The sequence below is a fragment of the Saccopteryx leptura genome, chromosome 2 (genome assembly GCF_036850995.1).
Source record: "Saccopteryx leptura isolate mSacLep1 chromosome 2, mSacLep1_pri_phased_curated, whole genome shotgun sequence".
Classification (NCBI taxonomy): Eukaryota; Metazoa; Chordata; class Mammalia; order Chiroptera; family Emballonuridae; genus Saccopteryx; species Saccopteryx leptura.
Genome location: NC_089504.1, coordinates 337835097 through 337905796, shown reverse-complemented (window position 1 = coordinate 337905796; position 70700 = coordinate 337835097). Strand labels below are relative to the sequence as shown.

Genomic DNA, 70700 nt, shown 5'->3' with positions numbered 1-70700 from the left:
TCAACTCCCATATGTGCCTTGACCAGGCAAGCTCAGGGTTTCGAACCGGGGACCTCCGCATTTCCAGGTCCACGTTTTTTTTTTTTTTGTTTTGTTTTGTTTTGTTTTGTTTTTTCATTTTTCTGAAGCTGGAAACGGGGAGAGACAGTCAGACAGACTCCCGCATGCGCCCGACCGGGATCCACCCGGCACGCCCACCATGGGGCGACGCTCTGCCCACCAGGGGGCGATGCTCTGCCCATCCTGGGCGTCGCCATATTGCGACCAGAGCCACTCTAGCGCCTGGGGCAGAGGCCACAGAGCCATCCCCAGCGCCCGGGCCATCTTTGCTCCAATGGAGCCTTGGCTGCGGAAGGGGAAGAGAGAGACAGAGAGGAAAGTGCGGCGGAGGGGTGGAGAAGCAAATGGGCGCTTCTCCTGTGTGCCCTGGCCGGGAATCGAACCCGGGTCCTCCGCACGCTAGGCCGACGCTCTACCGCTGAGCCAACCGGCCAGGGCTCCAGGTCCACGTTTTATCCACTGCGCCACCACAGGTCAGGCCATTAATGATCTTTAGTAACCCTAAAAGCCTCGATTTCTTAGCAGGTTCCCCCACTTACTATCCTATGATCTTGGACGAGTCACCTCTCTCTTCCGAACCATGGTTTGCTCGTTTGTTAAACAAAGCTTCACCCACCCACAGAGCTACTGTGAGGATTAGTGACAAGGTGGGCAAAAGTGCTTTGTCAGAGCCTGAGATGAGCACAAACTAGTTGTTCAATGAACTTTACCAATGAAGTTATATATTTTAGGATGAATAAAGGGCTTTGTAGTCAAAAGCGGCCTCTCACCCACAATACCTGTGTGCTGAAGGGCTTGAGTGGATGTGATCCAATTTGAATGTGGGTTTTTGAGCAGACCAAGGCTGTAAAGGAGTAAGCAATAATAAAGCTGTTTGTGTGAACAACTTGAGGTCTTTTTAAATGTTAATTTGTACCTGGACAGCTCCCAGGTTATGGAGGCTTAGGGTAATGTGGGGAGAAAAGGGAGCAGGATTTGTGAAAGAGGTAGATTATGCACCATTTATTATGGATATTTTAAAAGCAAACAGATACGTTAGGGAGTGAAACCACTCACTTTACACAAAATGTTCCTCCTATTAAAAATAGATTACAAGTTTCTTAAGGCAGAATCTCCTCTGGTGTTTTTTTTTTTAAAAACATATTAAATAAAAGCTGAAGTATTTCCAGCAGTTTCTGTGAAGTGTCAATAAGAAGTTAAGATAAAGCAAATTTTTAATATTCCAACTAACCCTGAAAAGATGCTGCAGCTGAGATTTGAACCAGAGTTTGATTCTGAAGTTTCTTCTTTCACTTCTCTTTTCTCTCTATTAAAACATTTTATTTAAATAGAAATTACAGAAATAATATGCCTTTGTTATATTACTCAACAATATAGCAAGATGTAATGTCCCCATTCTACCTCTCAATTTGTGAATGGTTGAGTGGGCAATCCTCCAAGCTTTATTTTTTTGTGCATAACACACACATACACATATTTTTATTTTATTTTATTTATTTCTTATAGACTTTAAATTTTTTTAAAAAGACTTTATTTATTCATTTTAGAGAGGAGAGAGAGAGAGAGAGAGAGAGAAGGGAGGAGCAGGAAGCATCAACTCCCATATGTGCCTTGACCAGTTAAGCCCAGGGTTTTGAACCAGTGACCTCAGCATTCCAGGTTGACATTTTATCCACTGTGCCACCACAAGTCAGGCCTCATACACACCTTTTAAATGTATTATACAATAACTACTGTTTTGCAACTTGCCTTTTTAAAAAATTTAACAACATATTGGCCTATTTGCATCTCATATACATACACTCCTCATTCTTTTTAATAGTTGCATATTATACTATTGTATGGATGCATTTTAATCTATTTAACCTCTTTCCTGATAGACAGTTTAATATCTTTCCAATGTTTTGCTATTACAAATATTGCTTCAGTGACCCTCCTTATACATGTATGTTTTTGTACTTTTGTTAGTATTGCTATAGATTCATATGTGTCAGAATAGCTGGGCCTTCACACATCATGTTTAAAATGTTGGTAGATTCTGCCAAAGTGTACTCAAACTAAAGCTGGTAATCTTAATCGTTATAGTCCACTGCCCCTCTGGGGAGAAGTATGTGCATTTTAAAATAGCTGGCTTCCTCTATGATAGTGGCAGCTGTGTGGACCCATAGGGGAGGGCTAGTAATGGAGAGGGAGAAAGAAAGATTGTGACCAAGTCTTTGAAGCAGAAAGCTTCCTTCCTTTAGTGCTTTGTGTTAACCCAAACCAATGTTATTCATTGAAATGTATTTCAGGGGAACTTTAGGTTTGTGTCTCTTGTGGTTCATAAACGTTCACTATTTAAAAGAATATGGCATTTGAATTTCTAAAAGTATACTCTTTTTGCAATAATATAAATAAATGGGAGATTGCTAAAAGTGATGAAATAATAATCTATTGCTGAAAACCCTGAGTTTCATATTTGTTTAAGCAAGATGCATCCACACTGTAAGTGGATTCCAGCTTGCCTTAGGAGTGTGGCTTTAAGAGAAACCAAATGGCTCTGAAGAGAACATTCCTCCCTGTGCTTCCTAATAAATGTTCAAAGCACCAAGGGTCAATGGCCTATGGCTTTGAAGAACATCTCAAATGTTTCATTTGGTAGAAAATATGAAAACGCATTACCCTCACTCTTCCATATGTGAGCAACTATAGGAACCAAGAATGGAATTTGGTTAGGATTGAGGGTTATAAAGAACAGTAACATTCTCTTCTTCTTTTTTAAAAATATTTTGTTTTATTTGAGAGAGAGAGAAACAGACAGACAGGAAGAAAGATGAGAAACATCAACTCGTAGTTGTGGCACTTTAGTTGTTCATTGACTGTTTCTCATACATGACTTGACTGGGGCCTCCAGCTGAGCCAGTTACTTCTTGTTCAAGCCAGTGACCTTGAGCTCAAGTCAGCAACCTTTGGGCTCAAGCCAGCAACCATGGAGTCATGCCAATGATCCTACACTCAAGCAGGCGAGCTTGTACTCAAGCTGGAGATCTCGGGGGTTTGAACCTGGGACCTCAGCATCCCAAATCGATGCTCTATCCAGTGTGCCACCTCCAGTCAGGCCACGTTCTCTTCTAAGATACCTTGAGCAATTGGGCATTATTGTAAATTGACACAAAGAGCAAGAAGGGGCACAGAGCTTCGAGAGAAATTAGATTCAAAACAGTTCAAAATGATACCTCAAGTGCAGGAGTTTGTGGATCCTTACTCCAGAGTGATCTTATTTTATTTTTTGAGATTTTATTTATTGATTTTTGGAGGGGAGGGAAAGAGAAAGAGAGAGGGAGAAGCAGAAAAGCATCCCTTCGTTGTAGTTATTTCCTGTATGTGCCTTGACCAGGCAAGCCCAGGGTTTTAAACTCTGCGACCTCAGAGTTCCAGGTTAACACTTTATCCACTGCGCCACCACAGGTCATACCACCACAGGTCAGACCAGAGTGCTCTTATTAATGTGATTCAGTGACTCTCCATTCTCTCCCTCTCTCTCTCTCTCTCTCTCTCTCTCTTTTGCAACAGAAACAGAGAGACAGACAGGCAGGAAGGGAGAGAAATGAGAAGCATCAATTCTTCATTGCGGCACCTTAGTTGTTCATTGATTGCTTTCTCATATGTGCCTTGATCAGGGGCTACAGCAGACCGAGTGACCCCTTGCTCAAGCCAGTTACCTTGGGGTCTACCCAGTGACCTTGAGCTTCAAGCCAGCAACCTTTGGGCTCAAGCCAGCGACTATGGGGTCATGTATATGATCCCATGCTCAAGCCAGAGACCCTGCACTCAAGCTGGTGAGGCCACACTCAAGCCGGTGACCTTGAGGTCTTGAACCTGGGTTCTCTTTATCCCAGTCCGACACTCTATCCACTGCACCGCCGCCTGGTCAGGCTTCCATTTTCTTCTAAATATTGTGTTCTTCCTCCCATTCCTTTACTCTGTGTATCTTTTCTGTATTTCACTTTCTACTTACCTATAGTTTCTGCTTCCTTACAACTTTGCTTTGCTAAGCTCTTCAACCTCATAGCCTTAACTCATGAGTTCTCTTTGGTTTTAACTCATATGTTTCCATCACATAATTCTTGTTTCTTCTTTTTCTTTTTTTTTTGTATTTTTCTGAAGTTGGAAATGGGAGGCAGTCAGACAGACTCCCTCATGCGCCTGACCGGGATCCACCCGGCATGCCCACCCGGGGCGATGCTCTGCCCATCTGGGGCATTGCTCTGTTGCAACCAGAGCCATTCTAGTGCCTGAGGCAGAGGCCATGGAGCCATCCTCAGTGCCCGGGCCAACTTTGCTCCAATGGAGCCTTGGCTGCAGGAGGGGAAGAGAGAGACAGAGAGGAAGGAGAGGGGGAGGGGTGGAGAAGCAGATTGTTGCTTCTCCTGTGTGCCCTGGCCGGGAATCGAACCCGAGACTCCTGCACACCAGGCCGATGCTCTACCACTTAGCCAACTGGCCAGGGCCTCTTTTTCTTTTTTTAAATATAAACTTTCCCATTTCTTTTTATATTTTATTTTTCTTTTATATATTCATCAAATTTTCTTTTTCTTTTTTTTTTTTTATAGAGAGAGAGAGTCAGAGAGCGGGATAGACAGGGATAGACAGACAGGAACAGAGAGATGAGAAGCATCAATCATTGGTTTTTCGTTGCGCATTGCAACACCTTAGTTGTTCATTGATTGCTCTCTCATATGTGCCTTGACCGCGGGCCTTCAGCAGACCGAGTAAGCCCTTGCTCAAGTCAGAGACCTTGGGTCCAAGCTGGTGAGCTTTGCTCAAACCAGATGAGCTCGCGCTCAAGCTGGCGACCTCGGGATCTCGAACCTGGGTCCTTGGCATCCCAGTCCAACGCTCTATCCACTGCACCACCGCCTGGTGAGGCAAATTTTCTTTTTTTAAAAAAGAAGTTTTTTATTTATTGGTTTTAGAGAGAGAGAAAGGCAGGATGGTGAAGAGCAGGAAACATCAGCTTGTAGTTGCTTCTTGTATGTGTCTTGACTGGGTTTCAAACCAATGACCTCAGCATTCCAGGTCAACACTTGATCCACTACACCATCACAGGTCAGGCTCTTTCTTTCTTTTTTTTTAATTAAAAAAGTTTTATTTCTTTGTCTGTGACAGAAGGTCCACCAGAACCTTGAGAGCTTTATTGTTTCTATCACTGAGACCACCTTCACTATGAAGCATTTAATATACCCCAGTTTACTACTCTCAGAAGGTCCAAGTCTCTTCTTCAGTCTCTTCATGGCTGACTGGTTTCTTAGGACACAGTTCATGGGATTCAGTATGAGAGTAAATTGTTTATTGATTTGAGAGAGAGAAACATCAACTTGTTCCACTTATTTATGCATTCATTGGTCTATACTTGTATGTGCACTGACCAGGGATCAAATCCACAACCTTGGCATGTCTAGATGATGCTCTGACCAACTGAGCCACCTGGCCAAGGCCTTCTTTTTTTTTTCGTCTTAATTCAGAGTCCAAAAAAGGAGATTTAAGTTAGTTCAGTTTATCTTTTCATGCCAGGGTACATTATAGGTTTCTGGCCAGCCAATGGATTGGTTATCCTTGAGTCAGGATCTTACCGATGGCCTGATCAGTAGTGGCAAGTTGCCCAGGGCCAGGTGCTAAGAAAAAAGTAGCTTTGGGTAAAACAGTTTCTTTTAGGAGGAGTTTTGAGCATGTTAAACATGACTCTTATAACAGATGGTTTGCATAACATGGAGTTGTTTCTTTTCAGTGAATGTTTATTGAGTATCAAATGTTTTTCAATACTAGGGTCTCGGGACTTTAAAGATAAATAAAATATTAGTTCTCTCTCATGGAAGTCACAGTATTATGAAGGGTAAACATATAGATTTAAAGAAATAAGTTACAACACAAATTAAGTAGTACAATTATTCAAATATTCATTTATTCAACAAATATGTTGCAGGCACTTACTACATGCCCAAGTCTGGAGGTTGAGCGGCAAATAGTTTCAGCTCAGTGGAGCTTATGTTTCACTGTATATGTGGAAAGATGAACACTGTGGAAGAAAAAAAGCGAGAATGTGGAATAAGGATTGTTGAGGGGAGGATAGCTATGAAAAGCCTCCCTGGGAGAATGAAATTTGAGAAAGATCTGAAGAAGATGAAGTAATGAGCCATGAATTTATCTGGGGAAGAGAATTCCAGGCAGAGAGACTAGCCAGTGACCTGCATTGCTAGGTGGAGGGAGGACCACTGAGGCTAATGCACCTGGAAACCAGGGAAGAGTGGGAAACACTCAGAGAGGAAAGGGACTGGCAGGGCTGCAGATGGTATGAAGGCGTTGTAGGCAAGTGAAAGATTTTAGTTTTTACTCTGAGTCAAAAACCACTTTGAAGAGAACGTGATATGGTCTAACAAAATTGTTTTGGTTGCTGTGAAGACTAGTTTATATGTGGAATCTAAAGAACAAAATAAATGAACAAACAAAACCGAAACAAGACTTATAGACACATTTGCCGTTTGATGGTACGAGGAGCACACAAGAGCTAGGACGGGGGAATGGGGATAAAGAGAGGGTCATTAATTACACAGACTGATACATGATCAAATTAGGGTTATGATGAACTTGTCCTTATGTCCCAGCTCATAAAAAAAGAGAAATGTATGTTTTCTAGGATACGCATGGATCTAGCACACCCATGGATATCGCTACAACCTTATCATGCTAACCAGGTAGCATTTAGAATGTTGAATAGAAATATACTCTTTTTCATACTTCATCGCATAAGGGAATTATTTAAAAAATAAAATAAAACTTCCAATTATCTTCTTCCAAAAAAAAAAAAGACTTATAGACACAGAGTGCAGACTGATGGTTGCCAGGTGGGAGGAGAGTTGGGAGACTGGGCAAAATGGTAAAAAGTTTAAGAAAAATGGTAAAAAGTTTAAGAAGTACAAATTAGTAGTGTGAGAGTCATGGGGATGTAAAGTACAGCATAGGAAATAGAGTCGATAATATTGTAATAACTTTTTATAGTGCCAGGTGGGTACTGGAACTATTGGGCGAACACCTCATAAAGTACACGATTGTCTAATCACTATGCTGTACACCACTATGCTATACATATGCTATGAAACTAATATAAAATAATATTGAATGTAAACTGTAATTGAAAAAAAAAAAAGATCCTGACCAGGTGGTGGCGCAGTAAATAGAACATCAATCTGGGATGCTGAGGATCCAGGTTGGAAATCCCGAGGTTGGTGACTTGAGTGCGGGCTCATCCAACTTAAGCACAGGCGCTCCAGTTTGAGCATGAGGTCACTGGCTTGAGTGTGGGATCATAAGCATGACCCCATGGTTGCTGGCTAGAGCCCAAAGATTGTTGGCTCGAAGCCCAAGGTAGCTAGCTTGAGCAAAGGGTCATTGGCTTGGCTAGAGCCACCCAGTCAAGGCATGTGTAAGAAGCAATCAATGAGCAACTAAAGTGCCGGAACTACAGATTGATGCTTCTCATCTCTCTCCCTTCCTATTTGTCCCTGTCTGTCCCTCTCTCTCTCTGTCTCTGTATCACTTGCTTAAAAAAAAAAAAAAAAAAAAAAAAAAGGACTTAACATGATTGTCATGAGGTTAAGCAAATCAATACATGTAGATTAAATAGAATGGTGGCTTTCATATGCATATGTATGCCACATTTTAAAAAATATTTATTGAGCCCTGGCCGGTTGGCTCAGCGGTAGAGCGTCGGCCTGATGTGCGGGGGACCCGGGTTCGATTCCCGACCAGGGCACATAGGAGAAGCGCCCATTTGCTTCTCCACCCACCCCTCCTTCCTTTCTGTCTCTCTCTTCCCCTCCCGCAGCCAAGGCTCCATTGGAGCAAAGATGGCCCGGGCGCTGGGGATGGCTCCTTGGCCTCTGCCCCAGGCGCTAGAGTGGCTCTGGTCGCGGCAGAGTGACGCCCCAGCGGGGCAGAGCATCGCCCCCTGGTGGGCAGAGCATCACCCCTGGTGGGCGTGCCAGGTGGATCCCGGTCAGGCGTATGCGGGAGTCTGTCTGACTGTCTCTCCCCGTTTCCAGCTTCAGAAAAATTAAAAAAAAAAATTTATTGAATTTACAGAGAGAGGAGAGAAGGGGCAGTGAGAAGTATCAACTCCTAGTGCTTCACTTTAGTTGTTTATTGCTTGCCTATCATATGTGCCTTGACTGGGCAAGCCTAGGGTTTGGAACCAGTGACCTCAGTACTATAGGCTGACGCTCTGTCCACTGTGCTACCACAGGCCAGTCTGTATGCTACATTTTTTTTTATGATTTCAATTTATTGTGTTTACATAGATTCAAGTGTCCCACCGAATATATCTCCCCCCACCCCCGTTTCCCCCTCTATCCCTTCCCCTTTGCCTCCCCCCAATGCCCTCCCCCCTTCCCTCCAGGATTTGCTGTCCTGTTCTCTATAATGCTGGGTTATGTATATATAATTTCACTAATCTCTTTCCCTTCTCTGATCCCATCTTCTCTTCTATTTCCCTCTGTCCACTTTCCCTCTAGTTCCTTTGATCCCGCCTCTGCCTCTGTTCTGTTCCTCAGTTCACATTGTTCATTGGATTCCTCAAATGAGTGAGGTCATATAACATTTTTCTTTCTCTGCCTGGCTTATTTCACTTAGCATGATAGTTTCCAGGTTCGTCCATGTTGTCGCAAAAGGTAAGATTTCCTTCTTCCTCACGGCTGCATAGTATTCCATTGTGTATATGTACGACAGCTTTTTAATCCACTGAAGGACACTTAGGCTGTTTCCAAATCTTGGCTATTGTAAACAATGCTGCAATAAACATGGGGTTGCATTTCTTCTTTTGAATCAGTGATTTGGTATTCTTAGGATATATTCCTAAAAGTGGGATAGCTGGGTCAAAGGGCAGTTCCTTTTTTATATTTTTGAAGAATCTTCATACTGATTTTCACAGTGGCTGCACCAGTCTGCATTCCCACCAGCAGTGCAGGAGGGTTCCCTTTTCTCCACACCCTCTTCAGCACTTATTGTGTGTTGTTTTGTTAATGAGCGCCATTCTGACAGGTGTAAGGTGGTATCTCATTGTGGTTTTAATTTGCATTTCTCTAATGATTAATGATGTTGAACATTTTTCATCTGTCTATTGGCCATCTGTATGTCCTCTTTGGAGAAGTGTCTATTCATTTCTTTTTGTATGCTACATTTTATTAACAGTAAAATGACTTTTCTAAGTTCTTTTACATTATTATTATTTAAAACTTTTATTTATTGATTGATTTTAGCTAGACAGGGAAGGGCAGAGAGGAAGAGAGAGAGAGAGGCAGGAACATCAGTCTGTTTCTGTACGTACTCTGACCAGAGACTGAACTGACAAGCTCTGTGCTTTGGGGCGATGCTCTAACCAACGGAGCCATCTGGCCAGGGCTCACGTTATTAGTAGTTAGGTAATAAATAGAACATATATCTCAGTTATGCGATGCTAATAGAATAAGATTTTATATGTAACATCAGCATATACTTTATATTAGATAAACACAGTAACTGTTACTATGAAAAATAGAATAGACTCAAAAAGGTCAGGGTGAAAGCAAGGAGACTGATGGAAGCTGTAGTAATAATCCAGGTAACAGGTGGCTTGTACGAGGATAATGGCAGTAGCAATGATGGGGAGAAGTCACATTCTGGCTATTATTTTGTAGAGTATTGCTGACAAATTAGATGTGGAGGCAAAGACAACTCCCAGGCTTTTGGCTTGAGAAACTGAACAAATACAATTGCCATCAACCAAGATGGAGAAGATTATAGCAAGAGCAGATTTGGAGGGAGAACATCAGCAGTTTGATTTTGGCCATACTAACTTGGAAATGCCTGTAAGAGCTCCAAGTGGAGATGCTGAGTAGGCAGTTGGATATACTGGCGTGAGTCTGGTGTTCAGCTGATAGTTATGGACTGGTGCTATTAATTTGGAAGTCATTCAGATGTGCACTGTCCAATGTGGTAGCCAGTAGCTACATGTGGCAATTTAAATTTAAATCAATTAAATGAAATTGAAAATTCAGTTTGTCACATGCTCTAGCCACATCTCAAGTACTTAACAGCCACCTAGGGCTCATGGCTACCTTATCAGAAAGTGCAGATATAACACATTTCTGTCATCACAGAAAGTTCTACTAGACAACGCTAACAGATGTCATTTGATGTTCCGGGCCTGGATAGGATCACCTAGACAACTAGAAAAGTGTAAGAAGGAAAAAAGAGATTTAAAGACCAAGTCCTTTATATAAATGCATAGAAGTACACAAATTGGTGGCAATGGCGGGATAGTGGGGTGTTAAAGACAGGTTTACTTTTCTGTTCATAAACTAAATTTGCCAAGTGAGTAAGGGGACAAAAGACATTCCAGGAACAGGGAATAGTGTGTGTAAAATAGCGTAGATTGGTTGGAGAACTATAAGAAAGCTGGCGTTTCTGGAGCAAGTCCATATTATTTTTGTATAGTTACACACACACATGCACACACACAACACACCGCCAAATCTCTTCTTTGCTTAAACAATTTGGAACTGAGCATGTGATGCTGCGCTAATCCGTCCAGGTCTAATTGGAGGGCAGAATGAGAAGGGGAAAAAAGAATTTTTCCCTGTCACTTGTGAAAGGGAATTAAATTTAGAGAAATGGATATTACTTCGCAACAGATACAACCCATTTTTTTTCAGGGGTGCAAATGAAATGTGATGTTTATTTTCAATTATTTAAAGCTTTGTTCAATAAAGATACTGGAAAGATATTTAAGCAGAATTGGGTTTTTGTGTAGACTGGGGGCAAACTGAAAAAATGTTGATATAGCTAATCAGCTGTGGCTTTGATGAAATGTATTCATACACAAACAATCGCCAGGCCAATCATTTCAGATCATGTTTTTTTCAAGATGTCAGTTTAATAGTAGATTGTTATCCCCGAGCTACCATATTCCTTCTTTTTTTGAGTTTGCAAAAGGCAATAACTTGAGCCATAGGAAAAAAACCCAACAAAAATGCTTTTTACCAGTCAAAAGAAACCCTTTCCATTTACAAGTGTTTGAACTGGAATAACCTAAAATAATTTTTTAAGATTTCATTAGAATAAAAAAAAATTTTTAAATAGAATCTATTAGAATCTCACATTGTCATTCTGTGTTCCCGCAGTTAAAGACCGTGCCATTATTTCCATTATACTTACCTCCTAATTTTCAGGGCTTATTAGCCGGGCTGTAAAAACTTGCTCCTGTTGAAATTTGGCAAGCTGACAAGGCTTCATGCCAGAAGTAATTTACTATCCAGTGTGGTTTGCAAAGTAAAAGAAGCTATATATAATAGCAAAAGAAATGAGAAGTTCCTGGTTCCAAATATTTTAATGTGTGTAATGTGTGTCACTTCAAACTTTTCAGCTTTTGTTGTTAGCAATGTGAGATAACATGAAAGGTTTGAAAAGTACAGATGCTTTGCATTGCATCAAACAGTGGGCTCCGATGTTCTTAGGCATCAAAGACCAGTCTGTGTCTATCACTTCTGCTCTGACTTTGAAGTCGACCAGAGCTCTGTGTGGGACAAGCAGGCAGGGGACTTCAGCAAGGTAGGGGGATGGGATTCCAGGTGAATTAGCATTGAAATTAGGTACTTCCCTTTATCTAATAATAATAATAATAACAACAACAACAATAATATAAAATATGCATTTCTTTGCCTGCTGTTTTTAATCACTAAACTGTCTGAGGAGTAATCTCCAGAAGCAACAATAAATATTTAAAAAAAAATTCAAGTATTTTTTTTTATTTTTTTTTTATTTTTCTGAAGCTAGAAACGGGGAGAGACAGTCAGACAGACTCCCGCATGCGCCCGACCGGGATCCACCCGGCACGCCCACCAGGGGGCGATGCTCTGCCCACCAGAGGGCGATGCTCTGCCCCTCCGGGGCGTCGCTCTGTTGCGACCAGAGCCACTCTAGCGCCTGGGGCAGAGGCCAAGGAGCCATCCCCAGCGCTCGGGCATCTTTGCTCCAATGGAGCCTTGGCTGCGGGAGGGGAAGAGAGAGACAGAGAGGAAGGAGAGGGGGAGGGGTGGAGAAGCAGATGGGTGCTTCTCCTGTGTGCCCTGGCCGGGAATCGAACCCGGGACTTCTGCACGCCAGGCCGACGCTCTACCACTGAGCTAACCGGCCAGGGCCAAGTTATTTTGAAGTTTACATTTAAGTATGTTGAAGGCAAGGATGGAAAGTTTTTAAATTATTTATTTATTTATTAATTTAAAAAATTTAATGATTTTAGAGAGGAAGGGAGAGAGTAAAAGAGAAACAGAAACATTGATCTGTTCCTGTATGTACCATGACCAGGGTTCATTCGAACCAGCAACCTCTGTGCTTCAGGACGATGCTCTAACCAACTAAGTCATCCAGCTAGGGCCTAAAAAATTATTTTTTTCCCTGGCCGGTTGGCTCAGTGGTAGAGCGTCAGCCTGGCGTGCAGGAGTCCTGGGTTCGATTCTCAGCCAGGGCACACAGGAGATGCGACAATCTGCTTCTCCACCCCTCCCCCTCTCCTTCCTCTCTGTCTCTCTCTTCCCCTCCCGCAGCCAAGGCTCCATTGGAGCAAAGTTGGCCCGGGCACTGAGGATGGCTCTATGGCCTCTGCCTTAGGTGCTAGAATGGCTCTGGTTGCAACAGAGCAATGGCCCAGATGGGTGGAACATCGCCCCCTGGTGGGCATGCCAGGTGGATCCCGGTGGGGCGCATGCGGAGTCTGTCTGACTGCCTCCCCGTTTCCAACTTCAGAAAAAGACAAAAAATAAAAAATATTTTTAATTGGATTTATTGGGGTGACATTGGTTTAATAAAATTATATAGGTTTCAACCTGACCTGTGGTGGCACAGTGGATAAAGTGTTGACATGGAACACTGAGGTCGCTGGTTCGAAACCCTGGGCTTGCCTGGTCAAGGCACATATGGGAGTTGATGCTTCCTGCTCCTCCCCCACTTTCTCTTTCTCTCTCTCTTCTCTCTAATATGAATAAATAAAAAGAATTTTAAAAATTATATAGGTTTCAGGTATACAATTCTATAATAAATCATCTGTACATTGCACTCTGTATTCACCACCCCAAATCAAGTCTCCTTCCATCACCATTTATCCCCTTCTTGACCCTCTTCTACCTCCCCACCCCCTTTCCATCTGGGAGCGCCATACTGTTGTCTGTCTTCATTTTTTTTCTTTTCTTAATCCTTTCACTTTTTTCACACAGCCCCCAACCTCCCTCCACTCTGACAGCTGTCAGTCTGTTCACTTTACGTATGAGTCTGTTTCTAATTTGTTTGTTAGTTTATTTTGTTCATTAGATTCCACATGTAAGTGTGTCTTTCTCAGACTGGCTTATTTCGCTTAGCATAATAATCTCCAGGTCCACCCATGCTGTCGCAACAGGTAAGATATCCTTTATTTTTATTTTTTTAGGCTGAGTAGTATTCCATTGTGTAAATGTACCATAGCTTTTTTATCCACTCATCTACTGATGGGCACTTGGGCTGATTCCATAGCTTGGCTATTGTAAATAATGTTGCAATGAACATAGAGGAAGAACAGAAATTTTGACTTGATTTGCAAACATCTGGCTACAGTTCATCTTTCAGACTCCCTAAGAGATTATCTCAGGACCCTGAAACCCCTCTTCACTATTTTCTTTTTCTTTTCTTTTTTTTTTTTTTTTTTTAACAGAGACAAAGAGTCAGAGAGAGGGATAGATAGGGATAGACAGACAGGAACGGAGAGAGATGAGAAGCATCAATCATCAGTTTTTCGTTGCGACACCTTAGTTGATCATTGATTGCTTTTTGATATGTGCCTTGACCATGGGCCTTCAGCAGATTGAGTAACCCCTTGCTCAAGCCAGTGACCTTGGGTCCAAGCTGGTTAGCTTTGCTCAAACCGGATGAGCCTGCGTTCAAGCTGGTGACCTCGGGGTCTTGAACCTGGGTCCTCCTCCCAGTCCGACGCTCTATCCACTGCGCCACTGCCTGGTCAGGCGTCTTCACTATTTTCTAATTTGGTTTATGAGCACCATAATGGGGCCAGTGTTTCTCCAACATGGGGTGATTAGGTTACATCTTTCTGGGATTAATCTTACTTGATGATCTGGAAAAAAAGTGAACTAGGAGGCAAAATTTGCATGATGGGAGGAGGCTTTGGTCATTTGTGTTTTAATATTTTGACCCTGCCACACAAATAAAGCTCTTGAAAGAAATGATATCCTCAAATAGAGGGTCTAGTCATTAATTTTTTAAAATTAAAGTATAACCTTAATAAAGTGTGCAAATCTTAAGTGTGTATCTCTTTCTCTTTTTAAAAATTAAGTGAGAGCTGGGGAGGCAGAGAGACAGACTCCCACATGCTCCCAGACCAGGATCCACCTGGGACGATGCTCTGCCCATTTGGGGCATTGCTGTGTTGCTCGGCAACTGAACTGTTTTAGTGCCTGAGGTGGAGGCCAGGGAGCCATCCTCAGCGCCGGGGCCAACTCACTGGAATCATCTGAGTCATGGCTGTGGGAGGGAGAGAGAGAGAAAAGGGAGAGAGGTGGAGAAGCAGATGGTTGCTTCTCTTATGTGCCCTGACCGGGAATTGAACCCAGAATATTTACACACCAGGCTGACACGCTAACACTGAGCCAACTGGCCAGGGCCAGTGTGTATCTCAAAGGATAGATTTTGGTATATGTGTACAACCACATAATGACCACCCAGATCAAGTATAGAACATTTCCAGCACCCAGAATATCCCCTTGTGCTCCCTCCCAGTCAGTACCTGCTTATTAATCTGCTATCTATGGTGAATTTTAAAGATCAAATAAAAGACTAAAAGGAATGTCAAATTTTCTAAGGTGCACCTTAGAGCTCCAGACTCAGGAGACCCTTTTCTCTGGTCCCAGGGTTTCTAACTATCAATAGAAGGTAAGCTCAGCCAAGCATTCTGAGACCCAGTGGGCATTATTCAAACATCGTTTCTTTTGTTGTATTGGACTTTCTCGAGCAGGTGCTTTTTACATCTGCAAGAATTCCTTCTTGGGTTGAAATTAAAAAAATATTTGTGATAGGAGTAGGTTAGTTAATATATAGTTCTATACTCTAGAACATCGCTGAGAGTAGCTGGGCATGCAGTAAATGAAATCCTAGATAAGTAACAGCTTATTATGAGATGCAGAAGAGACAAAAGAAGGCTTAACCATTATCATTATACTATAATTATTCTTAGAGCAAGGTAAACATAGAAGCTAAATTTAGAAATAAGGGAGGAGAGTATTTATAAAAATCATAGTCACCTATCAAATTTGCCTTTGAATGAAATATTACAATCTGTTAGAGCTTGTTGGCTCCCTTGTACTTAAAGAAATTTATGAAGTGCCTTTTCTTATTCTGTCATACATTTATCTAGTGTTTATTATGTTCTAGGCATTGCTCTAAGCCAGTGGTTCTCAAACTTTTTGAAGCCAGGGCGCATTTAAAATCTTACAAATAATTGTAGGCGCACTATATACAATTTATGTGAGAGATATGTTATAATAATTAAGTCAAATATTAAAGAAAAAATATAAAGTCCAAGTGTGTTTTTATGGTAATTAAACAAAATAAATATGACAAAATTAAATTTATTCTGACATTAAAAAACATTTTCATGTTACATTTTTAGTTATGTTTTTTAGAATTTGTAAAAAAGAAGGGTTAAAAAGTAAAAAAAAAGCTTTATATATATATATATATATATATATATATATATATATATATATATATATATACACATTCTTAGTAAGATTCAGTGAATTTGGCAGGTCCGGTGCAAATAAGTTTTTTCATCCTTGTGTTTATGAGAAACATGAGCCTGATGTGTCCTAGCAATTTCTTCCATGTTTGGGCATATATTTGAAAGGCAAACTCTCATTTCCTTGTCAATACATTAAAGAATTCCTCTCTTTTTACTCTTGTGTTGAGTGCAGAAAACCCCCACCATACATATCATCTTAACTTTACACCAAACAAAGGATAGAAGAAACTTGCCTCCAGTCTTTCTGGGGAACATGGTGGGTAGTGTAAACAATCCAGCACCACAGCTTAACAGTCTTTTGCAACCTAATCAGGCAAGTGAGGTGGGGGGTTGGGCAGACTGTCAGCTTACAGCCAATTCCCCACACTTCTGTCCCCCCAAAATCTAAACTCCAAAAACCCTGTTGGTTTTTTGGTCCCCAACAGGCACATATTTCTCTGGAATACCATAGGGCACACACCTGGAAATCTTCTAGGGTGCATACTTTGAGAACCACTACTCTAAGCTATGAGGTATCTAGTGAACAAAATAAAAATTCCTTGCTCATATGGAGCTTGCTATCTAGTGGCATCCTCACTCTTACTGTTAAAACAGGCCTCAGAGATTTTCCCATCACAAAAAAATTTCATCTTGGTTTTACCTCTATGATTTCCTTCCACTTCTGTGGTATCTTAAAACTTAGAGAATTGAGAAATGATGAAGCCTGACTGGTGGTGGGGCAATGAATAGAGCTTTGAAGTCCCAGGTTTGCAACCCTGAGGTCTCCTGCTTGAGTGTGGGCTCACCAGCTTGAGTGTGGGTCACAGGCTCAAGCTGGAGGTCCCCCCTTCAAGGCACGTATAAGAAGCAATCAATAAACAGCTAAAATGCCACAACTATGTGTAGATGCTTCTCATCTCTCTCTTTTCCTATCTCTGGCTCTCTCTCTCCCTTAAACAAACAAACAAACAAACAAACAAACAAACAAACAAAAAAACCTGGAAGCTTTAAGCCAACCTTTGCCTCAATCTGAAACCAGCGGGGTAAGATGTGAAAGGGAAAAAAAGAAAGGCAGAGAGGTGGACCATGGTTAATGCTAAGCTTGTTCCCCTTTCATAAATCACACAGGGTGTTAATGTGAATGTAGAAATAAACAGGTCTAGCAAGAACTCCTGCTTTGGTTCTTGATTATCCTAAAAAAAAATGTGAGCCATGTACTTATTTTGAGTTTAGTAATTACAACAACAATGTTGCTCCCAAGTTGGGTTGCTTGATGGTTCTCTCAGAAATGCCAAGTTGCCTGGGCAATATTTTAAGGAGGGTCTATACCTTACTGATTTATTTCAGTAACTTACAAACTTTCTAATACCAAGATCTTCAATTCTAAAACAAAATAGTTTCCGATAATCACCCAGGGCCATGAATTTTGAAAGATCTTGTCCTACACAGCCAGAATAATGATTTAAATAATAAAAATGTCGCCCTGCCTGACCAGGCGGTGGCACTGTAGATAGAGCATCCAACTGGGACGCAGAGAACCCAGGTTTGAAACCCTGCAGTCACCAGCTTGAGCATGGGCTCATATGGCTTGAGTGTGGGCTTACCAGCTAGAGCACGGGGTCGCTGGCTTAAGCCCAAAGATTGCTGGCTTGAGCCCAAGGTCACTGGCTTGAGCAAGGGGTCACTCCCTCTGCTGTAGGTCCCCAGACATGGCATATATGAGAAAGCAATCAATGAACAACTAAGGAGCCACAACGAAGAATTGATGCTTCTCATCTCTCTCCTTTCCTGCCTGCCTGTCCCTATCTGTCCCTCTCTCTGTCTGTCTTTCTCTGTCACACACACACACACACACACACACATGCACACACACACACTCGTCTCCCTATTTAAAAATTAATAACCAATTATTGATTTTAGTTAGCACATGAAAAATCAGTGTTATTACACTGGTTTACTAAATCTAGTGGAGCGGTTCTCAACCTGTGGGTCATTCGACCCCCGCCGGGGTCGCGACCCACAGGTTGAGAACCGCTGATCTAGTGGAAAGCAAATACATAGTGCTTTGGATAGCCTGGTCAGTTTTAGTGCTCCCTACGATTTTCATCATTGTCTTTTTGAAATGTTTGCTATAATTATACTGGATGTAGACCAGTGGTAGTCAACCGGTCCCTACTACCCACTAGTGGGCATTCCAGCTTTCATAGTGGGTGGTAGCGGAGCAACCAAAGTATAAATAAAAAGATAGATTTAACTATAGTAAGTTGTTTTATAAAGATTTATTCTGCTAAACAGCAAAAATCCAACATAAAGTACTTGGTAAGTAATTATTATTATATGCTTTAACTTGCTGTAACTCTGCTTTATAAATTTTATATAGTAAAGTTACTTCCCTACTTTATAAATCACATTACTGTGGAACCAGTGGGCAGTTAGAAAATTTTACTACTAACAGAGATACAAAAGTGGGCGGTAGGAATAAAAAGGTTCATTACCCCTGGTGTAGACGAAAAAGGGGACGGCCACATGCTGAACCTGACAGGCTCAGGGGAAGCCTGCATTGTGACCTTGCAAACTCGGAGACTTAAAGTAACCACACCGGATGGTCTGAAATTAAAACTTTCTAACTAAAAGCAGTTCCTGGTGGATAGTGACCCGACAGGGCATCCAACCTGCAATCTTGGCATGTCAGGACGATGCTCCAACCAAGCTACCAGGCCAAGGATGTTTATTAATTATTAAATTATTGTCCACACAAACTAACTGTAAACCTACTTTACCCCATCCTGTACAATACTCTCTATTCTTCTCCTTTTCTTTTTGCATTTGTCCTTCGAAAGCGGCCAGATGTCGGATGGAAGCTGAATAAAAGGAGACAATATTCTATAGAAAAATACATTTCACCGGTTAAGTCCTACAGACCTACCTGGACGTGCTTTCTCCCAACCCCACCCACGCCTAGACTGCCCGGGATTTAGCCCCGCCCCTCCACCCCAGTCCGTAGGAGCCCTCCTGCGAGGAAGAGGGCCTTGGCTGCAATACTATTGTCAGCCACAGGGAGGAGACAGCCGCCTCAAGTGCCAGAGGGCCTACTCCAACGGCGGAGGCGGCGGAAGCGGAATAGGCGGGACCTAGAGCTGGCCTGACGTCAGCACGTGGAAGCGTTGGGCCTGGGTCTCCGAGAAGGTGGCTCCTCCGACGTGTGTTGGCGATTCAGGAGGTCTCGGTTGGGTTCTAGAGTTTGGGCCTCATGGCGGAGATAATTCAGGAACGCATAGAAGATCGACTCCCGGAGTTGGAACAGCTGGAGCGCATTGGGCTGTTCAGTCATGCGGAGATTAAGTGAGCTGAGAAGGAGGAAGGGCTGGGGCGGGGAGAGGGAGGTTGCCGCGCGCGCTCGTGTGTGTGGGGTAGGGTGGGGTGGGGGGGTGGGGTCGGTGTGTGTGAGGTGGGGGCAGTGATGAGGGGCATTTGAGTTGTGTTTATTTTTCCTAAGTAGTGGAAGAAGCCCATTTCTAGATATTGATGAGGCTTAGAATTTGTCATTTATTGCAAAGTGATCCGTCCCACGAAACTTTCTGACAGCTCTTCATGGGGCCAGGTCTTGGGGCTGTGAAGGTGATAAAACCAGAACCCCCGCCCCTCAGGAGCTAACTGCCTGTGTACGGTGGGGGAGACAGACGAATGGAACGTTTTGCTTCCTGTGCGGTGTACTGTCAGTTGATTATAGAGTCGCGTGTACAGCTCTGGAGATGCGGAGGGCCGAGGGAGCTACGGAGGAGTAGGTAAATCTTTCTAACACGACATGAAGATGAGGGCCATTTAATTCAAGTTTGTATTCTAACCTAGGGCTTAGCCAACCTTGTGTGGCACAGAGTTGGCATTGTAATTTGTTAAAAGTAAGTTGAATAGTTTTAGACGGTTTTCTGCGACTATTTCTTCATTTTGCAATGACTGAATGTAATGATATGACTTTGGGATCCTTATAGTAAACATTGTTAATAAAATGCAACATATCAGTGTGGACTTTTAAGAAAGGTTCAGTACATGTTATTAGAGACAATTATTAGTTTCACACGTATTGCATTAAATCCGCCTAATAGGTTGTGTTATGTGTTCATTCCTTAGCTAAATAGAGTGACTCTTTTCCCATAAGTACTTTGTAGGGATAATAAACCTTTCTAGGTAGAGACTACGCAGGGTATTTTTATTGTCATTTTTAGTCTGCATGTTGGGAACTCAAAAGTAAGAGGAATTTGGAAAAGAAGTTTGATAATTATTAAAATTTAAGAGAGTTCAGAGGAACACAAATGTCTATTAATACCACATATAAATAATGTAAAGTACTAAGATTATTTGCTTTGCTGGTGGGAATATAATGGTCCTGGTGATAGATTAAGATGATTTTCATGCCCTGGCCAGTTGGCTCAGTGGATACTGGATGTCCCTGGTTCTCTCCTGGGTTAGGGCTCACACAAGAACCAACCATCTGCTTCTCTTCCTCTCCGTCTACCCCTTCTCTCCCTCTTCCCCTCCTGCAGCCAGTGGCTCGATTGGTTTGAGTGTTAGCCCTTGGCATTGAGGATAGCTCTGGAGTATTGACCCCAAACATAATTTTCCGGCTGGATCCTGGTTCTGGCGAATGTGGGAGTCTGTCTATCTCCCCTTCTCTCACTTAAAAAAAAATTTTTTTTTTCAAGAAGGTTTTAAAATATATCTTGAGGGTCCTGGCCAGTTGGCTCAGTGCTAGAGCATCGGCCTGTTGTGCGGGAGTCCTGGGTTCGATTCCCGGCCAGGGCACACAGGAGAAGCGCCCATCTGCTTCTCCACCCCTCCCCCTCTCCTTCCTCTCTGTCTCTCGCTTCCCCTCCAGCAGCCAAGGCTCCACTGGAGCAAAGTTGGCCCTGGGCGCTGAGGATGGCTCTGTGGCCTCTGCCTCATGCGCTAGAATGGCTCTGATTGCGGCAGAGCAACGAACGCCCCAAGATGGGCAGAGCATCGTCCCCTGGTGGGCGTGCCAGGTGGATCCCAGTCGGGCGCATATGGGAGTCTGTCTGACTGCCTCCCCGTTTCCAGCTTCGGAAAAATACAAAAAAAAAAAAAAATATATATATACACACACACACACACACACACACACACACACACACACACCCCAAAAATATATATATATCATGAGGCCTGTAAGGACATAGAAGTAATCATTAAGAGAATACTTGCTGGCCCTGGCCGGTTGGCTCAGTGGTGGAGCGTCTGCCTGGCGTGCGGAAGTCCTGGGTTTGATTCCCGGCCAGAGCACACAGGAGGGGCGCCCATCTGCTTCTCCACCCCTCCCCCTCTCCTTCCTCTCTGTCTCTCTCTTCCCCTCCCGAAGCCAAGGCTCCATTGGAGCAAGGATGGCCCGGTCGCTGGGGATGGCTCCGTGGCCTCTGCCTCAGGCGCTAGAGTGGCTCTGGTCGCGACAGAGTGACGCCCCGGAGGGGCAGAGCATCGCCCCCTGGTGGGCGTGCCGGGTGGATCCCGGTCGGGCGCATGCGGGAGTCTGTCTGACTGTCTCTCCCCGTTTCCAGCTTCAGAGAAGTGCAGGAAAAAAAAAAAAGAGAATACTTGCTTCTGAAGAATAATTTTTTGGGAATATGTTTTAAATATATGAAAATTTAAGAAACTTAACACAAAAAGTTATTTAAGCCTGACCAGGCGGTGGCGCAGTGGATAGAGCGTTGGACTGGGATGTGGAAGGACCCAGGTTCGAGACCCCGAGGTCGCCAGCTTGAGCGCGGGCTCATCTGGCTTGAGCAAAAGCTCACCAGCTTGGACCCAGGGTCGCTGGCTCCAGCAAGGGGTTACTCAGTCTGCTGAAGGCCCACAGTCAAGGCACATATGAGAAAGCAATCAATGAACAACTAAGAAGTCACAACGCGCAATGAAAAACTAATGATTGATGCTTCTCATCTGTCTCCATTCCTGTCTGTCTGTCCCTGTCTATCCCTCTGACTCCCTCTCTGTCTCTGTAAAAAAAAAAAAAAAAAAAAAAGTTAAGTTTGGCTTTTATAAGTGTTATATTTTATTTTATTTACTTCTTTTTTCAAGTGTTACATTTTAAATGGCTTTCCCCTTAGGGCTATCATTAAGAACGCTTCTGATCTAGAATACAGAATACAGCGAAGAGCTCTTTGTAAGGAAGACTTTATCAATTATGTTCAAGTAAGTGAATAATTTCCTTATCCTTTACTATCCTCACATATTTTAAATTAGTAATAGAATGGCCAGCTTGATTTCAATTTTCAATAAAATTCTAGAACTGCCTGATTAGACAGGTAACTTCTAAACACAAACAGAGGTGGTTTGGGATTAACATTGCTTCACTAAAGAGGCAAACTGAACTTTTTTCCCCCTTTTATGGGGTTAGTGGATCAGAGACTGCCCAAGACACATTGTATCAGGATTTCAGCAAGCAATTTGACAGTCTGTCTGTTGTGGGGAAAAATAAAGGAGAGTGAGTTTGATGATTGCAGCTGGTTGGAAAGTTAATACTTATGTGTTTGTAAGTCTGTCAATATAGAAAGAGGTATGCTGTAAGATTCTTCAGTTCTGTAAGTGAATGGAAGATTTGAGTAAAGATAAAATGTATATGCTAGACCTATTTTAGGTGGGGGAGGATAGCTAGTATATTGAATGACCAAATCAGGTTTCAGAAGGAACCCAATTACAAGATGAAATGTTAAAGACTAAAGGTTTGAAGCTTAAATTTTTTATTTATTTATTTATTTATTTATATATTTTTTTACAGAGATGGAGAGAGTCAGAGTGAGGGATAGACAGGGACAGACAGGAACCAAGAGATGAGAAGCATCAATCATTTAGTTTTTCGTTGCACATTGTGACACCTTAGTTGTTCATTGATTGCTTTCTCATATGTGCCTTGACCATGGGCCTTCAGCAGACCGAGCAACCCCTTGCTCGAGCCAGCGACCTTGGGTACGAGCTGGTGAATTTTTGCTCAAATCAGATGAGCGCACGCTCAAGCTGGTGACCTCAGGGTCTCGAACTTGGGTCCTCCGCATCCCAGTCCGACACTCTATCCACTGCGCCACCGCCTGGTCAGGTGAATTATATGTTTGTTTGTTTTTAATTTTTATTTATTTATTCATTTTTAGAAAGGAGAGAGAGAGGGGGAGAGAGAGAGAGGAGAGAGAAGGGGGGGAGGAGCAGGAAGCATCAACTCCCATATGTGCCTTGACCAGGCAAGCCCAGGGTTTCGAACCGGCGACCTCAGCATTTCCAGGTCGACGCTTTATCTACTGCACCACCACAGGTCAGGCTGAAGCTTAAATTTAAAACAACTAATAATATATGAGACCTGGCTAAGAATCTTGTATTTGGAAAAGATCCTAGGGCTCACAATAGATTGCTACTCAAAATGAGCCAAGAGCATATTGTGTCAAGAAATATAATCTTATTGATGACATTAACAAAAGTAGAATTGGATAAGTTAGCTGGGTAGAGGATACTGCAGACAGTAGGCACTTGGAAGATGTTGGTTTGAAAAAAGGCCTTTTGCACTTATCAGACTATGTCTGGAGTAGCGTGTTAGGCTTAAAACTACATTTGTAAGGTGGACTTTGAGAGGTTGATTGGAAGGCAGCCAGGTTAGAAACATTGTACTAGGAGGAATTATTAAAGGAAATAGAGATGTTTAACCTTAAGGGGACTAAAGAAGTGGCAAATCTTGCATTCTTCAAATATTTAAGAGCTATGTGTGGATTAGATTGGTTGTTTAGTTTTAAAAGAGAGCATAACTAAAACAAGTAGATTAAACACACACAAATAAACATACTCTCTTACATATATTATCATACCCTGCCTGCATACAACCATATAACTTGCTATGAGATATATGTGACTTTTTTTTCTTAGAGAGAGAAAGAGGAAGAGACACAGAGGGACAGACAGGGACAGACAGACAGGAAGAAAGATGAGAAGCATCAACTCATAGTTGTAGCGCCTTAGTTCATTGATTGTTTTCTCATGTGTGCCTTGATTGGGGGGGTGGGTTCCAGCCGAGCCAGTGACCTTGGGCTCAAGCCAGCAACCCTGTGCTCAAGCTGGTGAGCCTGTGCTTATGCTGGCAACCTTGGGTCCTCAGGTTCCTAGGCTGACACTCTAGTCGCTGTGCCACTTCCTGTTTAGGCATAAGTGGCATTTTATTTTATTTGTTAATTTATTATTATTATTATTATTATTATTTTTTGATGAGGGGGGGAGATTGTGAGGCAGATCCCTGCGTGTACCCTGACTGGGATCCACCCAGTAACCCCATCTGGGGATGATGCTTGAGTACCAAGCTATTTTTAGCACCTGAGGCTGATGTGTTCCAGTGGAGCTATCCTCACCATCCGGAGCCATACTTAAACCAATGAGCCAATGGCTGTGGGAAGAGAAGAGGTAGAGAAGTGGGGAGAGGAGTAGGGGGAGAAGCAGATGGTCTCTCCTCTTGTGTGCCCTGACCAGGAATTGAACCTTGGATGTCAAGATGCCAGGTTGACGCTCTATCCATTGAGCCACTGGCCAGGGCTTTATTATTATTTTAAAAATATTTTTATTGATTTGAGAGAGAAAGAGATGAGAAACGCGACACTTTAGTTGTTTGTTCATTGATTGCTTCTCAGACATGCCTTGACTGGGGAGGCTTCAGCAGAGCCAGTGTCCCATTGCCCCAGCTAGCGACCTTTATTTAGCTCAAGCCAGGGACCCTTGGGCTTAAGCCAATGAGCGTGGGATCATGTTGATGATCCCACACTCAAGCCAGCGACCCTGCACTCAAGCTGGTGACTTTAGGCCTTCAAACCTAAAACCTCAGCGTCCCAGGTCAATACTGTATTCCCTGTGCCTCCAGCGGTCAGATATGGATAAGATCTTTAAAAAAAAAGAGTAATTTCCTCTGGGGCTGGAGAAGAGTGGAATCAGATATGGTACATGGGGGAGGCGGCTTCACTCTTAACTTGAAATGTTTTCTTTTTAAATATGATTTTAAGCAAATATAGTAAATGTAGGTTTTCGTGTAGTTGTGTGGTAGCGAGCTGCATGGGTGTTCTGTATGCTCAAAATAGAAAATAATTTTAAAATGAAGTATGCAGTCTTGAGCTGAGCTTTCAACCTCTAATAATGTTTAAGCCAAGGCTTTAAGAGGAATTATATAATAGTGGTTTTTAGAGGGCCTTAGAGGTTCTAAGTGGTTCTTTAGAGGGGAGTAGAGAGAGCTAATTAGAAATCCTGTTTCAGCTAGTAAAAACCTGTTATCTGCTTTATTTGCTTGTGCATCAGCTAAAATTTTGAAACATTAATTACTAAAAGTTTAAATATACTATTATAGACTAGAAAGTTATATTGATATTATAAACCTTATGTCTTATGATTTTAGTAACATGCTTTCTTTGTAGCTAAGATGTTTATATGCTTGCTAAAATATGTATTTTTGAGTTTTTCAGATGTAAGGTAAATTTTCAGTGAATACTAGCCATTTACTATAGATTAAGTTTTTGGTTTATTTTATTTTATTATTGATTTTAGAGAGATGAGAGAGAAAGAGGCAGAGGTGGGGTGGGCGAGGAGCAGAAAACATCAACTTGTAGCTGCCCTCAAGCCTCAGGTTTGAAACCAGCAACCTACAGCATTTCAGGTCTATGCTTTATCCACTGTGCCACCACAGGCCAGGCTAGGTTATGCTTCTTGATAGCAAATTATCTTCTGTTTTATATTCTTTTTAAATTTTTAAAAATTTTTTAATGAGAGAGAGAGGAAGACAGACAGGGACAGACAGAGAGGAAGGGAGAGAGATGAGAAGCATCAGCTTATAGTTGCGACACCTTAGTTCATTGATTGCTTCTCATATGTACCTTGACCTGGGAGGCTCCAGCTGAGCCAGTGACCCCTTGCTCAAGCCAGCAACTTAGGACTCAAGCCAGTGACCTTGGGGTCATGTCTATGATTCTATACTCAAGTCAGTGACCCCACACTCAAACTGGTAAGCCTGTGCTCAAGCCAAATGAGCCTGCATTCGTGCTGGCGACCTTGGGGTTTCAAACCTGAGTCCTCTGTGTCCCAGGCCGATGCTCTATCCATTGCATCACTGCCTGGTCAGCCTGTTTTTATTCTTGATTTTTTTTTTCTTTTTTGTGACAGAGAGAGAGAGAGGGGCAGATAGGGACAGACAGGAAGGGAGAGAGATGAGAAGCATCAGTTCTTTGTTGCGGCACCTTAGTTGTTCATTGATTGATTTCTCACATGTGCCTTGACTGGCGGGCTCCATCAGACCGAGTGACCCCTTGCTCGAGCCAGCGACTTTGGGCTCAAGCTGGTGAGCCTTGCTCAAACCAGATGGGCCTGCGCTCAAGCTGGCGACATTGGGGGTCTCGAACCTGGGTTCTCCATATCCCAGTCTGTCACTCTATCCACTGCGTCACTGCCTGGTCAGGCATATTCTTGATTTTTATTTACTTTATGATTTTTACTAAGTGTAGTTCCTATACATGTAAAAGGTTATAATTTTTCTTGTTTTTCTCTTTCGTTTGGTATGTTTTTCTTCCATAGTATGAAATTAATCTTTTGGAGCTGATTCAGAGAAGAAGAGCTGTAAGTAGATGATTTTCTGGAACTTGGAATAAAACAATATAGAATGAAATAGGGTGGCTTTATAGGTAGAACCTGGGCTTGGGAAGCTGTTGGCATTGATAAATTGCATGATACTGTACTCATAATGGATATTTGTAATTATTTGCTTTCTCTATGATTACTGTTTAATGATCAAGTAGGAATGCTGCTTTGGATAAATGTGATTAAACCAAGGCTTTGTTTTTTCATGTTCCTTTGTAGCGTATTGGGTATTCATTTAAGAAGGATGAGATTGAGAATTCTATTGTGCGCCGGGTACAAGGTGTCTTCCGCCGTGCTTCAGCGAAGTGGAAAGTAAGTGTCGGGGCTTCCTCAGCTGTGGTTGATGTGAGGATATGTATTAGACATGTTATGACTTGGATATTCAAGAGTCTCGTCTGTTTTTATCTTGGGTGTCTCAATACTTATCCTAATGATGGTATCATTACTTGAAACCATTTATCAAACCATTAAGAAAATTGAACTCATTACATTATAGCTGTTTTGTGAGAATGATGCTGAAAACAGTGGATTTGATACATAATTAAGGATCAGAAAATTGTCTGGGATTTGTTTATATATATCTCTAAGTAAAGTGTACGGAAGACTTGGATGTGGAAGAGAAATGGTTAGAGCTGGGGTAGTACCTCAGTAACTTGATTTTCTTCAAGTTTGGCTCTGGGACTAGGACACATTATGTGGGAAGTACTTTGGATTCCTGGGGATGAGATTTTCGGTTGCTACCCTTGATTAAGACCATTTAAAAACTGCATTGAACAAAGTGGATGGACAACAGATTTTGTCTTGGAATGTGGTAGGTGGGAGTAGGGAATAGATTAAGTTTCTGTGGTTAAGAGATCTAAGGCTTCCATGAGGAAGAGCCTAGTAGGCTGAGGGGTCTTGTAACACATTCGATTTTCTGAAATCTGCCTCTGTTTAAAGGTGTATTATATATAGAGTTTGAATTTAGGCAGCTTACTACATTGCTTTTCTTGCAGGATGATGTTCAACTTTGGCTATCCTATGTGGTCTTTTGTAAGAAATGGGTGAGTATTTGGGCAGCCATGTTTTACTCTTTTTTCTTTCCTTCTTTTTGGATAGTTGACCTTTTTTTTTTTTAAAAATTAATTAATTTATTATTTTTTTTCTGAAGTTGGAAATGGGGAGGCAGTCAGACAGACTCCTGCATGCGCCCGACCAGGATCCACCCGGCATGCCCACCAGGGGGCAATGTTCTGCCCATCTGGGGCGTTGCTCTGTCACAACCAGAGCCATTCTAGCGCCTGAGGCAGAGGCCACAGAGCCACCCTCAGCGCCCGCCATCTTTGCTCCAATGGAGCCTTGGCTGCGGGAGGGGAAGAGAGAGACAGAGAGGAAGGAGAGGGGGAGGGGTGGAGAAGCAGATGGGCGCTTCTCCTGTGTGCCCTGGCCGGGAATTGAACCCAGGACTCCTGCACGCCAGGCCGATGCTCTACCACTGAGCCAACCGGCCAGGGCCTAGTTGGCCTTTTAAGCCCCATACTTGATCATTGAATTCCATGATTCTCCAAAGATATAGAGTTAACAATTGAAAAGAACCGAAGAAGGCTAAACTTCATTGTAACAACATTTGCATATCTGAATAACTCAGTGGCTTTTAATTCAGTTGAAAAGAAAATGATCTTTATGTGTGTCATTTGTTCATTCAAGTTGAAAAAAAATTATTTTTTGTGACAGAGACAGTGAGAGACAGAGATAGGGACAGACAGATAGGGACAGACAGACAGGAAGGGGGAGAGATGAAAAGCATCAATACTTCATTGCAGCTCCTTAGTTAGTCATTGATTGCTTTCTCATATGTGCCTTGACTGGGGGGCTACAGCAGGATGAGTGACCCCTTGCTCAAGCCAGCAACCTTGGGCTTCAGGCCAGTGACCTTTGGGCTGAAGCCAGTAACCATGAGGTTATTGTCTATGATCCCATGCTCAAGCCAGTTACCCTGCACTAAAGCCAGATGAGCCCGCGCTCAAGCTGGTGAACTCAGAGTTTCGAACCTGAGTCTTCCACATCCCAGTCCGATGCTCTATCTGCTGCACCACTACCTGGTCAGACAAATTTTTTTGATATTTAGAATGTTTATGTAGAATGTTTTAGGTTGAAGAAAATTGAGTGTCTGTATTTGTTTATATGTCCCTAACAATAGCAGATCTTGCCCCATTGGATTTTTTAAAAATTATTTATTTATTTATTCATTTTAGTGGGGGGGGGGGGAGAGAGAAAGGAGGGGAAGGAACAGGGAGCATCAATTCCCACATTTGCCTTGACCAGGCAAGCCAGGGTTGTTGTTTTTTTGTTTGTTTTGTATTTTTCCAAAGCTGGAAATGGGGAGGCAGTCAGACAGATTCCCGCATGCGCTCGACCGGGACCCACCCGGCATGCCCACCAGGGGGCGATGCTCTGCCCATCTTGGGGCGTCGCTCTGCTGCAATCAGAGCCATTCTAGCGCCTGAGGCAGAGGCCACAGAGCCATCCTCAGCGCCCGGGCAAACTTTGCTCCATTGGAGCCTTGGCTGCGGGAGGGGAAGAGAGAGACAGAGGAAGGAGAGGGAGAGTGGTAGAGAAGCAGATGGGCGCTTCTCCTGTGTGCCCTGGCCGGAAATCGAACCTGGGACTCCTGCACGCCAGGCTGACGCTCTACCACTGAGCCAACCGGCCAGGGCCAAGCCAGGGGTTTTGAACCGGTGACCTCAGCATTTTAGGTCAACACTTTATCCAATACACCACCACGGTCAGGTTGCCCCATTGGATTTTATGGTTGATAAGGGTATAGGACAGATTACTGGAAAGTAGTAACAGTGATTTCACTGCATAGAAAATATAATTTTTCTTCCTCTTTTCAGGCTACCAAACTTCAACTTAGCAAAGTATTCTCTGCCATGTTGGCCATTCATTCAAACAAGCCAGGTAAGGGGAAATCTTTGTCAGTTCTTTTTCTACCTTATATATAGGCTCACACTGTTTTGGAACTTATTTTGCCTGATAAACCTAAAAGAACTTATTTGAGAACTTGAGCTTAGGCACTTGGCCTCAACAGGTTTGGTTCCTGAATAGCTGCTTCTTGGTTTGCCCCAGTCTACCGTGTACTGTGTCAGGTAGTGTATCTGTGGGCAAGGAAGACTGTTTCCTTTTTAGTTAGTGGTAAAAGAAAGTCTTAGGTCCTTTGAAGGACATTCTGTTTCAAGGCAGTCATATTTAAGGAATTTCAGAATCTTCAGGGGAAAAGATTAATATAAATTTTACAAGAGTGACTGGCACAGAGTAGGTACTCAGGTTTTATAAGAGAAAGGCTTCTTTTCTGTAAACTGTGTGAATGGTTCATTATTCTTACAGTGGAGGTGCTCCAGTGTCTATTTTCAAGTATTAGGTTCAACCAGACATTTTATAATACACAAGGCTCAAATAGGCTACATTTGGCACCAGTTTATTCAGAAGAATACAGCGGGGCAGTAGAGTCCTCTTAGTTCATAGGCTTGTAACAGTCCAGGTGTGAGAGGATGAGTGGGTGGAAGAACCACTCTGGCTTACAAGACCCATGGATCGACATAGCTTCCAGGGATCCTAGGAAGGACTGCGCTCAATTTTAAGAATTACATGCTCAAGAAAGCCCAAAGCAATGACTCTCTCCCATTTATAGCCTTCCTGGTCCAGATGTGGTTACCAACCATAGGTCATTTTTACCAAAAGCAATCTTGCAACTTTCTAGGAAAATGGTTAGAATGCTAATTCAAGGTTAATTTCACATCTAGAAAGGACAAAAGTTTTTTATTTAAGCCTTTATTCCCAGCAGGTATGCTAAAAATTTATTTTTAAAGTTATGATTCATTAAAAAATTTTTGAACTATTTTAAATATTGAGAAAAGAGCAAAATAATTTTATTTCAGTAATTCTAAGATGTGCAGTTTTTTCCAGGATTTTAAGACTTTACTTTAGTTTTTTAGCAAGAGAAACAGAGACAAACAGGAAAGGAGAGAAATGAGAAGCATCAACTTCTTGTGGCACTTTAGTTGTTCATTAATTGCTTTCTCATACGTGCCTTGACGGGTGGGGGGCTCCAGCTGAGCCAATGATCTCTTGCTCAGGCTAGCCACCTTGGGCTCAAGCCAGAGATCTTGGGGTCATGTTTATGATCCCATGCTCAAGCCAGTGACCCTGCGCTCAAGCTGTTGAGCCTGTTGCCCACGCTCAAGCAGGCAACCTTAGGGTTTTGAACCTGGGTCCTCAGCATCCCAGGTCAAGCCCTATCCACTGCGCCATGGCCTGGTCAGGTAGGGTTTTAATACTTTTAAAATTTGTGTGTGACTTAATTGATGTTGACCTTAGATTTGATGGAACAGTAATAGGCATTTAATAAGTATTCTCAGATGTTAATATTTGCCTATTTCCATCAGTATATTCTTGATAATTTTAGATTAAGCAACAATACTTTACAGATAACCATTACAAACTCCACTTCCTTCCTCTTTTGGTAAGATTAAAAAAATTCTTTGAGTATTAACATTGGAGCATCGGTCTTTTCTTGCCTGAGTTGCTTAATTTATTAAAACTAAGTTTGATGTTTTTCCCTTACAGCTTTGTGGATTATGGCAGCCAAATGGGAAATGGAAGATCGCCTGTCTTCAGAAAGTGCAAGACAACTCTTTCTTCGAGCTCTACGTTTTCATCCCCAGTGCCCAAAACTTTATCAAGAAGTGAGTGTGTGTGTCCATAACATGAGAAAGTGATGTCTCACTTTGGTCCTCTGGAGACACATATTTCAGTTTAAAAAAACTTTGAATTTTTTTTTTTTTTCATTTTTCCGAAGCTGGAAACGGGGAGGCAGTCAGACAGACTCCCACATGCGCCTGACCGGGATCTACCCGGCATGCCCATCAGGGGGCGATGCTCTGCCCATCTGGGGCGTCACTCTGTTGCGTCCAGAGCCATTCTAGCGCCTGAGGCAGAGGCCACAGAGCCATCCTCAGCGCCCAGGCAATCTTTGCTCCAATGGAGCCTCGGCTGCGGGAGGGGAAGAGAGAGACAGAGAGGAAGGAGAGGGGGAGGGGTGGAGAAGCAGATGGGCGCTTCTCCTATGTGCCCTGGCCGGGAATCGAACCCGGGACTCCTGCACGCCAGGCCGACGCTCTACCGCTGAGCCAACCGGCCAGGGCCAAAAAAACTTTGAATTTTAGCCCTGGCTGGTTGGCTCAGCAGTAGAGCATTGTTGGCCTGGCGTGTGGAAGACCTGGGTTCAATTCCTGGCCAGGGCACACAGGAGAAGCACCCATCTGCTTCTCTACCCTTCCCCCTCTTTTCTCTCTCTCTCTCTTCCCCTCCTGGAGCCAAGGCTCCATTGGAGCATGTTGGCCTGGGCAGTGAGGATGGCTCCATGACCTCCGCTTCAGGTGCTAGAATGGCTTCAGTTGCAGCAGAGCAACACCCCAGATGGGTAGAGCATTGCCCCCTAGTGGGCTTGCCGGGTGGATCCCAGTTGGGCACATGTGGGAGTCTGTCTCTCTGCTTCCCCACTTCTCACTTCAAAAAAAATATAACCCCCCCAAAACACAAAAACTTTGAATTTTGGAGGCTAGGGATTAGTAGGGGGCTGCTGGACAAAGGGGCCAGGATAGTAGTTTTGGGCCAGTAATAGGTTTGGACCATTTGTGTCTTCTAGGATCTTAGTGAGAGATTAAATCTCCTACCTGCCCATTATGGTTGGGAATTGGACCTTACATTTAAAAAAATAAAAAAATTTTTTTTTCCCATTGACGAGAGAGAGAGAGAGAAGCATCAACTTGTTCCACTTAGTTCTTCCATTCTTCCATTTAGTTGTCTTCTTGTTGAATGCTTCTCTGATGTGTCCTGACTGGGGTCGAATAGCGACCTCTGGCATGCTGGGCGGGAGATGTTCTATCTACTGAGCAACTTGGCTAGGGCTGACTTTACATTTTTAAATTGAGAGGCCAGGGTCAGCCATCTTTATATCTTTTTTTTTTTTTCTTACTTCTCCCTTCCCCCCTCCTTTATTCCTTCCTTCCTTTCTTTCCTTTTCTTCTAACCCTCCCACTCCCTTTTGGCTTCTCTTCCCTTTTTTCTCCATTTTTTTTCTTACTCTCTTTGCCTCTTTTTCTTGAGATAGAAACTTCTTTCCCCTCTTGGTAGACATATTCCTCCTTGGAAGGGTACACTAGATGGTCATACTTCTGATCTAATGAGAGAAAACCAAACAAATACTGGAAATGGTGTATTACTGGAAACTGTACCCGTTTCTGAAATATTTGTAAGGGTAAGGGAGAAACTGCTGTTTAGTAGTCAAATGAAAATTAAGCCTATGTGCTAAGAGGAAAAAGATGCTAGTTTTCACCCTGGCTAAATGGCTCATTGGGTTCGAGCATTGTCCCTATACAAAGAGGTTGTGGGTTCAGTCTCTGGTCAGGACACATACAGGAACAGATCGATGTTTCTGTCTCTCTTTTCCTTCCTCTCTCTCTAAAAAAAGTAAATTAAAAATAAACCAACAAAAAAAGATGACAAGTTTGCATGCTAATTGGTATATTTAACTGTCCTAACTGTGTTTTTGGTCTTGTAGTAATTTAATGATGTTTTATATTGTGGTCTTGTATCCCTTTGTTTCTTTTCATGTTTTGTTAGACATTCCTTTGCTGCTTTTATTATTTTTATTGAGAAACTATTGTAAGAATTGGTCCTCCTTGCTGTGAGAGGGTTATTGTATGGTGGTGTTACTTTATACATTATTTGAAGGCTTTCATAAATGCTCATACTTGTATTTTCCAGAATGGGAACAGATTTATTGCTTTTTCTTATCAAAAGTAATTAGAATTTGTTTATTATAAATAGGTCAGAGAAAACAGTTTTTTGAAAAAGTAACAGAACAAGTACTTAAATCTTGTCACCCATACTTTAGTCCTATTACAGATATTTAAAACAGGTTTTATTTCTGCAAAGTGGGATTCTGTATGTATGTATATATATATATATCTCAATATATATATATATATTTTTTCTTTTAAGATTTTATTTATTGATTTTAGGTAGAGGAGAAAGAGAGAAGGGGGGAGGAGTGGGAAGCATCAACTCATAGTAGTTGCTTCTTTTTTTTTTTTTCATTTTTCTGAAGCTGGAAACAGGGAGAGACAGTCAGACAGACTCCCGCATGCGCCCGACCGGGATCCACCCGGCATGCCCACCATGGGGCGACGCTCTGCCCACCAGGGGGCGATGCTCTGCCCATCCTGGGCGTCGCCATGTTGCGACCAGAGCCACTCTAGCGCCTGAGGCAGCGGCCACAGAGCCATCCCCAGCGCCCGGGCCATGTTTGCTCCAATGGAGCCTTGGCTGCGGGAGGGGAAGAGAGAGACAGAGAGGAAAGCGCGGCGGAGGGGTGGAGAAGCAAATGGGCGCTTCTCCTATGTGCCCTGGCCGGGAATCGAACCCGGGTCCTCCGCACGCTAGGCCGACGCTCTACCGCTGAGCCAACCGGCCAGGGCCAGTAGTTGCTTCTTATATGTGCCTTGACTGGGTAAGCCCAGGGTTTTGAACCAGTGACCTCAGTATTCCAGGTCAACACTTTATCCACTGAGCCACCACAGGTCAGGCTAAATTACTGTTTTTAATTTACTCTAGCAAAGTAGCTTGTTAGTAAAAAATCTTGGAGAAGAAAATCAGAAAAGCAACAGCACTGAGAAGGAAGAAGTTTTGACTGGTTGCATTTTTTGTGTGTAGATTTTTCAAATAATGGTAATTGTGTCATATGTAAAACTTTGTAGCTAGCTTTAAAAGCAAGGTAGAATGAGCCTGACTGGCTGCAGTGCAGTGGATAGAGAGTGTCAGCCTGGGACTCTGAGGCTTGAGCATGGGACTCTGAGGCTTGAGCATGGGGTTATGGCTTGAGCACAGCATCATCGACATGATTCCAAAGGTCACTGGCTTGAGCCCAAAGGTTGCTGTCCAGGAGCCAATGTCAGTAGCTCAGCTTGAGCTCCCTGGTCAAGGCACATATGAAAAACAAGCAATGAACAACTAAAGTGAAGCAACCATGAACTGATGTGTTTCGTCTCTCTCCTCCCTCTCTCTTTCTTCCTTCTTCTCTCTCTTAAAAAAACAATAATAACAACCACAAAAAACTAGGTAGAATGACATTAGGATAGTAGTATGCCAGTAGTAAATTATTGTAACTATTTTATGGCTGCCTCAGCAGTCTGCTTCTTTTATAACCTACTTCACTTTTTCTGTTGTTGGACACTTAGATTGTTTCCTGTATTTGCTCTTATACCTTTGTGTATGAAACTTCTAGGTATTTAGGATTATTTTCTTCTAATTGATAACCTAGAAGCAGAATTCTTGGTTTAGAGAGTATAAACATTTATTTTAACTTGTCATTTTCATATGTTTTGTGACATAGAATTCAAAGTATTAAAAATTGCCTGACCAGGCAGTGTGCAGTGGATAGAGCGTCGGACATGGGCACAGAGGGCCCAGGTTCAAAACCCTGCGGCCGCCAGCTTGAGCACAGGCTCATCTGGTTTGAGCAAGGCTCACCAGCTTGAGCCCAAGGTTGCTGGCTTGAGCACGGGGTCACTCGGTCTGCTTTAGCTCCCCGGTCAAGGCACATATGAGAAAGCAATCAGTGAACAACTAAGGTGCTGCAACGAAGAATTAGTGCATCTCTTCTCTCTCCCTTCTTGTCTGTCTGTCCCTCTCTCTATCTCTGTCACAAAAAAAGAAAAAAAAATTAAAAATTCTGGATAAGCCAACTTTACAGTATATGTTAATCATGCGTTAGTTTTTCTTTATATACCTGATACTACATATTTACCATTGGTTTTATTTTTTTATTTTTTTATTTTTCTGAAGTGAGAAGCAGGGAGGTGGAGAGGCAGACTCCCACATGTGCCCAACTGGGATCCACCCCATATGCCCACCAGGGGGCTCTCCCCACCTGGGGCGTTGCTCTGTTGAACTGGAGCCATTCTAGCGCCTGAGGCAGAGGCCATAGAGCCATCCTCAGCACTGGGCCAACTTTGCTCCAATGGAGCCTTGGCTGCTGGAGGGAAAGAAAGAGATAGAAAGGAGAGAGGGAAGGGTGGAGAAGCAGATTGGTGCCTCTCCTCTGTGCCCTGGCTGGGAATCGAACCCGGGACTTCCACACGCCGGGTCAACACTCTACCGCTGAGCCAACTGGCCAGGGCCTTTAATTGATTCTTACTAAAAAATAATTCTATATTTCCAGGAATTTACAAAGATAATGCAATGAAATCCTATGTACCATTTACTCATTTTTCCCTCATTTGATAAAGTTGTAGTGTAATATCAAAGCCAGGAAATTAACATTGTTATAATGTACATATAGTTCTGTGTTATTTCACATGTGTAGATTTGTGTAGCCACTGCAATCTAAATATAGAACTGTTCCACAATCACAGAGGTCTTTCTCCTTGTTAGGGTCAGCTAGTTTCATAACAGACACACCACTCACCCTAAATTTTCCCGGGTCCAATAATTATGGGTTAAAAAAAGGCATATTATGTGTTTCTAATTAAAAAAGTTATCTCCAAAGTTTTCAGTACATCATTTCTGTTCTGTAGTACTTCAGGATGGAGCTGATGCATGCTGAGAAACTCAGGAAGGAAAAGCAAGAATTTGAAAAAGCCAAAATGGATGTGGTAAGATCCTCATGTGTTGTCACATGTTTAAAATGTATAGTGTTTTGCCTGATTAGGAGGAAGAGAAAATCTTTGAAACATATTTTTCTTTATATGATAATTTAATGTAATATTTTGAAACTTTAAGATGAGTCTAGAGTTGACTTAAGAAAATGGGCTTAACAATAAAAATGGAAGTTTGTGTTTTAAAAATAAACTTTTTTTTTTTTAGCGAGAGAGAGATAGGGACAGATAGACAAGAAGAGAGAGACATGAGAAGCATCAGTTTTTCTTTGCAGCACCTTAGTTGTTCATTGATTGCTTTCTCAAATGTACCTTGACTGGAGGTCTTCAGCTGATACAATGACCCCTTGTGCAAGCCAGCAACCTTAGGCTTTAAGCCAGTGACCTTGGACTTCAAGCAACAACCTTTGGGCTCTAGTCAGCTACCATGGGGTCATGTCTATGATCCCGCGCTTAAGTTGGCAACCTCAGGTTTTCGAATCTGGGTCCTCTGTGTCCCAGGTCAGTGTTCTATCCACTGCACCACTGCTTGATCAGGCAAAAATAGATATTTGACCTAAGTGGAGTGGCCATCAAAATTATTACTGGTGGAATGGCCAAATGGTACTCTTTTTAATACTTAATGATTTCATGAACACATTAATAGGTTGAAGGTGCTCGAGAAAGGTGAAATGTGTAGTTTCTAGCCTCTTTTTTTTTTAATTAAGTGAGAGCAGGGGAGCAGAGAGACAAACTGCTGCATGTACCTGGTCCAGGATCCACCTGTGATGCTCTGCCTATCTGGGGTGTTGCTTCATTGCTCGGCAACAAAACTATTTTTAGTGCCTGAACCCTAGGTCACTGAGTCATTCTTAGTGCCCAGGGCCAACCTGCTGGGGCCAGTTGAGCTGTGTCTAGCCTCTTTTTTTTTATCCAGTCTTCTATATATATATTTTTTACAGTGATTAAAGCCTTTAAGCAAACTCTTGGCCAATACAACAAGAATCCATAAAAGAGTAGTGTCCTTAACATGTTCACCAAGTCCAAGTTGGCACCAACACCATTCCAAATCTCTGTGAATGCAACCCAACCCCAGTTCAGTCTGTTAGGAGCTGTCACAAGGAGGAGTCCAGAAAAAGTCCACATCCAGGGAAAGTCCACATGGTACTGGAATTGTTGTCACAATTCTATACTTTGCAACTCACGTCCAAGTCCCAATGACTGCTGCTTCTAGCTGGTAATGATTCAGGTAGACTGAAAAAGCCATCTGCAGCATGTGTGGAGATGGAGCCTCTGTTCTCCTCTGCCTGGAGAGATTAGACCAGGGTGCTTTTCCCTGGAGCTCTGCAACTATGGCGTGGTAAAGAGAACCTTGGGATACACTAAGCTGGGTGGCAAAGATAAATTCACAATAGAAGTTGGCAAAAGGGGGAGAGAGAGCTCTAAATTAGGAGTAGGTCCCAGCCTAAAATATGAGTGGGGCATTGAGGTAGGAGGAATAAAGGAAACACTATATATTAAAGCAACAGAAAATAGGGCTATCAATACCCACAACAGAGATCTTCGAGGGAAGAATAAAAAACCTGACTATTCAGGCAAGACATAGTTAAGTGGCCTTTGTGCAAATGGGATCAGTTTACCTGCTTCTTGGAAGAAATGCCCTAGGCTCATCCACAGTGTCGTAGATGGGGCCGACGGCCCTGGGTGCCTTCAGCCTTCAGTGGCAAACCCCAGCATTCTGGGCAAGGTTAGGTCATAGGTGGCTGGAGCAGGGCTGGAAGAGACTGAACCCTCCCTTAGAGGAGCGAGGGGGAAGCCTACCTTCCAGTGTCCCTTTTTCCTCACAGCAAAGGCATGTAAGCCTGGCAGGCTTTAGCTCAATGACCTTCCTTTTCACTATTGAAGCAGGACCCAGATGGAATCCCTATGAGACCCCGTTGGGGCGTTGGAGCCTTTACGGGCGTATCCTAAAAGCTGGTAGTTCACCTGATCTCTATTGAGCTTTTTCTGCCTCTTGGTACCTTAAAAGCCATGCTCTGAAGATCTCGCTGAGGGGTTTGAGGATCCCCATTCGCCTATAATAAAAACCTTTTCCGTATATCTGGAGCTATTTGAAAAAAGACAAAACAGTGTTATTAGCTGGATCAAATAAAAGAAGGTAGAAGTTTGCAGGAGAAGAAGATTTGGCGTCTCCTGTTCATCAGCATTCAAAAGAAATTTAAAATTTTTTAAGTTAAAGGCATGATATGGTAGACCTGTTGGAGTTCCAGGATATGACTCCTCCCTTTTAAATTTTTTTAAATTGACCTTAAAATATTTGCTGGGTATGCTTTAATAATACCTTGACTTTAAAGATTGTAAGAAATACCCATATAGCCTCCTTTTTTAATGTAATTTTTTATATGACAATAATTATTTTAAAAAGGTTTTATTGCCTGACCAGGCAGTGACGCATCAGCCTGGGATGTTGAGGACCCAGGTTTGAAACCTAGAGGTTGTTGGCTTGAGTGCAGGCTTGTCTAGCTTGAGCTTGGGCTTGCCAGCTTGAGCATGGGATCATAGATATAACCCCATGGTGACTGGCTTGAGCCCAAAGGTTGCTGGCTTGAGTCCAAGGTCGCTGGCTTGAGCAAGGGATTGCTTGCTCTAACGGGAGTCCCCCGCCCTAGTCAAGGCACATATGAGAAAGGAGTCAATGAATAACTAAGGTGCCGCAACAAAGAATTGGTGCTTCTCATCTCACTCCCTTCCTGTCTATTTGTCCCTGTCTGTCTGAACACTGCCCCCCCATAAAAAACAACAAAACAACAAAAGGTTTTATTTATTTATTTGAGAGGGAGGAAAGCGAGAAAAGGAGGGAGGAGCAGGAAGCATCAACTTGTAGTTGCTTCCTATATGTGCCATTACCAGGCAAGCCCAGGGTTTCAAACTGGCGACTTCAACATTCCAAGTAGGTGCTTTATCCACTGTGCGACCACAGGTCAGGCATTTGTGACAGAATAATTTTAAAGAAAGAAGTCTTAGAATTTTAGAACTGAAAAAGGAACTTTGCTACAATCTGTTATTGTGGTTTCCAGCTCTAAAATGTTTTATGCAAATAAAGTGGTACACAGAAGGGCTAACAGGGCATGTAAAAGGTGACCTATTCTGGTCTAAATGGAGAGCAGGGCCTTGAGCCGAGTGATCCTGCTACCAGTTCAGGAGCCTGAGACAATGTAGTCGGCAGATCAGTGGTCTTGTTCAACTGCCCACATTACAAGTGAGGGAGCTGGCCCTGAGAGAAGTGCTTTGCCAGAGGCCGTATGGCACAGGTCGTCTAGGACTGTTCATTCGTATCCTAATGCTTTTTCCACTTACTGGCACTACCTGGTAAGTTATGTTCAATATTACACTCTTTAGGGAAACGTTGATTATCCTGAAGAAATCCTTATGGGCGAGTTGGCGCGGATTGTGTACAAAAATTCTGTAAACATAATTAAAGGTAGGTATCTTTTGAAATTTATGGTGCAGGCTCCATAAATATTAGTGAAATATTCTATAATGAGGTAGATGTCTGGCTAATTTTGGAAATTTTTGTTAGAAATTCTTTTAAGATGTGTATAAAACTCTGATTGTAGGAATAGTGTTCTGTTTCTTCCAGAAGGCTTTTTGTTCCTTAGGATATACTTGAACATTTCAATAAATTTTTATTTAGTACTTTTTTTTTTTTTTTTGTATTTTTCTGAAGTTGGAAACAGGGAGGCAGTCAGACAGACTCCCGCAAGTGCCCAACCGGGATCCACCCAGCATGCCCACCAGGGGGCGATGCTCTGCCCATCTGGGGCGTTGCTCTGTTGCAACCAGAGCCATTCTAGCGCCTGAGGCAGAGGCCACAGAGCCATCCTCAGCGCCCGGGCCAACTTTGCTCCAATGGAGCCTTGGCTGCAGGAGGGGAAGAGAGAGACAGAGAGGAAGGAGAGGGGGAGGGGTGGAGAAGCAGATGGGCGCTTCTCCTATGTGCCCTGACCGGGAATTGAACCCGGGACTCCTGCACGCCAGGCCGACGCTCTACCACTGAGCCAACCGGCCAGGGCCTATTTAGTACTTAATTCATGTGGGGATTTGAAAAGGAATAGATGACTTAATACATTTCTTTATGCCTTTAAGAAGTTGAGAATAAAAAAAAGTTTAGAATACAAGCTACATGTACTTATGAATACGCCAAAATACTAATAATGGCTTTGCTTGTATAATGGGACTATGGTTGATTGGTTTTTCTGCTTTGCCCCATTTCTCAATGTAAAAAAATGAAACTAGTACATCAAGCAAGCAGTAATTTTAGAGTTAAGCGATACTTTAGTCTTACTCCCCTCCCCCACTTCTATAATTTTAGGTGCAGACTTTCATGTGTCACTGCTTTCCATTGCACAGTTATTCGACTTTGCCAAAGATCTGCAAAGAGAAATTTATGATGAGTAAGTAAAATAGAGGAAAGGTGGATATGGCTGTTCTTATTCTGTGGTTTACGGGTACTTAGAAAGTGGGAAAGAAAATACCACATTAAATCCTTGGAGGAAAGCTCAGCTTTCGGACGATTGTATCATAGTAAATCATATTTCAGAAATCCATTTCTGGAGAAGTTGTTTGACTGACTTATTGGTTTCTCTTGGGAAATAGTTTACCTTTACTCAATATCAAGTAAATCCTACAGCTTTTATGAAAATCTGTATTTCTGCTTTCCTGGCATGTTTTTTGTCTGTAAAATGAGAGTTGTACTCATGAATGTTTGTGGTTGAGTGCTACAGGTGATATTATTCTTTAATGTCTGATTATATGGTTTGAGAATTGCTTGCAGCCTGCTTGTGGGTTCTTCACTCTTAGGTAGTACCCCTTTCACAGGAGATAAAATAGAATTTACATCAGTTTTTTCTTTGGACATCTTTAGGCTTTTGGTAGAGGATTAGTTTATTGCTTTTTCTCTGCCTTTATCATAGAAATGCAAGAGCCTGGACATAATAAGGTTTTTCAGGTCTCAAGGAGGATTCTCTCATCAGTCCTCCCAGCCCCTATGACTTTGAGAGCTAACTTGAAAGGTAGCATTTGTGCATGATGTCTGAAACATTCTGAACCCTAATAAATGTGATGACTCTGACTCATGGACGACATTTGTACAGTGAGTGTGAAGATATCTGAAGAGCCTAGTTATGGTAATGGAATGGTTCAGGGGGTATCCTGGGTACATTTTTAGAGCATAGGGAACTGTCTCTGTTTGGTATTCTGAGTTGGTCCTGTGTCACAGGGCTCATGACAGTAAACTGTTTTTTAGCCTTCAGACTCTGCACACAGATGACCCTCTCACTTGGGATTATGTGGCACGGCGAGAATTAGAGATGCAGTCGCAGCCAGGGGAGGAGCAGCCTGCAACGAAGCAAGCCAGAGCTGCAGAAGTGGGCCGGAGGGAGGAGCGTTGCTGTGCTGTATATGAGGAGGCAGTAAAGACGCTCCCTACAGGTAACTGCACCAGACCGCGCTGTGGTGTAGAAGAGCGGAGCCCATGAATGTGAAACTGAAGCTCCCACCCCCGTGAGCAAAGTCAGTTTCAGGAGTGTCTCTGGTAGTTGACAGTGTGCCTGGCTTTGCAACATGTTCTTTCTCTGGTGGTGAAAGATGGAGTTTTCATGATCTTCATTGACAGTAGTGGTATATATATATTTTTTTCATTTATTTGTGGGAAATCATACTTAGGTAGATTTTTTTTTTAATTAAAAAAAACTTTTTTTTAAATTTATTCATTTTAGAGGAGGGAGGGAAGGAGGGAGAGAGAGAGAGAGAGAGAGATAGAGAAAAGGAGCAGGAAGCATCAACTCCCATATATGCCTTGACCAGACAAGTGCAGGGTTTTGAACCGGCAACCTCAGTGTTCCCAGGTCGACGCTTTATCCACTGCGCCACCAGAGGTTAGGCTACTTAGGTAGATTGTTTAATTAAAATTCCTTAATTATCTTTTAATATAATAGATTCTAATTTTGTAATATTAGAGTACTAAGGTAAAGGGGATATAACATGGATAGGCTTTTAATTTTTATATTTTTTGCCATTACTCAGTTGTTTTCCTCCCAGTGTTTGAGATGGTTTATTGGCTATAATCAGAATAATTTTTTTTTAAATTTATTGATTTTATAGAGAAGAGAAAGGAGTTGGGGGAAGGAGCGGGACGCATCAACCTGTAGTAGTTGCTTCTCATATGTGCCTTGACCAGGCAAGCCAGGGGTTTTGGTCCAGCGACCTCAGCGTTCTAGGTCCAGGATTTATCCACTGTGCCACCACAGGCCAGGCAACTTTTTTTTTTTTTTTAACCAGATTAGTTTAAACTCTTCTTCAGATGAGTTTTCCCTTCAAAGAAAAGGTGTATGACGATTGTTAAACTAAGAGAATTGATCAGTGTCATCTTTGTGACTGTTTCAGAGGCCATGTGGAAGTGTTACATCAGCTTTTGCTTGGAAAGGTTTGCTAAGAAGACAAGTTGTCAGTCTCTCAGAGGGAAGGTAAGGATGTGGTCAGAGTGGCTGACTAGAAAGTGACTGTCTTTGAAAGAAAGACAGACTTTTCTGGGGCTGGGGACAACTTCCAAGAACTTCAGGCTTAATTGCTCTTTTTCCTTGAGTAACCTGTCATTCTGAAGATCTGATTGCACTTTGCCCTGATGCTAGCTTAATGGATTATGTTTGGTTTAGCTGTCCAGCTCATCTAATCATAAGTGAAACCACCAGTCCCTTCTCTCCGTTCTCAGATATGTGCAAAACTGCTTTAGTTCCTATCAGAGGCCAAAGACCTCTGCTGGGATCTTTGTAATGAACCGAGGCATTTTTCTGATTTCAGAGGCTAGAGAGAACCATGACTGCATTCAGGAAGGCACATAAACTCAGACTTCTACCAGAGTTCCAGTACAAGCAGTGGGTAAGGACATGAACACATTCACTTAATTCTGGTTGGTTCATGCTGGTGTCACGTGTTCTAGTATATATAGTTATGAGCCTAAGGTCATTTGGAAGTTTGGTATGATAGCTGTAGAGAGTGTTTACACTTGGCTGTCAGTAATTGTGTATGTCAAAAATGAAATCTGTACCAGTTGAGGGAAGAGTATTATATAATGGAAAACATTCAGAACAAGGAATCACAATTTGGGTTTGTTTATCCACTGTTCCATCTTTTACTGAACATCCCTTTCCTGATGCCTAGCCCTAATTAAACACTGGGACAGTAGAAACAAATTAGATGTGTTCCCTGTGTTTCAGAAGCTGACATGCTAGTAAGAGGCACATTAACCCATCCCCTACCCCCTGGGGTTGGTAAGGATTGTTACAGCCAAATTTGAGTAATGTGCTCTGGGAGCACATAGTTCTAGATCAGGTGTCTGGAACCTTTTTGGCTGAGAGAGCCATGAACGCCACATATTTTAAAATGTAATTCCATGAGAGCTATACAACGGCCCGTGTACATTACACATTATCCAATAAAAATTTGGTGTTGTCCTGGAGGACAGCTGTGATTGGCTCCAGCCACCCGCAACCATGAACATGAGCGGTAGGAAATGAATGGATTGTAATACATGAGAATGCTTTATATATTTTTTTTGTGTGTGTGTATTTTTCTGAAGCTGGAAACAGGGAGAGACAGTCAGACAGACTCCCGCATGCGCCCGACCGGGATCCACCCGGCACGCCCACCAGGGGCGACGCTCTGCCCCTCTGGGGCGTCGCTCTGCCGCGACCAGAGCCACTCTAGCACCTGGGGCGGAGGCCAAGGAGCCATCCCCAGCACCCGGGCCATCTTTGCTCCAATGGAGCCTTGGCTGCGGGAGGGGAAGAGAGAGACAGAGAGGAAGGAGGGGGGGGTGGAGAAGCAAATGGGCGCTTCTCCTATGTGCCCTGGCCGGGAATCGAACCTGGGTCCCCCGCACGCCAGGCCGACGCTCTACCGCTGAGCCAACCGGCCAGGGCCAATGCTTTATATTTTTAATGTTATTATTTTTTTTATTAAAGGTTTGTCTGCGAGCCAGATGCAGCCATCAAAAGAGCCACATCTGGCTCACGAGCCATAGGTTCCTGACCCCTGTTCTAGGTCAAGTTTTGCCACTTAATAGCTGGGTGACTTGGCAAATCACTAAACCTTCTGAGTTTGTTTACTTGATTTTATTTTTATAAGAGAAAGTTTATTTAGAAAGTCACAGGGGTAGAAGAAGTGAATTGTAGAAGAAATGAGCTCAGGAAACAAGTTACAGGGGCAAAAGATGGGCCTTTGGAGCTTAGAAAGGATAAAGGCAAAGGCACTGTGCGGGGGAGGGGGGGGAAGTGGACAGGAAGGTGAGGCAGAGCTCCCCAGAGGGAGAGCACTTGTTCACTTGATTTTAAAATAATGGCAACGATCCTTGTTTTTGCCATGTCAGAGTTGTTGAGAGTGTAACATGAGAGAATGAATGTGTTACTGTATTTAAAATACCTTTGTAGGGCAAAAATGGACAAAATCTTTATATTTGTCTAGTGCCTTTAATTTATAATTTCTGATTCATGCTCTTTTTTTTTTTTTTTGGTGACAGTCAGAGAGAGACAGAGAGAGGGATAGATAGGGATAGACAGACAGGAAGGGAGAGAGATTAGAAGCATCAGTTCTTCGTTGCAGCTCCTTATCTCCTTAGTTATTCATTGATTGCTTTCTCAAGCCAGAGACCACGCACTCAAGCTAGTCAGTCCCTGCTCAAGCCGGTGACCTCAGGGTTTCGAACCTGGGTCCTCCGCATTCCAGTCCGATGCTCTATCCACTGCTTTACCACCTGGTCAGGCTGATTCACATTTTTACGCACTTTTTATATAATTACAATTAATATTTTGTTATTTTGTATTTTATTTTCCATTAACACTTAAAAATACTTTTTCCATATACTTACATAATGCAGATACTGTGTACTATCCCACTACTGAGATGCCCTTCTCCCACTATGGCTTCTTTTTTTTTTTTTTCCACAAGGACAGAGAGAGGGATAGACAGGGACAGACAGGAACGGAGGGAGATGAGAAGCATCAATCATCAGTTTTTCGTTGTGGCACTTTAGGTTTCATTGATTGCCTTCTTATATGTGCCTTGACCGTGGGCCTTCAGCAGACCGAGTAACCCCTTGCTTGAGCCAGTGACCTTGGGTCCAAGCTAGTCAGCTTTTTTTTTTTTTTGCTCAAACCAGATGAGCCTGTGCTCAAGCTGGCGACCTCGGGGTCTTGAACCTGGGTCCTTCTGCATCCCAGTCCGACGCTCTATCCACTGTGCCACCACCTGGTCAGGCTCCCACTATGGCTTCTATCTGGCAAAAATCCCAGACTGGGATGAGTTCAGCTGCCCTCATTTGAGTTATTGAATGCTGGCAGGATAGTCACACCTTATCCACATGTGCTTTGCTTTGAGTATTGTCTTGGCAGTCCTGTTCTCTTTCCATTATTGCTTATTTTGCCATTCACACCTTTGGCTATTTCAAATATCCTCTGCTCTCCAAATCTCTCATGCTCCCCTTCCTAACCCAACCACCTCATCACTTATATGGTGACCTTGCCTTTAATGAGAGTCCCTTGACATACTGCCGCTGAATTTATAAAGCTTTGCAGATTTCTCATTCATCCTTTCTCCAGGTTAATCACCACTGAATGATCTTTTAAAATTATCAGATTATTCTGTGGCTTTCCACTGTCCTTTGGGTAGAGCTGCTCGGCCTCATTAATTTGGTCCTACCGCTATCTCCAGCCTCACCTGCCAGTTTTCCAGTTTACATCCTATCTCTCCAGCCATTCTGAACTGGATTTCCTTTTTTATTGAGGCTGTCTCTCATCTTTAACCTCTTGCACACGCTGGGTAGGATCTCTGCTTCCACCTGACTCATGCCTGCTCTTTCTTAGGTCTAAATGGTGCTCCCTTTTTGGAAGTCCTTTCTCATCACTACCACAGGCCGTGTTGGGTGCTCCTCTTTTTATTCTTATAGCGTATGATGTGTTTTGTGTCATGGCACATATCAAACTGCCTGACTGGAGGGTCTGAGGGTGATAGAGAATGTACCTGATATTCTTATTATTGAATTTAGCATCTACAGTGTGCAATAAAAATGCTTACTAAATGGATGAATTACATGCTGCCATTTATTTGCTGTTTTACAATTTTATAAAATTGAATTGGCTTTAGGTCCTCCTCCTCCATTAAAATAGTATGGGTACAAGCATTCTTTTCCTTCTTTTCTAAGTGAGAAGAGGGGAGATAGAGAGACAAACTCTTGCATGCTCCTTGACCGGGATCCACCTGGCAACCCCCATCTGGGGCCGATGCTCTGCCCATCTGGGACCATGCTTGCAACTGAGCTATTTTTAGCATCTGAGGTGGAGGCTTCACAGAACCATCCTCAGTGCCTGGGGCAGGTGTGCTTGAATTAATCGAGCCATGGCTGTGGGAGGAGAAGAGAGAGAGAGAGAGGAGAGGGAGAGGAAGGGGTAGAGAAGCAGATGGTTGCTTCTTCTATGTGCTCTGATCGGGAATTGAACACAGGACATCCACACGCAGGGCCTGGCCACTGAGCCAACTGGCCAGGGTCAACTATAAGCATTTTGAACAGGTTAAGATTTCCTTCTTTTCATATACTTGTTGGGTCATATTTGTTTAAATACATTTCCCAAGTTTAAGTTATGAACACTTTTATGACTGTTGTCACATAATGTCAAATGATATTTCAGAAGCTGTTTGAATGAGTAAACTTGTTTCCTTACCAATCCACGAGTACTGGTTTTATCGTGACTGATTTTTATATTCTATTTGGTGGGTATGGGTTTTATTATAGTGAACTATTTTATTAAAAATTTAACTTGCAATCTAAATTATTTAGACCCTCTACTTTTCAGCTGTTCCTTATTTTTTAGCTCTCCCTTGGGAGTAGGAGCTGGGGGGTGGGGGAGTGGGAGGGTGGGAGGGTAAAGGAGATAGAGGAGAAACTCCAGATTGTTCACTTTGTGCCTGTTTGGCAGCCATGACAAAATGCTTAGTGGAAAGGCTGTTGAAATCATTGTTTCATTTATCACCCGTTGTATGGCTAATTTAACTTTCAGTAGTTAATTTTTCTGTGATCCTTTGTCTTATCTAGATTGAGCTGTTGCTGCGGCGTGACTTCCTTAAGGAAGCTCTGCAGGTTGCAGAAGACGGGATTGCATTGTTTAGAGACTCGGTGACGATGTGGCAGGTGAAGCTGCAGGTGCTGATGGAGACAAAGAGCCCTGATGTAGCCACACTCTTTGAAGAAGCCTTTGCGTACCTGAAGCCCCAGGTCCGTGAGTTGGGCCTTTTGTATTTTATTTTATTTTATTTGGGAAACCTTCTAAGACTTCAGCCAAAGCTTATTTGGAGTGTACTTGGGTGGTGACAGCTGTTTCTAGAGTGCGTTTGTGCTGATGATTGAAGGGTCAAGGGTAGAAATATTTACTTCCATTTAATGACCTATTTCTAATTCTTTGTTTGCAAATTGACTATATAAAATTTTATATTCCATCTAGATAACTTACAAGGGAGAAATATTAATACAATTCTCTTTTATTTATTAATTGATTGATTTTAGAAAGAGGAAAGGGGGGAGAGAGAGAAACATCCATCTGTTCCTATACATGCCCTGACCAGGGATTGAACCCACAATCTTTGCATATCAGGATGACACTCTAATCAAGCAAGCTATCTGGCCAGGGCTATAATATTCTCACTTGCTTCCAAAGCTGAACTTAAGCCTGATTTTTAAATACGCACATATTTCTAAACCTTGAAGTTTAAAAGACTAAACCTTAAAGCTTTGCAGTGACTCTTTTATATTAATAGGAAAAAGTATTCCAGAAGTTAAAGTGGGACAAAAAATTTTTTTAAATTATTTTACTGCTCATTTGTGTGTGCCTCTGAGACATTCGTGAAGATCAGGTTAGTTCAGCCTAGGTAGTTAGTATTTGTGCTGTGGGTCCTAAACAGCAGAGACATTACCTGGTGGTTATGGGTCTGACTAGCTAGGGCTATTAATTGCTTAATTAACTAATTGATGATAATAACTATAGGCAGCATTCCCCAACTTAAGGAATTAGACTTAACAGGAGAGTATTGCTTTGGGTGACTTGGTCAGCAGGCTGTGTGAGTCTGTCATAGTGAGGATAGACTGGTAATGAATCTTCAGAGGAACCTGTTTTTAGAGTGACTAGTTTTCAGAGTGTAGTGTTTAGCTGTCTTTTTTTTTTAATTGTGAGCAGGTTTGCCTGCCATTGTGGATTTCTTGGGCAGAGTGGAGCGAGGGCGCCAAAAGCCCGGAAGACACTGAAGCCATCTATAAGGTACAGGCCTGATGTTCTGAGTCCAGGGGTGTGGGGAATTGGCAGATGGGTTTACTAGTTGGCTAGCTTTAGGGTTATTTCTGTAACAGCTATTCCTAAAGTACCATTCTCTGAGCAGCCTCGGATGGTTCTGGAAATATTTGTTTTGATATTTATAAAGTTCTTTACACAGCTTGTGTCTCTTTCTTTTAAATTGTAGAAAGCTCTCTTAGCTGTCACGGGTGCTGACTCAATCACTCTGAAGAATAAGTACCTGGATTGGGCTTATCGAAGTGGTGGCTACAGAAAGGCCAGAGCTGTGTTTAAAAGGTACTCACAATGTTCACATCTGTTACTAGTCTCTCCACTCCATCCTCAGCTCCTCGTACTCAGGTATATGTATCTGAGAGAGTAATCCAAGCGGTTTTTTCAAGAAGTTTATTTTCTTTTTTTGGAACAGTTAAAGCAGTACATACCTATTGTGGAAAATTTTAAAAAAAGAGGTAACTAATACATTGTGATGCAGTCATCAAGAGAAAAAAACATGTTGCTATATCATTTTAAAATTTGTCCTTCACGTTTTTGAGATCATACTATAATCACGTTTTGTTTATCACTTTTATTGGTGAACATTAAGACTGGCCTTTTCTCTTTCAGTAATAATTCTTCATAAGTAGCATTTTCTAAAACTAGCTGTATGATATACCACTCTCTAGATGTGTGTAATTAATTTGGAACAGTAATACTGCTTTGATGAACATACCTGCACAAATATTTAACCATGTTGGAAATTATTTCCCTAGAATATATTTTTAGAAGTGGATTTATTGGTCTCCTTAGAAAGACTCTGAGATGGAGAGGAAACTGAAGACTCTGAAAGTGAGAAAGAGCAGGAAGGAAACTGGCTAGGAAAGAATTTGGTAGTGGGAAGAGTGTCACTGGAGATTGAAAGCATTGAGGGTGACTGATGGTCAAGTACAGTCCTGGCATTGAACTGCAGGCAGCTCTATTAAACCACGTTGTCGAGGCACTGGTGTAGGTATTTATATTCATGGATGTGAGAGGCTTTTTGTCATTGTGGAAGGTAACAGTTCTCTCCTCCTTTTTAGTTTACAGGAAAGGCGTCCATTTTCAGTTGATTTTTTCAGGAAAATAATCCAATTTGAAAAGGAGCAAGTAAGTGTTCTGTCCATGCATTTCTCATCTTGGAAAATGGATTATGGTTACCAATCTGTGGCAGCATTTTGATACATAAAAACTCTCACTATAATATGATATAAATTTCTGGTCCCTTTATCTAATCCCTTTTTTCATAGAGATGGTTTAGGAATGGTAATCAAGCAAAGAAGAGAAAGTACCAGTCTGGAAAATAGAAAATTTACATGTCACCTCTTACAGGAAGCCCTCCCTGCAGGCTGAGTGAAGCACTGCTTTTCTGCCTCTATGGCATCCTTTTTGCCTCTTGTATTGGATTGTGAGGTAAAGAGTAAGCACTCAGTAACTTTCTGGTATTTTTAACAGAACAGGTAAGGAGGAAGAATACAGGAAAATCTCAGTTAAAAAACTAAGGAGAGGAAATCCAAATATGTCTGTAATCCCATTACAGTAACAGGCCAACCATGTTTGTTTTTACTTTTACTGTTTTTTAAATTTTTTGTTTACTTATATACACACAGTTTTGTGCTGTTTTATTTCTGACTTCTGTGCCATATGGGGGTTCTTTTTTTCTCAACATAATTCTGTAAACAAACTCCTGTGTTTTTGCATGGTTATCATTTTTAATGGTTGTAGTGTTATTCTTAAACCCATAATTTTATTAACTATTCCTTTATGTATAGGTTGTTTCCAGATTTTTATTTTTTATTTTTGGCAAGAGAAACAGGCAGACAGGGACAGAAAAACAAGAAGGGAGAGAGATGAGAAGCATCAGTTCTTTGTTGTGGCACCTTAGTTTTCCATTGATTACTTCCTCATATGTGCCTTGACCCAGGGGGGGGGGGGTGGAGCCTCCAGCAAAGCGAGTGACCTTGGACTCAAGCCAGTGACCTTGGGCTTCAAGCCAGCAACCACAGGGTCATGTCTATGATCCCATGCTCAAGCCAGTGATCCTGCACTCAAGCTGGTGAGCCTGTGCTCAAGCCGGCGAGCTTGGGGTGTCAGACCTGGGTTCTCAGCACCCCAAACTGACACTCTATCCACTGTACCACTGCCTGGTCAGGCTCTTTGCAGATTTTTGATAAGGAAAACAAAGTGTTGTTAGCATTTCATTTATATAGCTCTTTTCCCTTTTGAATTATTTTCTTGAGATAAATTTCTAGGACTGAAAAACTAGTTTTGTTATGGTTGTTTATATATTGCCAGGTAGTTCTCCAAAGGAATTACTCTTATTTGTAGTGATAATCAGCAGATATATCAGTATACCTATTTTTTCAAACCTTCTCCAAGTATTCAGTTTTGCTTTTTCTCCTTTATTTATTTATTTATATATATATATATTTTACAGAGACAGAAAGAGAGTCAGAGAGAGGGATAGATAGAGACAGACAGACAGGAATGGAGAGAGATGAGAAGCATCAATCATTAGTTTTTTGTTGCGACACCTTAGTTGTTCATTGATTGCTTTCTCATATGTGCCTTGACTGGGGCGGGGGGACCCCCGTCAGAGAAAGCAATCCCTTGCCAGTGACCTTGGGTCTAAGCTGGTGAGCTTTGCTTAAACCAGATGAGCCCGCACTCAAGCTGGTGACCTCGAGGTCTCGAACCTGTTCATTTGCATTCCATTGCTCTATCCACTGCGTCACCGCCTGGTCAGGCTATTTTGGTATTTTGATTGTTTATTATTTTTACTTGAATTTTGAAAAATTACTATAGAGGTTAAACTCTTATTTTCATAATTTTGATTATTATATAGGTCAATAATCTGTTCTTGTTCTACAGTATAAGAAATAGTATAGAATAATAATGAGACTTTGGATTGATAACATCTGGTTATGTGCTGTGGGCACATCACTTAATTTTAAACCTTGGCATCCTCAGCCTGACCTGTGGTGGTGCAGTGGATAAAGTGTCGACCTGGAAATGCTGAGGTCGCTGGTTCGAAACCCTGGGCTTGCCTGGTCAAGGCACATATGGGAGTTGATGCTTTCTGCTCCTCCCCCCCTTCTCTCTCTCTGTCTCTCTCTCTTCTCTCTCTCTCTCCCCCCCCTCTCCTGTCTAAAATGAATAAATAAAATAAAAATTAAAAAAACAAAACAAAAAAACCCTTGGCATCCTCATCTACAAAGGAGGTTATAATACTTTTCGGGGGTGCAAGTGTTAAAAGGCAAAGGGGATATTGGATAGAAAGGAATTTGCACAGGGCGGTGCACTGTATGATCCCTGAACACAGTGATTCTGATTTTCATGCACATGTAAGATAGGTTAAATTGACTTTCTATAAAATAATACAGTCTCAGTGAAGAGAAATTTGAATGAGGAAATAATTGACTATCCAAAAGGGTTTTTAAACTAAAGATGTTAATCTGCTTTGAATATGAAACAAAAAAGAAAATGAAACAAAATAGGGCACATTTAAATGGAAATAGAGGTAAAAAATTAACATTTATTGATTGTGAAGTTAGTACTAGCTCTTTGGCTAGGTGTATAATTAATCAACATTTTAATTTAATCCTTGTAATTACTCTAAGATATCATTATTCTTGTTTTTATGGGTAGGGAAACTTCTGCGGTCAGATGGTTTAAAAATTTTGCTGAAGGCCATATAACTAGTCTTCTTATTTTTTATTTTTTTATATCATTTGCCTTGATATAAAAAAGTTTTAAGGTGCACATAGCTAGTATGTGCTAGAGGCTAGACAGTCAAAAGGAAAAAACCCCTAGCAATAAGGAGTAGAATCTTCTCCGTGTATTTCGATCCTCCTTTTCCCTCAGGGCTTTCAAATATACTTTGCTGTGAAGCTGCCCATTTTCTTCCTACTGAGAATTAATTAGGCTTTTGCCATGTTACCATAGCAAAGTGTTTACCACTGTTTGATATTTATTTACATATGCCTTTTCTCTGGGTAAGGTGAAATCCTGGCTGTGCTTGTCTTGAGCCACAACCCTCCTCTCCTTCAAATACCTAAAAGATGGTAGCTGCTTAACAATGTGGTTGAAATGAATTTGTGACATTATAAATTAAGGTTTTTGAAGCAAGATTGTCTGATTATTTTTGTTAGGAATCCTGCAAGATGGTGAACTTAAGAGAATATTATGAGAGGGCTTTGAGAGAGTTTGGATCTGTTGATTCTGGTAAGTAAACTTCAGTTATAGACATACAAGTCTGTTTGCATTTGTAGTCTGTAACCGATCAGTATGATTAGAACAGTGTTTCTTAACTTTTTTGGGTCATAGCCCTCTTTGAGAATAAAACTTGCATCTTGCTCTTGCCTCTTCCCTTACTTTGTGCATAAATACTTGCAGATAGAATTTTACTTGTAATTTCAGTTCATATGCTCAGGAGTTCATGAGTCTTCTAGAAACTCTGGTTTAGAGAAAGATTTGCTTGGTCTGTTTCTCTTAAAAATGTGTTTTAAAGGGAAAGGTAAATAAATAACGTAGGTCAGAACAAAAAGGAGTGGGAGTTACAGTAAAGGAGTTGTTGCATGGTAATTGACATCAGTGTCGTTGGCTGTTGCCACACTGTCCTCATTTAAAGGCCCTGCAAACATACATCCTTCTGGAGCCCTGGCCATATAGTTTGATTGGTTAGAACATCGTCTTTAAGTATAGAGGTTGCTGGTTTGATCCCCGGTCAGAGGTCATACAGGAATGGATTGATCCCTGGCCGGTTGGCTCAGTGGTAGAGTGTCGGCCTGGCGTGCAGAAGTCCCAGGTTCGATTCCCGGCCAGGGCACACAGGAGAAGCGCCCATCTGCTTCTCCACCCCTCCCCCTCTCCTTCCTCTCTGTCTCTCTCTTCCCCTCCCGCAGCCGAGGCTCCATTGGAGCAAAGATGGCCCGGGTGCTGGGGATGGCTCCTTGGCCTCTGCCCCAGGCGCTGGAGTGGCTCTGGTTGCCGCAAAGCGACGCCCTGGAGGGGCAGAGCATCGCCCCCTGGTGGGCGTGCCAGGTCCCGGTCGGGCGCATGCGGGAGTCTGTCTGACTGTCTCTCCCCGTTTCTCGCTTCCGAAAAATACAAAAAAAAAAAAAAAAAAAAAAAAAGGAATGGATTGATGTTACTGTTTCTATCTCTCCCACCCCCTTCCTCTCTTGCTAAAATCAATCAATAAAAAAAAAAAGAAAAACAACAAACAACCCATACTTCTGGGTGTAGGTGTATCATGTAAAACCTGTCTACTTAGCATTCAAAAGCTAACATGTATGAAAATGGCTTTTTTACTAACCCAAACAAGTTTTGTTAAGCACAATAATGAAGTTATCATTAACTCATTGAGATCAGTTTCACCTTGAAAGAGACTCAGCAAAATCCTACCTCTAAGATATTTAGAATACATAGATTATCATGATTAAAGTGAAGTTTTCTACTTAAAAAAAAAGTTTTGATATAGCTTAATGTAAAGATGATGAGAGAGGTATTGTTTTACATAGGGTTCTATGGAAATAAGTTAAGTTTTTTAGTTGAGTTGATATTAAATAATTAAGTTTACCTGGTAAAGCCTCATCTGTTATCTAATTGTATGTTTATAATTATTTTTTGGTTCTCTTTAAAGACCTTTGGTTGGATTACATCAAAGAAGAATTGAACCACCCCCTTGGTAGACCTGAGAACTGTGGACAGATACATTGGCGAGCCATGAAAATGTTGCAGGGGGAGTCAGCAGAGGTGTTTGTGGCTAAATATGCTATGCATCAAGCTGGCCACTTGTGAAAAGCAGAAGACCAAGGCCAGCTTTGTGAAACGATAGCTTTGAAGCCCCCTGCGTGGATTTGTGTTATGAGTTCATCTGCAGTTTGCAGACAGGATTTTGAGACGTTTTAATTTTGTTACTGTGTTAATCTCTCTCTTTATTTTTTGAAGATTTTATTTATTTATTTTAGAGAAAGGAGGGAAAGAGAGAAAGAGGGTATGGGAAGCATCAACTTGTAGTAGTTGCTTTCGTGTATGTACAGTACCTTGACCGGGCACACCTGCGGTTTTGAACCGGGGACCTCAGCATTCCAAATCAACGCTTTACCCACTGTGTCACCGCAAGTCATGTGTTACTATGTTAATATTTAATTCCAGAAAAGAGAACTGGTTAGTGGCCAGAGGCTACTTGTTGAGGCTGGATCTACTGTAGGTCCTAAATATTTTCCAAAATATGTAGAAATCAGCCAGACTGGTGGTGGTGCAGTGTATAGAGCTTGACCTGGGACGCTGAGGTGCCAGGCTCGAAGCCCCACGGTCGTCGACTTGAGCATGGGCTCATCTGGCTTGAGCTCAGGGTCACCAGCTTGAGCATGGGGTCGCCAGGATGAGCAAAGTATCATCGACATTATCCCATGGTTGCTGGCTTGAACCCAAAAGTTGCTGGTTTGAGGCCCAAGGTTTCTGGCTTGAGCCCAAGGTCACTGACTCAGTTTGAGCCCCCTGGTCAAGGCACAAATGAGAAGCAATCAATGAACAACTAAAGTAATGCAATGACAAGTTGATGCTTCTTATCTCTCTTGTTCCCCCCTCTACAAAAGAAAAAATGGAAACCATAAAACTGAGTTTCTTTTGTTATTCCTGGTCAGGGATGAATAATGTAGACGTAGTGCTAGTTGAAATGGAGGAGAGGCCCTGTCCAGTTGGCTCAGTGGTAGAGCGTTGGCCTGGCGTGCAGGAGTCCCGGGTTCGATTCCCGGCCAGGGCACACAGGAGAAGTACCCATCTGCTTCTCCACCCCTCCCCCTCTCCTTCCTCTCTGTCTCTCTTTCCCTCCCGCAGCTGAGGCTCCATTGGAGCAAAGATGGCCTGGGCGCTGAGGATGGTTCTGTGGCCTCTGCCTCAGGCGCTAGGATGGCTCTGGATGCAACAGAGCGGCGCCCCAGATGGGCAGAGCATCGCCCCCTGGTGGGCATGCCGGGTGGATCCCGGTCGGACACATGCGGGAGTCTGTCTGACTGCCTCCCTGTTTCCAGCTTCGGAAAAATGGAAAAAAAAAAAAAAAAAAAAAAAAGGGGAGGAGAAAGTACAGTTCTGTTTGTTTATTCTCTCCTTATGATAAAAGTATACCTGATATGCATCTGTTGTAGAAGATAGAGTGAGAATAGAATAATGAAAATAAAAGCATACTGTAGTATCATCTGGAGTTAAATTGGGTAATTTGATTTCCTTGATCAGAATTAGATATATCCTCTTAGGTCATTCATTCATTTATTCATTCATTGAGTGCCTATCATAAACAGGAAAGAAGGGAAGCTCTTTGGGATGGAGGTAGGGGGTAGGGGGTTGGAGAATGGGATGGAGGTACGGGATAGGGGATTGGAGAACAGAGCTGGATGTCCTGAAAACTGACTGAAGCAGCAGAGAAGGATGCTGGGTTATTGGGGAAAAGTCCTTTAAGAAGATTAAGATGTTATAAAAGTGTCTTCTAGCTCTAGGACTGATCTGCAGAGAAATGTTTACAGTGGGAAGATGTGGCACCTAAAGAAGGGGAGGGGCAGGGAGTAGATTAAGAACTGCAGAGACAGCTTCAGAGGTGATAGAGGATGGCTTGGAGCAAAGAAGGGCGTTCTGGGAGCCGGGAGGCAGTTGTTTGAACTTTATATCCTTGAACTTAATATTATGATGTCACTGGGAGAAACATTCAGTACAGTTTACTTATTATACTTCACTTAATTGTTGTTTTTCATATCATTAAAATAGTATTAAAAACATTTCAAGGCCCTGGCCAGTTGGCTCAGTGGTAGAGCATCGGCCTGGCATGCAGGAGTTCCAGGTTCGATTCCTGGCCAGGGCACACAGGAGAAGCGCCCATCTGCTTCTCCACCCCTCCCCCTCTCCTTCTTCTCTGTCTTTTCCCCTCCTGCAGCCAAGGCTCTACTGGAGCAAAGTTGACCTGGACGCTGAGGATGGCTCCATGGCCTCTGCCTCAGGCGCTAGAATGGCTCTGGTTGCAGCAAAGCAACGCCCCAGATGGGCAGAGCATCGCCCCCTGGTGGGCATGCCGGGTGGATTCCGGTTGGGCGCATGCGGGAGTCTGACTGCCTCCCCGTTTCCAACTTCAGAAAAATACAAAAACAAACAAATAACCCCCCCTCAAAACCCCAAAAAACATTTCATTCATAGCATTCCATTGTATAGAGGAGCCATGACTTATTTTACTAATCCCCTATGGTTGAATCTTGTCATGTTAGATTTTTCTTATTATAAATGTTTATGAAGAGTCAAATTGACATCTGACAGAATTATTGGATTAAAGGATATAATTTTTAAAGGAATATTGATATATATTGCCAATTTTCTTTTTTTTTTTTTTTTTAAGACTTCATTTATTCACTTTAGAGAGGAAAGAGAGAGAGAGAAGGGGAGGAGCAGGAAGCATCAACTCTCATAGGTACCTTGACCGGGCAAGCCCAGGGTTTTGAACCGGCGACCTCAGAACTGCAGGTTGACACTTTATCCACTGCACCACCACAGGTCATATTGCCAATTTTTAATGTATGAACATTCTTTTTCAAGCAATGTATGAAAATGTCAGCACCTATAACTGCAGTGGATATTTAATTTTTTTATTTTTACCATTTTAATAGGTGAAAAAAGATACAGCATTGTGTTAATATGCATTTCTTTGATATTAATGAAGTTAACGTGTTTTTCCTGGTTGTCTTTTCAAGTTCTTTGACAGTTCTTTGAACATTTTTCTGAACTAAGTTTTTTATATACTAAGAATTTTAATCTTTAGTCTGTCTCTCCTTTATTGCAAACAGTTTGCCCCAGCTGCTTTTATTTAGGGTGGTATTTTTGACATCCAGAGGGTTTTTTGTTTTTTGTCTTTTGTATGATTTCTTTGTTGATAACCCTTTTTCTTGCTGAGGACAGCTGGAATTTCTCTTCCAATTAAATTTTCTACATTTGTGGCGATTTTTCTCTCTGCTGATATAATACTTTTATTATATATAAAATCCCTGTAAGGTTGGCCAAAGGAGGACACCTGAGTCCAAGCTAGAAAAGTTTATTAGGGGTCATCTGCTGACTGACTCCTAAGGCGGAGGTCAGTAACCGGTTCTCTAACAGGTGTTGGAGGGTGGGGGCTGGTAGTTGTTACAGGGAATAAAGGATTAACTGTATGTAAACTAGGGGACCTTCCACACATCCGGGTGAGTCAATCGGATGTCTGGGGGTAGGTGATCTGGAATGTCCGGTTTTTTAATATTCCTTTGTCTATTTAAGGGAGAAGGGGTCGCGTCCCCCTCTTCCGCCTGCCCACAACCCTATCAATCCTTATGAATATTAGAATATGTTTTAGGGCATTTTTATTTTGAGCTTTTGTACTTTAAATATTTGCTTATCATTTGTTTTAAAATAAAAGCTTTCTTTTTCTCTCCCATTAAATCTGGGGATGTTTATCATTCTAAGTCCTTAGATAGCATTTTTATTTAAAAATTTTACAAAATTTTCTTCATTGATTTTAGAGAAGAAGGGAGAGAGAAACTTCAATCTGGTCTTGTTTGTGCCCTGACCAGGGATGGAACTGGCAACTTCTGCACATTGGGACAACAGAGCTCCAGGGCCTTACGTGGCATTTTTATTTTAGGAAAGAGATATATGTAAAAGATGAAAGCAAAGAGGGTGGTGGTGGGCTTCTTATAGCAAGGCTATGAAGGTGGGGCCCTGTATAGAAAGTAGCCACAGCCACCATCACAGCTGCCTGGCCTGTGCAAATTCACATTTGATTTGGACAAATAGTAATGAAACAACGGAGCCAAGAACTGTTCGGCTATTACCTTTAGTCCTAGCTTGCACCCGGCAGGCGAGAAATACACACAGTGGAAAAACACTTCCCTTTCCATTCAGGGCTCCCAAAGCCACTGACTCATCCAAGTATTTCTAGAATTAAAGGTTTCTACTTCACCAGCCTTATTCACCTCTGTTCCCCATCTCTTTCTCTCTGCACAAACTGGGTTCTCCTTCAGCACTCTGCCATCTTGGCTGCCTCTCCTCTGCAATGCTGATGGCAGTATCTGAGAGAGCATGCCCCCTGGTCTGCCTCATTTTATAGTGTAGAAATTAAAGCCTTTAAGCCAATATACAAGTAAAGGAGTCTGATACAAAGCCACTTATCTGAGGCATAAATGGGGTTCCTCATAAGAGTGCACCACCCCACATCATGCAACAGTCAAGGGTGTGGGGAAAAGCTCAGTTTTGAGATCTTAGTATTAAAAGGGTGGGAAAGGCTTAGTCTTAAAACTAAGCCTTAGGCTATAATGACTTTGCCAGCTTACAGCCTGTCTCCCTTACCCAATGCAAACTATAAGTAAGCAAACATATATATCATATTTATGAACTTATTTGACCTACAGGCTCCTTGTATTATCACAGCCCTATGTCTGGCTCTTACCATTGCAGGTTATACAAATGCATCTATCTAGTTCACCTGGAGCTGCACTGTTTAGATATGGTAGTTTTCTAGCTATGTATGGCAATTTAAATTTATTAAAATTAATTCAATTTCTCATTTACTCTGGCAACATTTCAAGTGCTTAATAGCTGTATGTTTACCATATTGGACAGCACAGATAATAGAACTTTTATTTCCACCATTACAGAAAGTTCTATTGGACAGATACTTTTTAAATATCTTAACATAGTTTACAAACAACATACACTTTGAAGGAGATGAAGGAACAGGCTCTTTCTAATCTCCCAAAGATTGCATTAAAGTAGACTGCTAAGAAAGGAATCCAGTTTACAGCTTTTCTGCTACTTAAATGTTAACGTGATTATCACACCTTGAACCAGTTTGTTACAGAGTTCAGGCAGTGAAGGTGGTCGTTGCCTATCTTCTGATACCTTTTAGGTTGTAGGCCAGACCTGAGCGTTAATGTTGACCGCTCACAGGTTAATTGGAGGTTTCATGCCCAAATGTTGATTGCTCATGAGTTAACTCGTGTTTGCACTTGCATTAGCTATTTCAATTTTTAAAAATGAGGGTAATATAGGATTATTTTATTTGCGACTCTGCCCTGAGAGTTGAAGTTCAAAAAACACACCTTTCTATAATATATTCTCATGCGGACTCCTTCACGCTCCTCCAGGCGTGAGACCGCAAAATTGAAGGTACGGGAAACAAAATAATCACAGTGTTGAGCCATCTAAACTTGGATTATCTTCTAACTGCTCACAGTTTGAACATACATATCAAGGATATTGTAAAATCTTTCTTCGTCGTGTTCAATCCAACTGAACATGTAAAGTGTGTGTTTCAAAAGGGAAGTGCCGCAAAACCAGATCTATTTGCAAAACGTTGTTAGGTGATTGCTATACCACGCCAAAAAAATTACTAAAATATATAATATGTATAAAGTATATGTACAAAGTTTCATTTAAATTCATTATGTATAAATATACTGAAGTTTATTTAGATTGTCTCACTATCATAATTATGAAAAAATAGCTGGTGACATGAGATAACTTCTGTGTAAAATTGCCGGTCAACAATGTGTTAAAAAGAGGTTTTCCCAGGTCAGACTATGGTCACACAGAATGTCTAGGGTAACTATGACTGTCATAGCCTGTACATTGTTGAAATTTGTTTATATCCTCTGTCTTGGTTACTAATGAACTAACTTGAAGAAGTATCATTAAGTCAAGGTAGAGAATCATTTTAGCTGCTTAATTGTCTCATCCGTGGGTGAGTTATAGTCCAATTCTGAGTTTTAGAGAAATTTAGAAGATCAAAAGTGAAATGAGGTTGGAGCTAGCTACAACTGCATTGAAAGTTTTTATAGCCCAACATTATACGTTATCAGGTGGACTGGGGCAATAGGAATGGAAGGTTTTGAAGCTGGGTGGGGATGCTAGTTGGCATTCCGGACTCGGTCGCCCATCCCTGGGACCTACACTGGTCAGAGCTACAAAGATCGGATTTAGGACCAGTAGGTGGGCTTTTGCCATTACGAGCGCCCCTCCCCTCCTACGCCGCCCCGCCCCTGGCTTCCTCGTGACCCCCCCATGTCCCGCCCCCTCTGCCGGGAGCACCCCTGGCTGATTGGCCCCTCCGAGGCGTATCCTCGGGCTTGTGGCCCGGCTGGCGCGTCACGTGGCCGAGCCGCGTCCAGGGCGCGGAACGGCGGACCGCCCGGCATGGACCCTCAGAATGCCCGGTCCCTGGCGCTGGGAGCCGGGGAGCCGCCTCAGGGTCGGCCGCTGCAGAGCGCGCGGGAAGTGCCCCCCAGCCCGGAGGTGAGCGCCGCGCGAGAGTCGGGTGGGGCCACTACCTGAGGCCAGGGGCGGGAAGCAGCGGGGGCCGCGGAGCCTGGGAAGCGCTTCGGGCCGCCGGGCGAACGTTGAGCGCCATTTGGCCGCGCGCTCGAGCTGGGAACCGCCAGGTGGAGAGGCCGCTGAATGCAGGGGTGCGGGGCCGCTTGGCTGCCGGGCTCTCGAAAGCGTGGGTGGGCGCAGGGGATGAAGAAGGAAGGCTTTGGCCCCCCGGGCGCCTGTGCGTACTTGCTGAATGGAAGGTGATGCTGACGTCCGGGAACTGGGGGCCGCTGCGGGAGGCCTGGGCCGGGGCCAGGTGAGGCTGGCGAGGAGAGACTTTTCTTGAAGGAGCTGTGTGCGCTGCTGGGGATACTCAGCTAACCCTGAGTACCAGAGGATGTCTCCTGCGCGCTCCTGTTCTGTTCGAAGAAACCCAAAGGCCCGCTTTGACGCAGGGTTTCCATGAAACTTGTTTCATTGGCGCGCCGTACAGCTCCCGGTTTTTCACAGACCTTTGTTATTACTGTCCTTGTTTGCAGTCCATAATCTCGTCTCATTGGTGAGCTCCTTGAGGGGTAGAAACTCTGTTTTCGACTGTTAACCCTGGCGCCCAGAATACTGCCTGGTACGGTAGACACGCTTAGTAATTGGTTGGCGTGCTTGGCATCAAAGATAGTACGTAATCAAAGTAAGGAGAAAAATATAGTGATAGACTTAAAAATAAAATTACTTTGGAGTGCAGACAGGATGAGACTGATTTTGTCAGGGATAGCAGGAAGGACGATCGCTTCCTCTCCAAGGTGAGGGTGGTGGTGCCTGCAGAGGCCTGGGGATGCCGAAGTGCAGGGCAATTGCCTGGGAACTTGGTTTGCAGAGCCGAGAGAGAACTGTGCTCAACAGGTTGATGGGACATGAGGGGATTGTGTGAATGCCATGGGTAATTTTGTGCTCTGGAAATAGAGTTGAAGACTTAAGTGAGAGGTCCCATCAGCTGGCCACAGTAGTGACCAAGGATTGTCAGTGACTACAGAACTTGGAATTGACGCTTTAAATTCAGGCATGACTAGGTCATGAGGGGCAGGTGCCAAGTGCGGGTTAGATATAGGGGCAAAGAAGGTGGGTTTAGACAAATGTTACATTTCCTGCTATGTGCTTGGTGTTTTCATAAATATTACGTAATCATGAGCGCCCTGCAGGGTCGGAACAATCATCCTCAATTTCCATAGACGGGAACCCAGGCAGAGTGAAGTGATGTGTTCAAGGTTATACCCTGAATGAATAGCAGAGCTGGGATTGAAATCAGGTCTTCTCATGCAGGCTGTGAACATTTCTTGTTCCCTTTTGAAAGAGGTCTAAGAGGTGATAGGACTTCAGGAACTTTTGAGTATTGAAAGCAGAGAGGCCTATGGTTGGCTTGTGGGGAAAGATTGCCCTTAGCCTTGCAGAGGGACTAAAGCTCTGTATTCATGTTCACTCCCCCCAATCCAGACAGATAATTTGATATAGTATTAACTAAATAATAAGTTGTTAAGTAACTGAAAAGTTACAAAAGAACCTGGAGGTAACAACTGCAGGAAATAGCTATCAACCCTCAGGCTAAGGGAACAAAGGGATAAGGTTGGAAATGTTACACAAGCTCAGTGGAAAGGCTTTGCAGAGCTGCACTTCTAGCCTCTGAGGAAGGGGCGTGCCCCTGTTAGTGCTGGGGTCTGTGGGGTCTTGGACGAGGTTTCCTGAGTCTGGGAGTCAGACAGGGCTGGGTGATGAGGCTGGCTTTGCCAGTGTTGACAAATTGTAAGCTGGATTTAGTGGCCACTATAGTAGGGTGTTTCTCCTGCCAGGGGTGCAGTGTCGCTGGGATGATGCCTCCAGATTAGGAAAGAGCAAGGCCTTTCTCCCTCCATCCTTGCTCAGTCTAGTAGGGCAAAGCAAAAGTGGGGGTTGCAGAGTCCCAGCCCCCCACACAAAGGGGAGTATGGGTGGCTGGGTTTGTGGTTGAGAGACAAGACTGGGGATACCCCTTATGTCCAAGTCCTGGGTAATTGTTTCTTCTTCTGGCAGGCTGGCTTTGCCCCAGATGAGCACTCCGGTCAGGAGAGAGAGACTGAGAAGGCCATGGATCGACTAGGCAAGTAGATGGCAGAGACTGGGGTGAATGTTGGGAGCGACAAGGGGGACAGCCCCTATGTCTTGTTTACCTTCTTTTTCTAGCAGGTCCTCCTCTTAGTTACCTTTTCTGTCTAGTGTTTCAATAGTCCTCTTGTTTGGAGGGCCCTTGGGAGCTTCGTTAAAGGAAGTCATAAACTTGTGTCCGGATCTATCCCTTTGAGAAAGACAGCTTAGGGAAGCAGGAGGAATATAGGCTTTGGAGCCAAGCAGAGCAGAGATATTTCCTCTTTCAGCTCCAGCTCAGAGCCCTGGTTTTAGTTTTGTGGCTTAGATAAGTCACTTATCTTTTCTTTATCTTTTTAAAAAAAATTCAGTGAGAGGAGAGGAGACAGAGAAATAGACTCCCACATGCACCCCAACTGGGATCCACACAGCAAGCCCACTAGGGGGTGATACTCTGCACATCTTGGGGTGTTGCTCTGTTGCTCAGCAACCGAGCTCTTCTTAGTGCCTGAGCAGAGGCCATGGAGCCATCCTCAGTGCCTGGGACCAACCTGCTCCTATTGAGTCATGGCTGCAGGAGGAGGAGGAGAGAGAGAGAAACAAGATGGGGAGGGGTGGAGAAACAGATAGATGCTTCTCCTGTGTGCCCTGACTGGGAATCAAACCCAGGACATCTACACGCCAGGCTGATGCTCTACCACAGCCAACAGCCAGGGCTCTTTTCTTTATCTTAAAATGGGGGCCCTGGCCGGTTGGCTCAGTGGTGGAGCGTCGGCCTGGCGTGCAAGGGGTCCCGGGTTCGATTCCCGGCCAGGGCACACAGGAGAGGCGCCCATCTGCTTCTCCACCCCTCCCTCTCTCCTTCCTCTCTGTCTCTCTCTTCCGCTCCCGCAGCGAGTCTCCATTGGAGCAAGGATGGCCTGGGCGCTGGGGATGGCTCCTTGGCCTCTGCCCCAGGTGCTAGCGTGGCTCTGGTTGCGGCAGAGTGACGCCCTGGAGGGGCAGAGCATCACCCCCTGACGGGCAGAGCGTCGCCCCCTGGTGGGCATGCCGGGTGGATCCCAGTGACGCCCTGGAGGGGCAGAGCATCGCCCCCTGATGGGCAGAGCGTCGCCCCCTGGTGGGCATGCCGGGTGGATCCCGGTCGGGCGCATGCGGGAATCTGTTTGACTGTCTCTCCCCGTTTCCAGCTTCGGAAAAATACAAAAAAAAAAAAAAAAAAAAAAAAGGAGGGGGTAATAACATTTACCTCGGAGGGTTCTGTTAGGTGAGAAGATCTAGACCTATAATTGCCTCTGGTGCTATTTAAGTTTTAGCTTATAATAAAATGAAAAGAATTAGCTCCTTGGTTACATTTACCACATTTCAAATGCTCAGTAGTCACATTTGGCTAATGTTAGCCTGTTGGACAGTGGAAAGTTCTGTTGGATAATGCTGGTCAAGATAAAGCACCACACAAATAAGTATAGTTATGACAGTGGATATTTACTGAGTACTCACTATGTCAGGCACAACCCTAAGGGTTTCTTTTTTATTTTCCTTTTTATTTTTTAAAACTCGCACAACAATCATAACTCCATTTTACAAATGAGGAAACAAGACATTTATGTATGTATGTATTTATTTATTTATTTAGTGAAAGGCGGGGAAGCAGATTCCTGCATGCACCGTGACCAGGATCCACCCAGCAAGCCCCCGACTGGGTGATGCTCTGCCTGTCTGGGGCCATTGCTCTGTTGCTTGGCAACAGAGCTATTTTAGTGCCTGAGGTGAAGCCATGTAGCCATCCTCAGTGCCTGGGGACAACTTGCTCGAACCAATTGGGTCATGGCTGCAAAAGGGAGACAGAGAGTCAGAAAGAGAGAAGGAGAGAGGGAGGAGTGGAGAAGCAGATGATCTCTTCTTCTGTGTGCCCTGACTGGGAATTGAACCCAGGACATCCACACGCGAGGCTGACACTCTACCACTGGCCAGGGCCCTATTTAACAATTTTAAAGCGTACAGTTTAGTGGCATTTAACACAGTCACAATGTAACCAACACCATTTTAGTTCCAGAACATGTTTAATTTTTGTGTATTTATTTATTTTAGGTGAGAGCAGGGGAAATAGACAGACTCCCACATGTGCCCCACCTGGGATTCACTCAGCAGCCCCATCTGGGGCCAATGCTTGAGTACTGAGCTATTTTTAGTGCCTGGGTCGAGATGCTCCAATGGATCTATCCTCTTGTCTGGGGCCATACTAGAACCAATCAAACCAATCAAACCACTGACTGTGGGAGGGGAAGAGGGAGAGAAGGGGAAAAGGAGAGGGGGAGAAGCAGGTGGCCGCTTTTCCTGTGCGCTCTAACCAGGATTCAAACCCCGGACGTCCATATGCTGGGCCAGCACTCTATTCACTGAGCCACCGGCCAGGGTGTTCTGGTATAATTCCAGAACATTTTTGTTACCCCACCCCAAAAGGAAACCTTGGACCCAGTAAGTAGTCACAACCCATTCCTCTTTCCTTGTGCTCCTGGTGACCAGTACTCTGCTTTCTGTCTCTGGATTTACCTATGCTGGACAGGGAAATGTGAATTGCATGTAAATGGAATTCTACACTAGGTGCGCTTTATGCCTGGCTGCTTTCAGCATATTTGAAGATTAACACATGCAGCATGCATCAGTACAGGCATACCTCAGAGATATTATGGGTTTGGTTCCAGACCACTGCAATAAAGCTACTGTTGCAGTAAAGCTAGTTGTAATCTTTTTACTGATAGTTTTGTCTTCAACTTGTAAAGAACACAACACGGTTTAAAGTGCAATAAAGCAAAATGCTATAAAACAAAGTATGCCTATACTTCGTTCCTTTTTACTGCTGAATGATCCTGTCATATATGAAAACCAAATTTCGCTTACTCATTTATCAGTTGATAGGCATTTGGGGTGTTCCTACCTTTTTGTGATTGTTAGTAGTTGCGCTATGAACATTTTTGTACGAGTTTTGTTTGAACAACTGTTTTTAATTCTTTTGAGTAGACCTTAAGGGGTGGGTTGTATGTTAATTCTATGTTTAAGCTATGAAGAGAATCTGTTGAGTACATTTCAGCTCAGTAACACATTTAGTAATTGGCAGAACTGGGATTTGGACCCAGGTAGTTTGGCTCTCGAACCCATACCCTGAAGTATTATTTTATTGCTTGTAGCTGACAGTGTGAATAGGCTGATTCATTTCCAGCTCTGACCTGGCCTCACCATAGCACTGTGTGCTTGGATGTTCGTTGTCCTTCCCAAACTTTCTAACATTATTTTGAGACCTTCTGAAAGTGTACCTTCCAGCCCTCCCAATGTTGGGTGGCTGTCTATTGTGACTAGATAGGTTCTGCTCGTCTGCCTCCTTTTATCCTAATACCCCCTTGGCCTCTAACATGCTCTTTAAGGATGAAGAGAGGAGGAATAGAGGAGCGAAAATTCAGTTCACACCTGTATTGTGAAAGTTTATCATCTGTTTTAATGACATGTAAACAACCTAAAAATGTAAACTGTGCCTGACTCCCTGTGTGAATTAAAATACGGGGCAATTAACGGCCTTGTTTAAGGCAAGACATCTTATTGAAAATAATTGCTCAGCCCTACTTCTAAAAATGTCAACGGAACATACATACATATAAATATTTTTTTGAAGTGTGCTCAGGTGGCTAAAGAACTCTGTACAGGCATTGATCGACTTATGACCTATGCAACTTACGACCATTCGATTTTACCACCACAATCGCTAGCCACGACTGCTCCATGTCTGGCAGCGCAAGCATTGCCCAGCTGGGCATACGAACAGTGTGGACCAGCTTCTGGCTGCACTACCATCTCTGCGTGCACCATTTCAACTGTTACCAGACTCGGTACAGCAATTTGTTTTGTGTCTTGGATATTTTTCTTCAAACCCCTCCAAAGATGTCTACCAAGAGGAAATTGTCTTTGTCTTTGACTTAAAGATTTTTATAACATCATTTCACAGTACTGTACATATAGCCTACTCAACTTACGACCAAATTGTGTTACGACTGGTCTCTCGGAACCAATCGTGGTTGTAAGTCGAGCACTAGCTGTACACTTGTTTTTCTGCCACCCTCTTAGTGAGCCTGCCAGCAATTTTCCTAGCACGTGAGTAGGGTCCCTGGTGTGCTAGTTGCTTTAAGACCTTTTCTCTTTTGTTGATTTCTTAGCCAGCGGAGCGCAGAGTATCCCTACTGATAGTCCTGCCAATGGCGAAGGCACCCATTCTGAAGAGGACGGCTTCGCAGTGGATGATGAAGATTCTGAGGGGGAACTGAATACCTGGGAGCTGTCAGAAGGGGTGTCCAGCTGTCTGCCCAAGGGACAGGTTGCTGATCTTAATGAGGACTGGGACTTGGAGTTGAAAGCAGATCAAGGGAATCCCTATGGTAGGTGTGGTGTTTCTGAGGTCCTAGGCCAGGGTTCAAGACTCTCCTACCCCTAAAGGCAGAGTTTGGAAGAGGGACCCACATCTGTGAGTTTAGCCTGATATCTGTAAGAAATCCACAATTTCTGTGACAACTTCTTTTTCATGTTGGAAAAAAAAAATACAAACCACTTTTATATTTGATTCCATAATATATCAGTTAGTGTTAACATTGAAACAATGTTACTTTCTCCAGATATCTTTGTGTGAACTGAGCAGCTGCAGACAGAAGTGCCTTGTTATCCAGTCACTTCCTCTGCACTGCTAAGAACCCTTGGCTGAGAAGCACAACTATGAGTTGCCTCAGAAAGAACGTGCTTGCAATTCTTCTGGAAAGGAGGATTCGTGTGTGTGCGCACGCACGTGTACATGTGTGTTTAAACAGGGTGGGTGTCCTTCTTTTAGACATTTTTGATGGCTCTTTGATTTCACTTTCCCTCCTTCCTTTAATCTGTCTTAAAATGGCCTGCAGATGCTGACGACATCCAGAGTTGCATTTTTCAAGAGGTCAAACCTTGGGTATGCTGTGCCCCGCAAGGAGATATGCTCTATGACCCCAGTTGGCACCATCCGCCTCCACTGATACCCCATTATTCCAAGATGGTCTTTGAAACTGGACAGTTTGATGATGCTGAGGACTGAGTGTGCAGCTTTTTTGCCTGGCGGATAGATGGACCCTCAAGTCAAGGTCTCTGTTCTGTTCTTTGAGGTGAGATGTCACTCTGAGAAACATTTGAAGTGATCTCTGAGCCAGGCACTTAGACTAGTGTTAAATAAGGTCCCCCTGGCCCCTAGTTCTGTTGTTGTTGTTATTAATGAGCTCCTCCTTGGATGTGTGTTTGTTTCTGTGTCAAGAGGAGTTGTGTGCTTTATAAATAAAGCTAGAAAAAAATCCATGTGCTTTTGTCTACTTTCCTCCCCCACCCCCATTTAATAAGATACTTCTGAGCAAAACCGTATTCCTTCATTTAAATAAACCCCTTACTTACATTTTAAGGATTGAAGTATTTGGAGACTTAAACTACCCTGTGAAAGAAAATGCTTTTTTAGTTTTGCTTCTGTAGGTTTGATACCATTTGGCCAGGGATTGGAATACAAAAAACGTTGGTGACTTTGTGCCTGATTTCTTTTTCTGTTGATGGAAAATTGATCATTTATTTAGTTAATAAGGACTTTTCATAGGCTGGAAAACGAAATGGCAAATTAATTAAGCCAGTAATTGTATAGCCCTCAATAAGCATTTATGAATTTTAAAATTATTTTCCATTTAATATATATTTTTAATTTTTTTAATTTTTAAAATTAATTTTTAACTTTAAAATGGTGACATTGATCAATAAGAGTACATAGGTTTCAGAGAAACATTTCTATAGCATTTGAAATATTGATTATGTTGTATACCCATCACCCAAAGTCAAATTATTTTCCATCACCTTGTATTTTTCCCTCTTTATACTCTTTCCCTCCACCCCCTCCCACACCCCACATCCCTTTTCCCCTGGTAACCACTTCACTTTAATCCACTGTATTCCCCATGTATAAGATGCACCCTTTTCCTGAAAAATCTGGGGTCTAAAAACAGTGTGTCTTATACAGTGGTTGTAGATTTTTTTACTTGCATTTCCCACTTTTTCATGTTGATGAGGAGTTGGATGAATTTTATGATGAATAAAACTTGAGTTCAATAACTTTATATAATACATTTTTTTTTTTCAAATTTCGGGCCCCAAAATTAAGGTGTGTCTTATACATGGGAGCATCTTATACAGGGGGAAATATGATATGTCATTGAGTCTGTTTTATATCCCACCTATGTGTGAAATCATAGAGTTCTTAGCTTTTTCTGATTTACTTATTTCACTCAGTATAATGTTCTCAGGGTCCATTCATGTTGTAAATGTCACTATATCATCATTTCTTATGGCTGAGTAGTATTCCCTTGTATATATGTACCGCATCCTCTTTATCCAATCCTCTATCAAGGGACACTTTGGTTGTTTCCATGTCTTGGTCACTGTGAATAATGCTGCGATGAACATGGGGGCTAATGTATCTTTATGAACCAATGCTTTTGAGTTTTTGGGATAGATACACAGTAGAGGGATTGCTGGGTCATATGGTAATTCTATTCCTTTTTTTAAAATTTTTTTTTATTAATTTTAATTTATTGTGTTTACATGGATTCAAGTGTCCCACTGAATATAACTCCCTCACCCCCACCCCTTTTATACCTCTCTTTCTCCCTCCCCTTAACACCCTCCCTCCTTCCCTCTAGGATTTGCTGTCCTGCTATCTATATCTCTGTGTTACATATATATAATTTCACAAATCCCTTTACCTTCTCTGTGAGCCTATCCCCTCGTCCCTCTTCCATCTGAACACTGTTCCTCTGGTTCCTGTGATCCCGCCTTTACCTCTGTTCTGTTCCTCCATTCACTTTGTTCATTAGATTCCACATATAAATGAGATCATATGATATTTATCTTTATCTGCCTGGCTTATTTCACTTAGCATAATAGTCTCCAGGTCCATCCATGCTGTCACAAGAGGTAAGATTTCCTTCTTTTTTCATGGCCGCATAGTATTCCATTGTGTATATGTAACAGCTTTTTAATCCACTCATCCACTGATGGACACTTGGGCTGTTTCCAGGTCTTGGTTATTGTAAACAATGCTGCAATAAACATGAGGGTGCATGTCTTCTTTTGAATCAGTGATGTGGTGTTCTTAGGATATATGCCTAAAAGTGCGATACCTGGGTCAAAAGGTAGTTCCATTTTTAATTTTTTGAGGAAACCCCATACACTTCTCCACAGTGGCTGCACCAGTCTGCATTCCCATCAGCAGTGCAAGAGGGTTCCCTTTTCTCCACACCCTCGCCAGCACTTATTATGTATTGTTTTGTTAATGAGCGCCATTCTGACAGGTGTGAGGTGGTAGCTCATTGTGGTTTTAATTTGCATTTCTCTAATGATTAGTGATGTTGAACATTTTTTCATATGCATTTTGGCCATCTGTATGTCCTCTTTGGAGAAGTGTCTGTTCGTTCTTTGTCCCATTATTTTTTTTTATTTTTTTCCCAGAGACAGTGAGTCAGAGAGGGATAGACAGGGACAGACAGACAGGAAGGAAGAGATGAGAAGCATCAATCATTAGTTTTTCTTTGCACATTGCGACACCTT

At 42.8% G+C, this 70700-nt stretch overlaps 2 protein-coding genes and 2 non-coding genes across 6 annotated transcripts; all 4 read left to right on the top strand.

Moving 5' to 3' along the window:
* The first annotated feature begins 7773 nt into the window (after nt 1-7773).
* On the top strand, nt 7774-7849 carry TRNAI-GAU (transfer RNA isoleucine (anticodon GAU)). Its single transcript has one exon. It is a non-coding gene; the product is annotated as a tRNA-Ile (tRNA).
* Nucleotides 7850-19036: 11187 nt separating this feature from the next.
* Nucleotides 19037-57605, top strand: UTP6 (UTP6 small subunit processome component). Of its 2 annotated transcripts, XR_010748895.1 has the most exons (20): nt 19037-19231; nt 22009-22093; nt 26480-26521; nt 26762-26854; nt 27538-27585; nt 29419-29482; nt 31148-31266; nt 36160-36237; nt 39619-39700; nt 40592-40673; nt 41525-41709; nt 42664-42743; nt 43078-43155; nt 47363-47542; nt 48498-48578; nt 48778-48887; nt 49667-49733; nt 52775-52847; nt 54268-55955; nt 55989-57605. XR_010748895.1 is itself a non-coding variant. In XM_066363773.1 (19 exons), the coding sequence occupies exons 1-19, from the start codon at nt 19140-19142 to the stop codon at nt 54423-54425; spliced, it is 1797 nt and encodes a 598-aa protein (XP_066219870.1). In that variant the 5' UTR covers nt 19037-19139; the 3' UTR covers nt 54426-57605. The 2 variants fall into 2 exon arrangements, 1 of the variants encoding a protein (XP_066219870.1); XM_066363773.1 differs by having other exon boundaries at nt 54268-57605.
* TRNAN-GUU (transfer RNA asparagine (anticodon GUU)) lies at nt 20614-20689 on the top strand. Its single transcript has one exon. It is a non-coding gene; the product is annotated as a tRNA-Asn (tRNA).
* Nucleotides 57606-60791: 3186 nt separating the features above from the next.
* Nucleotides 60792-68650, top strand: COPRS (coordinator of PRMT5 and differentiation stimulator). Of its 2 annotated transcripts, none has more exons than XM_066366279.1 (4): nt 60792-60926; nt 63006-63072; nt 67262-67480; nt 67991-68650. In XM_066366279.1, the coding sequence occupies exons 1-4, from the start codon at nt 60828-60830 to the stop codon at nt 68158-68160; spliced, it is 555 nt and encodes a 184-aa protein (XP_066222376.1). In that variant the 5' UTR covers nt 60792-60827; the 3' UTR covers nt 68161-68650. The 2 variants fall into 2 exon arrangements, with proteins under 2 accessions (XP_066222376.1, XP_066222375.1); XM_066366278.1 differs by having other exon boundaries at nt 63006-63076; nt 67266-67480.
* The last annotated feature ends 2050 nt before the right edge of the window (nt 68651-70700 follow it).

Bases quoted from the DNA above. Each gene is read 5' to 3' on its own strand.
- UTP6 (XM_066363773.1), top strand. From the start codon at position 19,140: ATGGCGGAGATAATTCAGGAACGCATAGAAGATCGACTCCCGGAGTTG. The intron at 40,674-41,524 runs GTAAGTAAAATA...ACTGTTTTTTAG, and splicing joins CAAAGAGAAATTTATGATGA to CCTTCAGACTCTGCACACAG. The intron at 47,543-48,497 runs GTCCGTGAGTTG...AATTGTGAGCAG, and splicing joins TTGCGTACCTGAAGCCCCAG to GTTTGCCTGCCATTGTGGAT.
- COPRS (XM_066366279.1), top strand. From the start codon at position 60,828: ATGGACCCTCAGAATGCCCGGTCCCTGGCGCTGGGAGCCGGGGAGCCG. The intron at 63,073-67,261 runs GCAAGTAGATGG...TTGATTTCTTAG, and splicing joins GAAGGCCATGGATCGACTAG to CCAGCGGAGCGCAGAGTATC. The intron at 67,481-67,990 runs GTAGGTGTGGTG...AATGGCCTGCAG, and splicing joins AGATCAAGGGAATCCCTATG to ATGCTGACGACATCCAGAGT.